Consider the following 72,089-nt stretch of genomic DNA (forward strand, 5'->3'; position numbering starts at 1 on the left):
TAACAAAAAGAGAGTCAATTACAGTTTGATGAGGAGAAAACATGCTGTTTTCCTAGTTCTAATACTAAAAAAAAGCACATGGATCTTTTCTACAGGACTTAAACACAATCCTTACAGTAATTGCCATAATATATCTGGTAAGACTGCTTTTCCTATCACCCCTCAATGAAAACTAAGATCAAAATCTCCCAAATAAAACTCAGTGAAAGTCTTTTTGCGTATGGTCAAAATCGCATGGCTGAAGTACAGAGAGGTTTTGATGGTCAAGCTTGGCCAAAAGAAAAGACTGTAATATATGTATAGGTGATAGAAGAGACAGTGAGCACTTCTGCTATAGAAGTAACATGAAATTCTTCCACATAGTGAGATCCTGGGTGGAGGGGCTCTGTGTGCCTAGGCAGAGAAATGGCAGGTAGCTGCAGTGTGGATGGGCGTGTCATAGGTGCTCCAGTCACATCTGTAAATACGAACTCTGAGCCACTGGAACAACTCAGGAGAAGAACTGGAAACCTTGTCCCGTAGATCAGATTTTCTCAATGTACTTTCCTTAGCATGCTAACATCATGTGACGAGGTCTGAAAACGGTTCCAGTGTCAAATAAGTTTGGAAAATACTGCATACTAGTTCCATCTCTTGGAAAAATAGGACACACAGTGACGCGTTAGAGACATCTAGTAAAGGGATGCGATTAACTTTTCTTTGCCTAGTGTTTCCCAAACTTACTTGATCATTAAATCCACATGTTATCATTTGGTGTGACTAATATTCTATAAAACAGGCACTGAAAAACATCTTGTAGTTTTGAAGACATTGACTCAATGTGCTGTTAAGGTTAAAATCACTTTAAAAATGTCATTGTGAAGAATGTTCTGGGAAACAAAACATTAGACATTAACTCAAAGTTCTTGCACACACATAGCCAGACTAGGATTTTGGTCAATCTACTTCAAACAGGTATAAAAAAGTGTGGCTTCCTCAAAACCCCCAGAGGCTAATGAAAATTTATATATTGGATGTAGAACATAGAAGATAATCACAAGTCCAGATTTTTTTCTGTACTATAAAATCTGGCAACTTGATTTTTAAATGAATTTTCAAATGCTGTAGTTTGTGACTTTGAGGAAAACATAGGAGTTTATTATCTCAGTGTTCTCATATTTTGTTTTAAACTGAGGTATTCTCATATCTTGTTTTTAAAAGTCCACTGTGCAATTTAGGACTTTTCTTCGGTTTGTACACAAATGTAAGAATAAATTTTGTAAATGGGCTTTGTGCAGAGCATACATTAATTTTCCAGGAAAGGTGAAGTTCTGTCAAGAGCAAAGAACTGTCCTGAATATCCAAGCTGATACGAATGTTCAGTGGGAGCCATTTGATTCATGTCTCACTTGAATCAGGGAGAGAAACCTGAAAGATTGGTCAGTCAAATGGCCAAATTATTCTTAACTCTGGTTATATTAATTTACTAGACAAATGAGGGGCACTTTAGGTAGAACAAGCATGAGTTATCTCTGGTCTAGCCTCAATTTCCTTAACTGTAGAAATTCCTTATTAGTCATTCCTCAACAGATTCCACACTGATATTCCTGCCTTGCTGTCTGAAGATAAAACCAGTTTAGCACCTGAACTTCAAGGGGCTTTTTAACTGCTTGATGCATGTAGATAAATCAGTGGTTCAACTCCTACTGTATCCTATTGAAGACCAACCGGAAATATGTTTTAAAAAGTTTGAACTTGGGAAGTCTGATGACTTGAGCACAGTTCTTGATTATACTGGTTACCTGGCTGTGTGGTGTTAAATAATCTTCTTGAATGCTTCCTTTTCATAAAAAACCCCTTATTGTGTAGTAGTTGGAATCAGTTCTGATAATGGATGTGAAATTGCTGTACAGATAAAGCACTGAACAGATACATGCTGCACTGGGCTCAGGAAAAAAAGCAGCTTTCTGACAGTTCTGGGTCACTTACTCTTTGAGTCATCTTTCCTTAGACCTTGCTGTGTGATAACATCATAGTATAGGTGAAAACATGCTTTTTTCCCCCATGTACAAGCACCTAAGATGCCTAGTTGTAAATAGCATCCTCAAAATGGCTTTATTAATTTTAAGTTGTACACTTAAAGATGTACAACTGACACCGCTTGTGTCATGTCTGACTGACTACAGTAGAGCTATTTTTCTTCTAGGAACCAGGCCGTCAACTTTTTGGGTTATTTGCAAAAACCAGACACATTTGTCAGGACCCTTCTCCAGAAACACATGTGGGGCTGTAAGCAATGTGTTTCCTGGCTTCTGACATGCGCTAAACATCTGGAAAAGGCAGAACTGTAATAAACTCCGCCTTGGCTAGGTTCTTCTGCATTTCTTCGCAAAACCAAGGCAAGGCTGGAGCCCATCAGGCACCACGATCATCAAGTGGAGGTTCTTTTGGGAGCCCAGATGTCTCTGAAGGTGGAAAGGAGGGATGGGGAATGCTGCCAGACCTTCCTGGTCCTCTCCTGCACAGCGGCCAGGGAGAGTGACCGAGAATAACCCTTCACTTCTCTGGATATGATTATAATGGAGAAGTAAATGTTTTCTTCCAGATGCCTCCCTTGCCATCTTAAAATAGATAACCGCTGTACTAGTTTCTTATTGATGCTGTTGCAAATTACCACAAATGTAGTGGCTGAAATCGGTATAAATTAACAGAGATCAGAGCCCTAAAATCAACGTGTCGGCAGGGCTGCCTTCCTTCTGAAGGCACTAGGAGAGAATTGGGTTCCTGTCCCTTTCCAGCTTCTAGAGTCTGCCTGCATTCCTTGGCCTGTGGCCCTCCATTTTCAAGGCCAACAGAAAATATCTTCAAATCTCCCCTCTTTTTCTTTTTTTCTCTCTCTCTCCTTCTGTCATCATATCTCCTCTGACTCTGACCCTCCTGCCTTCTTCTTATAGGGATTCTTGTGGTTCTTTGGGTCCACCACGGTAATAGAGGTAGCCTTCCCATCTCGAGGTTCTTAACCATAGTAACATCTATGAAGACCCTCTTGCTATCCAGTCTGCGTATTAGAATATGCACATCTTTGCAGGAAGGGCGTTATTTTATCTACCACAACCATCTTGTTTTGATTACTTTTTTTTCCTTCTTTCTTTTTTAAATTGAAATACAGACAGTTTACAATGTTGTGTCAATTTCTGGTATACAGCATAATATTTTAGTCACACATATACAGACATGTATTTGTTTTCATGTTATTTTTCACCATAAGTTACTACAAGATATTGAATAGAGTTCCCTGTGCTATACAGTATAAACTTGTTGTTTATCTATTTTATATATAGTAGTTAGTATCTGCAAGTCTTGAACTCCCAATTTATCTTTTCCTACCTCTTTCCCCTCTGGTAACCATAAGTTTGTTTTCTATGTCTGTGAGTCTATTTCTGTTTTGTAAATAAGTTCATTGCTGTCTTTTGTTGGGGGGTGGGGAGTTCCACATATGAGTGATATCATATGGTATTTTTCTTTCTCTTTCTGGCTTACTTCACTTAGAATGACATTCTCCAGGAACATCCATGTTGCTACAGATGGCATTATTTTATTCCTTTTTTATGGCTGAGCGGTATTCCATTGTATAAATATACCACAGCTTCTTTATCCAGTCCTCTGTCGATGGACATTTAGGTTGTTTCCATGTCTTGCCTATTATAAATAGTGCTGCTATGAACATTGGGGTGCATGTATCTTTTTGAACTAAGGTTCCCTCTGGATATATGCCCATGAATGGGATTGCTGAATCATATGGTAAGTCTGTTTTTAGTCTTTTGAGGAATCTCCATGCTGTTTCCCATAATGGCTACACCAAACTACATTCATACCAACAGTGTGGGAGGGTTGCCTTTTCTCCACACCCTCTCTGGCATTTATTGTTTGTGGACTTTGAATGATGGCCATTCTGACTGGTGTGAGCTGATACCTCATTGTAGTTTTGATTTGCCTTTCTCTGATAATTAGTGATATTGAGCATTCTTTTCATTTGCCTGTTAGCCATTTGTATGTCTTCGCTGGAGAATTTGTTTAGATCTTCTGTCCATTTTTGGATTGGGTTATTTGTTTTCGTTCTTACTAAGTTGTATGAGCGGTTTACTTATTCTGGAAATTAAGCCCTTGTCAGTCATATCATTTGCAAATATTTTCTCCCATTACATAGGTTGTCTTTTGGTTTTGCTTATGGTTTCCTTTGCCATGCAAAAACTTATAAGTTTAATGAGGTTCCGTTTGTTTACTTGTGCTTTTATTTCTATTGCCTGAGTAGACTGCCTTGGGAGACCATTGCTAAGATTCATGTCAGAAAATGTTTTACCTATGTTTTCTTCTAGGAGATTTATAGAGTTGTCTTATGTTTAATTCTTTAAGCCATTTTGAGTTTATTTTTGTGTATGGGGTGAGGGAGTGTTCTAAGCTTGATTTACATGCTGCTGTCCAGTTTTCCCAACACCACTTGCTGAAGAGACTGTCTTTTCTCCATTGTATATTCTTGCCTCCTTTGTCAAAGATTAATTGTAAGTCTGTGGGTTTATTTCTGGGCTCTATTCTGTTCCATTGATCCATGTCTGTTTTTGTGCTAATACCATGCTGTCTTGATTACTGTAGCTCTGCAGTATTGTCTGAAGTCTGAGAGGATTAGTCCTCCAGCTTCATTCTTTTTCTTTACTACTGTTTTGGCAATTTGGTGTCTTTTGTGGTTCCATATAAATTTTAGAATTATTCTAGTTCTGTGAAAAATGTCCTGGGTAATTTGATAGGGATTGCATTAAATCTGTAAATTGCTTTGGGTAGTATGGCCATTTTAACAATATTGATTATTCCAATCCAAGAGCGTGGGATATCAAAGAGTTAGTTACAAGGGAAATTTCATAAGGCTTTCAGCTGATTTCTCTACACAAACTCTACTGGCCAGAAAAGAGTAGCAAAATATATTCAAAGTAGCAAGACTATCCATTAGAATTGAAGGAGAGAGAAAGAATTTCACAGACAAGCAAAAACTAAAAGAATTCAGCACTACTAAACTTAACCTAAAAGAAATATTGATTGCTTTTTAAAATAGTTTCATCCTGTGTAAAATTGGGACAATGACATTCACCTCATGGGGATATAGAGTCAATGAGATGGCCTGGCCTAAGCATCCAGCAAAGCACATGCTTGGTGGCTGTTAGAAGATGTTCTTTTTAAAGTTCTCTTAATTCAGAGATGCCAAGTCTAGATTCTGTACCCACTAATGCCTGTGTGACCCAAACAGGCGCCTTTGCCTCTTTGACCTCACTTTTCTCATCTTTAAGTGTGTAACTTGAGTTTTCTCATCAGCCTGTGAGTAATGACTCAAGTTGTGATATGACCTCACCTATAAAAGAACGCACTTATAACCTGCCCACAGTCTCATCTACTTATTTATAGGGGTTTTAAGGCTGTGTTTTGCATGTAAGCACACATCAACTCTCCCAAGTCTTTCTACTCTGGGCCCTTTTGGTTTACTCAGGTCCAGAAAGGAAAGCAGGTAATCTGTAGGATAGGAAATAGAAGATATAAGACACTATGATTGGGACTATTAGAGGGGCCAAAGAGAAAAGAATTTAATTAATAGCACAAATAATTTTAAGTTAGCAGTGTCACAAGAGAATGATCATGAAAAAAATGTCCCAGCCTCTGGAAAGGCAGATTGAAACCATTATTCATAGTCGTCATCCCTTCATCTTAAGGCTACTTCTCTGCTGAGCCAATCTCTCTCCTGTAAATGCTGCCAAGTTTAATTGGCCAACATTTCATCTAAAAGCACTTATGGATAGCATATTTCTCTTCAACATTTTTTCCTACATCACTGCGTTTACTGACTGCATCTTTATAAGGATAATTTATATCCTGCCTTAAAACAATTTGAGACAGCTTACATGAAAACTGGAAAAAAAAAAGTGATGATACCAAGAGGGAAATGACAGACGAAGCGGGGAGAGAAGTAAAGCAGAAGCACAAACAACTTTGCCTGAAATAAAGGCGGAGGGAAGCTATCACACTGAGTACAAAACTGAATTCTGTGCTTCCTGGCAGCACAAAGAGGTAAATGAAATAGTTTATTCAGCAGTTGGCCTGAAGAGACAAATCTTTGTTTCTGAGTCTAAACTCTGACTTAGTTCTGCATCGCATGGGCATTGAACAAAGTAATTGACAATGGAAAAGGCCCTTAACAGACGTTTTGACCAATGAGGTTACCTTATAATAGTAATGATGGTGATGGTAGTCATGTTTTGGACAGAAAAATCTTTCTCCTGTTGCTCAGGTTTCCATGAAAACAGATGAGGGCTTCTAACCTCTTGCCTTACTCCTTATTGTCCTCATAGTAGAAAGGCTGGGTTGGTGACAGCCTCTACACACACTCACACATTCTCAGTAGCTTCAAAATTCAAATGGATAAAAAGGTGCTCTTTATTTTTCCTTGGGTCCTTTAAGTTGTCCGCCAGAATCTGTTTCTTCTTTTTTCCATAGAAACAGAATTGTTGCTGGGCAGATGGTTGCAGCCAGCTGTGAGCATGTGACTAAATTCAAGGGTAGAGAAGGTGGACAGAAGTGGTATGTACAACTTCTGACTTAGGCTCTAAAAGACCCTTGGCCTGGACAAGTCCCTTCCTTCCCTTTCTCCTGGTTGGCAAAGGCATTGGCTGGAGCATATTGAGGATGGAAGAGTTGTCCCACCAGCCTGGGTGGCGCTGTGGAGCAGAGTCCACTTATATGAGACAGAAGTCTATTTTTGAAACAATGCATTGATTGGTCTCTATTACACCGGGTTGGCCTTTACCCTAACTAATACAGACCCCAGAACAATCAGCGCTAAGAGTTCTTTAACACTTTCCAGCACATGTCAGTGACTACTGAGTGCTTTGCGTGTATTATCTCACTTGGTTCTCATAAAGAGCCTATGAGGTAGGGTCATCTTTACAGAGGAGAGAACAAGGGCACAGAAAGGTTAAGCCCTTCATCTCACGCACCTGGCAAAGGAGCAGAGACAGCGTTCAATCCATGTACCTGCCCTGAATCTTAAACATCGTGGTGTATCGCCTTTTACAAGGTAGACTTGACTTGGAGCAGAGACATAAAGTCAGGGTTTCAGAGCTATTTCCATGGAGAGTCAGGATCCTGTAACTTGAGGCCGGAAAAGGTTTGTCCTGTTCCCCCTGGTCAAATAACAGTTGTTTCTGGTCAGAGCAGGGAGGCTGTCAAAAGAGGAAGGATGAAAATTTTACTTAAAAGGGCAAGCAGAACACATCAGGGTAAGTGCTGGAGACTATTCTCCGAGGGTCACTTGTGTCTCTACATGTGTTGCAGGCAGAGGCAGCAACTGCCTCTTTTGTTTTGGACAGTCTTTTCAAGGATGTTTGTACAGTGAACAGCCCAGCCTTAGAAGGTAGTGAGAGTGCCTCCCTTCAGAGCAAAGGGTCAGGAGTGGGTACCGCCATCATGAAAGATTTGCGTTCCCTAAGTTCAGGGTTCCTTTCCTATAACTGCATGTGAAGATGTTGCCTTGCCTTGTGGGGAACCAACACAGTGCTGATGCTCTGGCTGCTGTTACTGTAATAAACTGCCCTTTGCCTCTGAGCCAAGAGTTGTATGTCTCTGCCAGTATCCACGGAACTGCGCCTGGCTAACCTGGTAGCTTGAATGTAGGGTAGAATCTCAGACCATTCAGTTGTTGACAATAAGGAAAAATTTTCTAAAAGTGCAATGAATCGCTCAATATTCAAAGAAAACTGGTCTGGATTTTCTACATGTCAGTTGATTCAATGAGGAGGAAAGGAAGTGTCTTTAAAAACAATGGAAATGGACACTCTTGAAAATAGACATTCATTTCATCAGAATTCACGTTACCCTAGTTCAGATTTCAGTCTTGGTTCTAAATCTCTATGCCAAATTAGATTTTAGTATCCTAAAATGTCAACAGGTAGGTCGTTTAAAAATTTTTGAAGATACAGCATGATGGGGAAATTGAGGATAAATTTATAAATACTACACATGCATTAGGATGTCCAGCTTTATCTGAATGGAGTGTATTACACGGGTAAAACTAGGAAGCCACATTGTACAATACTATTAACGAAACTTTATACAGACCACTGCAGTACACAAGGCCCCTTTTCTACTGCAGAGCGCAATCGGAGACAGAGTATCGTATTTTGCATTTGGTTGTCATGCCTCTTTTGTCTTCCTTGATCTGTGACAGTGTCTCAGTCTGTTTCTCTTGATGTTAACATTTTAAAGAATACTCCCAGGAGTCTTGTGGAATCTCTCTCAATTTGCATTTCTTGGTCATTTTCTCACAACTTGACTGGGGTTCTGTGTTTCTGAGAATCCCACAGAGCAGAAGGGTGCTCAGCATAGCACCCCAGCAGGGGGAACACCGTGACTTAGCCCTGATGTCAAGCTGGATCACCTGGTTAGAGCAGTGCTTGCCAGATTTCTATGATGTAGTTTCTTCTCTTTCTGTACTCTTTGCTTTGGAAGCAAGTGGCTGAGTTTAACCCACACTCAAGGGGAGGAGTATTAAGTTCCATATACATAGGGACTCTTCTGTAAGAAAGACTTACCCCTTCTTTCCCATTTATTTATTTATTTATTCAATCACTTAGGTGTACCAGGATGGACTCATGGATGTATTTTTCTTTGGGTTGTCATCTGATGCTATTATTTTGTTGTTCAGTTATTCCAGTTTGGCCACTGGGAGCTGCTTTTACGTAAACTATTGACTCCTCCAACACTTCAGTGAGGCAGGTATGACTATTACTCTGATTTTGTAGAAACAGAAACTCAAGCTCAGAGAAAGTAGGAAACCTCCCCAACGATCCCCATCGTGTGTGTGTTGAAGCCAGCAGCCTGACTCCAGGGTCTGTGCACGTAGCTTTGCTGTGCTGCTCTTACAGGGAAAGGAGGCTCCACAAATGTCAGTCAGAGAAGGTGTCGTTCTGTCACCCCTTTGCCGAGGTGAGACAGCAGATTTCGAGGGGATTCACCGTAAGAGGAACAGCTGCAGAATGAAGAAGCTTCCAAAGGGACAGCATGTAGAGAAAGAACCACACATGGTGCTCAGAAGTAAGCCTGCTGCCAGGTGGGAGGCGGGGAGAGTAGCTCACAAAGGAAAGAGAAGGGATCCTAGGATGCGGGACAGCTCGAATCATGGAAGCTAACAGAAGGAAGAAGTTCGCTGAGGGTGCAGTCGGTTCGGGTGCAGGGTCACGGAGAATCAGCTAGAAAGGATGTTAAGTGAACTTCAACAAAGCAGTGTAATAGAAGGGAGGAAAACAAAAGGTTTCAGGAGGTGAAAAATATTTCGGAGAAGGGAGGCAAGTAAATAATTCAGTGAGAAAAGTAATTTTTTTCCAGGATAGAGGACGACCTGTACACAGGGACGCCTACAGGAGAGAAGAGACTCTGGAAAAGGGAAGCAGAAGCTGAGTGTGTGAGGACTGGAAAGGAAGGGTGTTAATCTCGGAGGCAGGGGGACTTCCCTTCCTCACACAGGAGGCTGGCCTGAGAGACAGGATAGTGGTGTGTGGAGGTAAAGGTACAGACACTTAGGACACACTATGGGGTTTCGATGGCCTGACTGTATTAGAACTAGAAGCCTGGTCATCTGTGGACACTGGGGAAAACAGAGACTCCCCAGTCTTATGAGTAGCTAACATCCCTGGGTCAGTGTTTGACAGGCTTGGTGACAAGGTGGCAAGTTGACGTCATTTATGCTGATAGAAGTCATTTGACTGACTGAAAGCAGAGATCAGAAATAATGATTATCTGGATTTTTACTTGACTCTTTCAGATCAAATAATTAAAGACTAAGTATGATGCTGACTTGCTATGTTTCTATTGAGTTGTTGAGAAAGCTATCTAGTGATTATTAAGAATAAATGTAAAATTAATGTAAAACATCACCACCAGAATGAGAACTTTCTCAGGAGTTTTTCTTCAAATAATTCTAACTGCACAATTCCTGGTGAGTGTTTGATACTTATGAATTGAACACCAACGGCTTCATATGTCATTTATATTTGTTAGAGACGTAAGTCAGGGCAATAACTTTTCTAGTCTAAACATGAAATACAACATTGGTTATTTTAAAATTTTTTCATAAATATTCTTAAAATGTTATCTGTTAAAATGGATTTTGGATTTTAACCACGCCACTACATCTATAACACTGATAATACAAGGTTTAAAACAACAGTCCACTTCAGAAGCACTTTAATCTAGGAAGTTACGTGGAGTCTATTTTTTATATTCAGGTAAAGGCCAAAATATCCAGGGGCAGAACACTGTAAGAAGTTTATGAATTACTGGCTTAACCTGCCCTTAAATTTTGTGACTGCCTTCATTTAACATAATTATAATACTATGCCATAAATATCTATTTGGACCAGAGAGAAGAATTTGCATTAAAACATATTATTCATACTTGGTGATCATTTTATTACCACATATATTATTGTATACAATTTTGTTTGATAAGTAAGGATATTATAAATCATATTTTAAACAAAAATGTATGTGTGGCGTATGTAAGCAGTAACATCTTGAAGGACAGAACACCCATGAGAACATTTACCTAAAATGTAGTAATACTGAAAAACACCAGTCTGTGCATGGTAATGATTGAAAGCCACATAATACATTGGAACACTGTTAAGTCTTCAGGTAAGAACAACAACCTGGCACAGGGAAACATCCACGTCCTTAAAAGTGCACATCATCTAAAAATAAATCCCTCAATATAGCAGTACACAAAGCATTCTTTTTTTGTTTGGCACTTAGCAATACAAACAAAGGTGTATTTGGTTTAATGTGATTTTATTCTTAGATAAATTTTAGTTACTTTATATAGATAAAAATATACAATATTGCTTTAAAATTTTTAAATTTTGTAAGTGTATAATTGTCACCATATTCACAATTCAAAACGACTATTTTTCCACTAAACAAGTCATCCAATAACATGTGGAAGAAACTAACAAAACTGGTTTATAGGAAGACTTTTTAATGGTTTAAATGTAAAAATGGACTATTAATCTAGACCACTGATCTAAATTTTTAGTGATACTGCATGCTGGAAACAAATCATGAAATGTTTTAGACAAATTTGTTTTTTCAACACTTAAACTGCATTTTCAGTCAAAATTTTGAACCTATGGAAGCATAGAGCTGACATATTTTGTCTGAAGCCACTTTTTTTTTTTTTAGTAAGTTAATGTATATAAAAGAAAATGGTATATTTTAATAATACATTGCAGTTTGGAATTCCATGTTTTTATACAATACATGCAAAATGTCTCTGTGCCCTTCAGATATCATATTTAAGTAAAAGAAAGGCAGATGGTGGCACTTATAAGTCAACCTGAAGATGGTAAAGTTAGTAGGGTGATTAATTTGCCTCACTGATAATAAAGGTCATTATATCATACAGACAACCTAATATTTGAAGTTAAGAGAAACTCATGGTTGTCTTTTTCTTAATACCAACTTTTAAACGCAGTTGGATTCATTATTTGCTTTCTTAAAAGGACACACTGATTATGTTATGACCCAATTATTCGTGTGTGTATATAAGGTATGCACTAGTTTTAAAGGAAAGATTGAAAATATTTTACAGATTGTTTTGTTCATTATAAAGTACATGTATTCTTCCACTCATACCAATACTTTGCACCAAACATTGCTATATTCAATCTTAACACTCCTCAAATATGAGAAAAAGAGTTTCCACTGTACTAAGAAGTGAAATTTATAAAGTCAACGTACTACATCTTAAAGGATTATAGATCTAAAACAGGTTTTAAAGAATTTATACACATTGAAATGGGTACTTTATTTAAAGAGCTAAAAATAAAGCTGCTTCTCTTCATTTTAAGTTAATAACAAGGTTGCATTTAACAGCAGATTTTCTACACTGCAACATTCAACTATCATGGTGGAGATTTTAGTAAAGATAAATGGTGGTCTATCTCTTCTGAAAACTGTTGAAATTTTAGTTCTGCTGTCTTAACATTTATATAATAATTAAAAAATAATTTGGAAAGATAGTTTACTTTTGAAATATTTCAACGTAAGGCACATGGCAACAGTAAAGTCTAGAAGCAACTAGATTATGTAATAAAGAATCTTTTCAATCATTATTTGCCCTTAACCTGAAGAAAGTGGGTGAGCAGTGCAGTTAAAACATGCCTAGATTAATTTAAAACATGACTGAATTTAAGAAATACCAATAATATTTGTGTGCAGAATGTTATTAATTTTTAAAAGAAAGAATGTTTTATATAAAATATACTCCTACAGTGTTATAGGTAGAAAAAACTGTGAGGCACTTGCATTAACAAGGAAGGAGGGGAGCACTGAAATTAGCTTTTTATAAAAGCACCAAACCACTCATTTTAACATCTGAGGTAAAAGCAGAAGCTAAAAATAAAAGGAAATAGTTCATATTTGGTATACTACTAAGAATCTAGAAGTTCAAAACTCAAAAGCATTTCATTTTTATTCAACAGAAATAATCCCAACAGAGAGAATTTTCTTATTTAAAAGTGTCCTGTGTTCTATGGTTTTACTTCAGAATAATGTACAATACAGACGGTATTTCACTCCTTCGTGGCAGCATCCTTTCTGTTTTAATGACGGTAGTATACATAATTTTGATATTTAAGTCCTTTTATAAAAACATTAAAATTTGGTTTGGCATAACAGGGAGAACATACTTCAGGGCCTCCTGTGAACTCGCTGATGTCCAAAGCTGGCCGTTTCATCACTCTGATGTTTGACATGCTAATTGAATCAAAAACCAAGGTGAAGTTACAGGAATCCACTGGACGTCCAATCAGGGAAAGGCCTGGCCTCTGACGGGTGAAGGTGGGTGGCCGTCTGAGTGTTATTTATGCTAGGTAATTGAGCTGGAGAGGTTTCATTTAAAACTCCTCCATTCTGAAACTGAAAACAAACACAGCAATGCAACTTATTAGAACATACCCTTTCAAGTATCTTAAGCCATTAACTATATTAAAAATGTATTTTAAAAATCTTCATCAGGCATTTTGTTAACTTCAAATTCCTTTACTGATGCTACATTTTAAATCATTTGAGGAAGACATAGTGAACACTATGTATTAGTTGCATTTATGACCTTTCAGTTTCTCCATTAGATGGTAGAGGTGAGTAATATCAATGAATTGCCTTTGGTTGGGATAAGTATGGATGGATCAGAGAGTGCCAGTCATGAATCACGGTTATTAATGATATTCTCTGTCATAAGCGGGTTTGCACTGACCAGATTTTACCTCAGTAAGTTCTAATTAATTATGTTCAAGACTACTATACTGGACTACAGATAACCTAAGACTTTCCCAAAAGAGGTAAGTTCTGTTGTACAAGAGGTTTCTTAATATTCCTAAAATATTATACCATGGGTATGATTTCTAGAACCAATTTTTTATTGGTAATATGCTTTTAATTAGTAAGTACTAAAATTACTGTCCTAATCACCAAATTAAAAATAAGAACAAGCATTTTATTTTGCTAATAATCTTCTTACAATGAAATTAGTCTGATTCCCGTAACTGCTTCTCAAAGGGGAGAAAGACACAGGGACACAGGTGGTGCTGTGGGGTTTGTGCAGAGTTTATAGTGCCTCTTATATTTTAATACTTGTTAGTGAAGGTAATGAATTATAATCATACCCTTAATTGCTCTAAATAAAATCTGCCTTCCCAAAGCCTATGTAATAACATTAGGCTTCAGGAATCAGAAGATTACTTCCAAACTTCCTTGACTTTTCAAAGGGAAGGTACTATTTGCCCAGAGAATGATAGGTTTTGAATAAATTACTCTCATCAGTGGTAATACAATGCATGTGTTGCAGCAATTCACTTTAAATATATTGTCAAAAGCAGTGCTGTCCAACAGAAATAGAATGTGAGCCACAGATTTTAATTCTTTTAATTTTAACAATTCGCTGGGGGAATATATTAACAACTAGAATTCGTATTATTCATAAAGAAGTAATACGAAGCAGTGGGGATGACAGCACTGGAAAGAATTAGTGCTAATGCAGGCCCTGCTCAAAATGTAATTTTACGTAATGAACTTTCCTGCAGTTGACTGTCCCCATGCTTATTCTACAGCCATGCTGGGAGACAGACAGTGGCTGGATATTAAATTTTAATGTAACTGAAGACTATCAGGAATGAGGGTAAGAAAAACTTTCACAGCCAGTTTCTATTAAAGAGCTCATATATAGTTAGACAAACTGAATGTCTGGAAAAGGCCAGAAGGAACAGTTTACAAAATATTAACTTGAATCTTTTCACTATTATACACAGTCAACAATAGACCTGAACTTTCAATCAGAATTTGCTTCAAAACTAAACTGACATATACTTTAAAACGAACCAAGTATTTTCTAATGGAAAAGTGTAGATGCAAAAATGATATATACTGTTAGATGGCCACAGAGAGCCAGCTCTCATCAGCAAGCACTTTTAAGTTGACTTGATGCTAGACGAGTCTGGATGATAGATTCAAATATTAGGAAAGATATAACCTCAAGGTTGAGTCCCATGATGGAAACCCAGCTGAAGAATGTCAGGAAAAAAACCCCATTTTACCTTAAAGGCTAAAACAAGGATCTGGCAGATCACAAGGAGGGGTTGCCAGAGGAGGAGCCAGGACTGAATTCCAGAGATGAGCTAGGACGAAAGTACATCTATACTGATTTTAACTCGATTTCAACAGAAATATAAAAATATTGAATTTCTTTGTTGTATACCTGAAACTAATTGTAAATCAATTAAATGTCAAAAATGGAGGCTTGAAGAAGTTACTTTTAAAACTTCAAATCTTTTGAATTCTGAATTTTTAAGAATCAAGAAAATATTATTCTAGATTTTTAACTAAATTTCACCTGGTAACTTAAAGACAAAGACATATTCATGTTGCTTTAGTCCTTGATTTCTCCCTCCTTTGTGTTTCAGGTAGGTATGATACTTGTATTAGTAATATGCTGGAAAAGTCCTGGCCAATAAAAAACAAAACACACACAAAAGTAGGCACAGATATAATTAAAAACGCTCTCATATGAATGCTACCGATAATAGATTAAAATCAGTCACTGGCATAAAAAAAATTTGTAACATATTTATAATGTACAGAGACTCAATGAAAGGGTTTATGTGATTTGCTAAAACCCTTACCTTGTTTAAAAATGCCTCTGGGCCTGGCAGCGAGGGGTCGTACTGCATGGGGGCCACGTGGCTGTGCTGAGGCTCTGGCTGGCACTGGTACATGGACACAGCCCCGGCGTAACATGTCTGAGGAGTCACTACGGCTGACTGGGGATTTAGTCCATGCTTTTGGTTTTCTGGAACTTGTAAACATGTGAGAAAATCTTCTAAATTAGAAGTAGCAGTAGGGTACGGGGTTGGTTCAAAATTCCCCATGGGAAAGTCTAACTGTGTGCCTTTGGAATGTGGTGGCAATACAGACTGGTTACAGGGAATGAAGTTCTGTGTATAAGGCATAGTATCCATCTCAGATTTATAGGGAAAGTCTTGACTGGTCCCAGGTAAGTCTGAAAAGATATCATACTGCTGCAGGTCCTGTTGAGGACAAGTAAAAGGCACAGACTGGTCAGAGTTCCAATTTGCAAACATGCCGTTAACTTGCATGTGCTTCATTTTCTGGCACAGCTGCTGCGGCTCCACTGCTGTGAGCTTCTGCTGGTGCTGGAGCTGCTGTTCCAGCTGCAGCTGCTCCTGTACCATGCAGCTTGCGTTCAGAGCCACGGGTTGGGGCTGATGGAAACTTGAGCATCCCGAAGGTAGGCTTATTTAAAGAATCTTCTACGTAGGTCAGAATTTCATCTGTTAAGTCAATATCATCTCCGAAGTCATTTTCCTCCGAAAAGTCAGTTTGGAAAAACTCATTCTCTTGCATGTGTTTGATATCTTCAAAATCAATGCCTAGGCGTTGCATAATGCTGTATAAGTCACTATTTCTGTTATCTGGAAAGAGCCCTGCATGATCTCCAGAGAGGCTCAGGTTCATTTCCTGAGACTGACCAACTGGCTCATGTTTCAGATTATCACTCCCTACTGGTGCAACACTGTTTTGCCAGTTACTGCATTCATTCACAGATTGATTGAAAAAATTTCTTTTGAAAGATGTACTACTTGAAGCAGGACAGAGATAAATAGACTCGTCTTGTTGCATCATGGCACTCAGCAGGGAGCTGGGATTGAGGGAATCCTTACTTAGAGTTGACTGGGTAGCAGATTCTTTTCCACTAGCACCATGTTTAGTCCTTATTGGTAGTGGATCCATCATGGGAGGAAAAGGGTTACTTATCTCATATAAAACGGCTTCTCCAGTGGTAAACAAAAAAGGCAACTGCATATTTCGTTTTTGTAAATGCTCTGTTCCTTCTTCATCTCTAAAATTGTGTGTAAGAAGTTTTGCATATATATTAGGAAGAGCCATATCATAAACATTTCAAGTAAAATATTAAAAAAAAACAGCAAGCAAAGTACATCATAATTCAGTCTGATAGCAGGAACATGACGTTTGAGAGAAACTTTTCTGATGACAAGTACTTAATCATGTAAATTTGTCTAATTTGAATTTCACACTCAGGTTCCATCCCTACCTAAAATCCTGCAGAAAAAAATTCTAATGGGGATAAAGATCCAAATATAAAAACAAGGCATGTCAACACAAAACCCAGAAGCTCTAAAGGAAGACTGCCATACGAAAATAAAGAATTCGTAAATCAAGGTAAGGCATGGAGAAATTGTCAAATTAGTTTCACATATACTACATATAGTGTGTGTGTGTATATAATTAACATTCATATCAGGTAGAGCTTCCGTGGATCTAAGAGGCAAACAACTCAACAGAAAAATAGGCCAAGCAGTATGAACTTGCAATTCACAAAAGAAAAATGTCCTATAAAGATATAAAAAGATGTCCTGCCTCAGTAGTAATAAGAAAGTGAAACAAATACCCTCTTAATAACAGAACAAGCGGGAAAAAAAAATCAAATGTATAAAAACACCACAAACCAGACCACTGATACTATACACACTACAGAACACATTCCTGACAAGAGCACATGGGCTGTTTTACCAACACTGGCCATTAGATCATAAAATAAGCCACCACAAATTTCAAAGGACTGAAATCCTTCAGAGACTGTTCTCTAACTTCAGTGGAATCAAGCTAAAAATCAGTTAACAAACAACTAGAAACTCCCCTAATATCAGAAAATGCGTAACACTGTATTTCTAAATAATTCATAAGTCAAAATAACTATTAGCAAATATTTTCAATTGATAAAAGAGCATTGTAAAGTCATATTTAAAGGGAAATTGATAGCTTAACCATATACATTAAAAAATAAAAAGTTAGGAAAAAACCCTAATTATACCTTCAGAGTAGAAGGAAATAATCATGAGTAGACACACAAGGGATAACAAATGTACAAATAAAATTAATGACCTTCTAGTAATAGTGATTAAAAGAGGGCACAGATTTCTAATGGAAATGAAATCTTTTTTAAAAGAACATCAGTATAGAACTTAGAGTAAAAAGAAAATAAGAGCATCAAGGAGAGAAATCACATCATGTTAACGATGGCAGAGGAAGTATTTGATAAAATTCAACACCCACTCATGATAAGAGAAGGGAAGCTTTATATCTAAAAGAAAAAAAACCAATATTTACAAAAATAACAGAACACTACTACAAACATCATACTCAGTGGTCAAATATTAAAGGCTTTTTCCATTCTTAAGATTGGGAATAAGACAGAAATGAGTTATTATTTACATTATATTTTACTGAGGGCCTAGCTAGTGCAATAAAAGAATAAAAAAAACTGTCTAAAGGTTAAAAAGAAAAAAATTATTTGCAAAGATGGTATACAGTAGAAAATCTTAAAATCTACAGACACCAAGGGGGAAGGGTATAGCTCAGTGGTAGAGTGCATGCCTAGCATGCAAGCATGCATGAGGTCCTGGGTTCAATCCCCAGTACCTCCATTAAATAAATTAAATAAATAAACAAACCAACCTGATTACCCACCCCCCAAATCGACAGACACCTTATTAGAATTAATAAGTGAATTTTAGTAAGGTCACTGAGTGCAAACCAGTATTAAAAAATCACCTAGTTCTATATATGAAAAATTACAATGAATATATATATTATATATGTATTTCAAATATATTTCAAACATCACAGAACATCAAATATCTAGAAATAAAATGAATAAAAGATGTATAAGACTCAAATAAGACAAATATAATCCATTGCATGCATGTGCCCATGTCTTTATCTCAGTAGTGTACCCACAAACACATATTCACCGTGTTCACGGGTTGGGGGATTTAATATTACAAAGAAACCACAGTTTCAATGCAGTGGCAATTCCCAATAGATTTTTCTGGTGGGAATTGACAATTGATTTCTAAAATATAAGGAAAAGGTAAAGAAGAACCTAAAGAAGTTTTTCTTCAAGGAGATCAAGAACAAAAATCCTAAACAAACAAGATGGAGGGCATACACTCAGACATCAAGACATATCAAGATACAGAATAATTAAGACAATGTACTGCTGGCATAAAACAGACAACGGGGCCATCAGAACCCAGAAATCTACCACACACAGAATCCTCTGAAATGCAGTGCAGTGGGGAAAAGATGACCTTTTCAAAAAATCATCTTTTTTCAGTAAATGTTACTAGTCAATTGGGTGTCCATAAAAGGGGGGAAAAATTAATCCTGATCCTTACCTTCCAAGCTGCATACAAAAAAATAATTCTCTAGAGTGGAGAAAACATTGGCAATACAAATACTTAACAAAATACGGATTTCCAGATACATAAAAAACGTATAAATTCACTGTTTGCTTAGCAAACGTATGCTAAACAAAGCACTGTTCTATTTTTATTTTACAGATGGCACTAGCATTTCATCTTCCCTTCATTTACCCAGGATCAATCCTCGGCATTTGCTCTGCTTGCCTGCTACTTACTCAGTTTTTTCAATAAGGTTTGTCAATTCTGTTGTCTCAGTGTTGTTTACCTATACCTTCTTCTTTCTATATTACCTTTTCCATTTTTATTTCCAGAGTAAATTCTCCTGGAATTTATTTTTACGTTTTCATGTAAGAGGACTTATAACCCAAGGGGTTCCTAACAAAAACAGGAAACATTCTAGGTCTTTGTACTTACGTTAGCGGTCTCTGGGTTGCAATGATATAATCTGGCCTTCCATTTTTATAAACTAAGCGTGCGTTTGACTGTACCCAAGCCCATCGATTGTCTTTCGTAAGAAGCCTGAACACTACCATTCCACTCTCTCCAGTCTTAATCACTGAAATAAAATTTAAAAATTAAATTATTAAGCCCAAGATCATCACAATAAAGAAAATCTCTGAAACAAAGCCCTACTGAAATATTTCTGGATGTAATTCACGTATCACCAAAGAAGATAAATATATTGACAACTTTTAAACACAGCATTACAATGCATCAAAACAGTTCTTCAGCATTGTTATTTCTTCCCATTTCAAACTAAATTGTTTATGTAAATTGCTAAAAGAAAGATTAAGTCAGACAACTCTAGTAACATGTGAAACTAGAGAGAGAGAGTATAGAGGTTGAGGGGAAAATTATTTTCTGTGTAAAAAGGGAACATTTCCTACAGCTTAACATTTTACTATACAATTTTAAAGTATAAACTGTAATAACAGATATATGAATTGAAACTGCCATAAAAAAATTGGGGAAAATGGTCACGTTCATACTAAGTAAAATACTATAATCGCATGTGGCAGCTGTGGAGCAGTTAAGTAATAAACTGAGACGTATACTAGAGCATATGCCGTTTTTTCAGACACGTTCAGAAGGAACAACTCACTGCGGATATGGTACTCAGCGCAGTACAGCATGTCCGCAGCGTGAATAAACTGATACCCTGATCCTCTCATGCGCAGCTCTGCTTCCGTGTAGCCTAAAACGATTTTTCCTCTATTTAAAAGGCAAAACAAGAATGAAATTAAAATTGAACGTAATTGGAAGTACCCAACATATATTCACTGGTTATATGCTATTTTCTGCACTTTGTTGACATTCAAAATTTCACACTAGCAGGTAGAAGCATTTCTGTTACTGTTTTCTTTTGCTGGTAGCTGCAAATGTCAGTTTTAGACTATTTCCTCCTCCCAAATAAAGACTGAAAATTATAAATCAATCTAACTGGGCAGATTATACAGATGAAACACAAAATCTTTAATTAAATTCTAGAATCGATTTTGAGCCACAGTTTCTCAAACCTGTTTGCATTCCCGTATAGGAAGGAGAAAAACAGTAATATGCTTTGGTCACTAAGCTTCCAGGGCTTAAAGCCAGTTTGTACACTTAAAAAATGTAAAACAAGCCAACAATCAGTGTCATCAGGATACTGAATCTTAATCATCAGCTCTATGATACAGACACTGGCAAGTACTGTAAAAAATTATAAAGTCCTAAGATATTTGTGAACGTGTTGACATTTTAAAATGCTATGCTAAAAAGTATGAAATAACAATAGCTACTATAATAATAAACTATTATAATCTACACTCTGGTTTACATGCTAAGACAGACCTGCTGCAACAAAATATACATTTGGTGAAATAAAACTCAGAAAGTTTCACTTACTTGGCATCACAACCAGTGGGCGTAAAGTCTAGTTTGTGTTTGGTTCTAAAGATGAAATTTTTGTTGCGGATTTCGAGTATGGATGGTGGCTGAAGCGGAGTAGCTATTGCAAACAAAGCCAACTGAGGCGGAAGTACTGATCCGTCTTTCCCCTTCTTGTTCTGTCCATGAAGATACTTTAACCTCCCTTGGAAATTCATGGCCTTAAAAAACCATAAACAGTTCATTAAAATTAATGCTTTAAAATGGTTCCTTCTAAATTGTGGCCATTTCCAGTGTTGCTGATAATTCCATAAAAGTTCCTGAGGCTGACAAATGCTACTTTAATTCCTTTCTCCACAGGAAGCCCATTAAAACTGTCCTGGAAGGTAGTATGAGGACTGTCCTCAAGGGACTGGTAAGTGACCCACTCCTTGCTTTTCAGCAGTCACAACAGGAAGACCTACGGAGTCTTCTGAGCCTGCAGCTGCCCTGCTATCCATGCCTAGCCCTGCTTCGTGCACACCAGACACTCAAAATGTGTTTCCTGAATGAACTAACAGTGATAAAGTCCTCAAATACAGATTAATTTTCAAACAAACATGAGCTATATTCCATAGCTCAGAGTATATTTCATAACTCATGGTAATAGAGCTAAAACACAATTTTTAAAGAAAACACTAAAATGAATCATAAAATCATACAAAGAACGTAGAACTCTATTAAAGAATATTCTTAGAAGACAGAGGAAACGAAGACAATTTAAACGTGACCATGATCAACTTAAATTGCTTAAAACATTATTAACCAGGCCAAGGGATAATTCTGGCATCAATATGATAGCAGCACAAGGAAGAAAAGGCCCAATGACACAAAGAAGTTCTACCTCAAATACACACTGACTGATCATCAGTACTAGGAAAACGATCTTAAAGCACAGTATTAACTCAGCAAAATTATCTTCAGATATAAATGTAACAACTAAAATCATTGTTTACTGATGCTTAAGATTTGATCATGTTTCAAATCCCTGATAATTCACAAAAGTAATACGCAAAATGCTTTGTATTTTCTTCTGTGCCTGTGGAGCGCACTACCTTATGGATAGACAACTGAGAGGCCGGAACACCTGCACTCTTCACGTCCTGCTTAAATTACTCCCTGGTTATCCTAACTCAGGAGTTCACACTATACAACAGTGTCTCATACCACACAAGGATTCCGCAATCATGAATATACAACCATTTTCTATATGGCAGTTATTCTAGCCACGTGAAAAAGGCCATGATAATTTTTCTGCCTAGCAGGCATCACATCCAAAAGTAATAAGCATTCTCCTGTTAAAAGAGGGCTACGTAATTCTCTATCTTATACCTAAAAAGTCCTAAAAAGGGCAGTATACAGGGTTTCATTTCATTTCACTCAGTCTTCGTTACTGCATCCTAAAAGAGAGATTTTGAGTTATAAAAGATATTTTAAAAAATCTAAAAAGATTTTTGAAGTTACTTTCCTTTATTAAATTATTTAATAAAGTAGATTTTTATAAACCAAACTCTAATATAATCAAATTAAACTGATTTCACTTTTCTTTTTTAGTTTCTAAAACTTTGGCACCTTACCAGAAAACCAGATGAATTATCCAGGAGACACCTTAGTCGGCAAATGAAGCACCTCTCCATTAAAGAGTTTTCTGGAGGAAGCTGGTCGGGGTCATAATAGCCACCTGGCTGTGGGAGGCCATTAGCTTCTATAGAAATAACAGCAACACAAATTGACTTTCCATTTTGCTATAAAATTAAGTATTTGAGAATAGCTAAAATTTGTTAATTTCTAAACAAGTCTGAATACAAAAAAAAATCACTTAAGTTAATGAAGAGAAATTAAAACTTACTATTTTACTACATAGAACTTTACCTATTCAGTTGGTTTTTGTTTCTACTGACTATCACTGTCAACAATTTGTTATTTCCTAATGCCTTTTTTCTTTTTAACACTTTCACAGACATGGGAAAACACTGCTAGCATGGAAAATATTTTTTATCCTTGCACATGCTAGTCTGCTTTTATATTTGGTGCATTTAAACACAGAACAATTTATACACAATTATTAACCTTGTACATTCCTTTCCTTCTTTCACAACAGATTCAGAGTTATTTTATAAAATATATTACTGAGTCTATGATAAAGGCCGTCATTTGTTAAGATATTCCATAGGTCACCAGGCTCTGTGTGATGTGGCTCAGGTCTACGGCTACAGATTTCTGTCTTTTCCCTTCTTCCCAACCTTTACTATGGAGTTCTGTGCCCCTAAAGGTTCTCTGCCTCCTTTGACAGAATTCCCAATGCTAAACATTCTTACCATCGATTCTTTGCCCAGAGTCCGGACACTGTGAAGGATTTAATGCCCAGTGCAGCTGGCGCTGAAATTCAGCTCGGTCTTCAGTATGGATAAGTTCATACACACTCTGATGGATGACATCAGACTAAAGAAAAAAGATACAAGGAAATTAATAAGAAGTACTGATTTTAGGGAAATGTGGCTTACTAATTTTAAAACCTAGCTAGGTTAGTGGATGCTTGTTAGTGATGATGGATGCATGCCATATGATTGCAAAGCTCTCCAGGCATCCAAGATAGAAGCAACTAGAAAGAGACTAGCACAGTAACTGACAAGCTGAAAGTTATCTGCCATCACTTCCCTATGTGAACACTTTTCAGTCAAATAAGTCACCTCCCCGTTCCTTAACTGCAATCCATTAAGTTCTGCTGATTTTTACCCATTTATTGATCTTTCAATATCATCCAGTTACACTTAACTTCTCTAAGCTTCACAGTAATACACGTTTCCCTAACCACTCTCTAATGATTTTCTTTATATGAAATTTTTACTTCTAGTAGATTCCATAGGGTAAGGGATGATGCTTTTACCAGGTCAGAATTGTTCCTCCACCTCCGGCCTCTCAGCATTTACTAAAGTGCTGAGCCCATAGCCCTTAAACCAGAATTGTTCTTTTTTATTGTAACTCATGGCAAGAAATACATCTTCCATCAATTATCTGTGTTTGTGTGTGTATACATACACACATGGGAAAAAGCTTCACCGAACCCCTCTTTTATGTGTGACAATACTGTGTATTCTGTTTCATTTTAAGCAACTATAAAGAATGATTGATGGTGATCCATTGTGTCAATTTCACCACCAATGAGTCACAACCTGTAGTTTTAAAAATGGTGCCATAAACCACCACCGATGTCAGATATGAATGTTTTCTTAATGAATATCCATGTTATGTGTACACATGAAGAAAAACAGCTTGGGAAACACCTAATCTTTCTGACTTCTTAACTGTTATGAATCATATCAAACAATGATTAAGCTAGTTATATAATTAAGTTTCAAAAAAGCTTTTCCATGGACATTAGTATATTTTATTTAAGTTTCAAGAAGACTGAAAAAGGCTTTGTAGCACAGCCAGATTCTACCATTTAGCTGTCTAGACTTAAATCTCTCTATGAACTTAATCTTCTAGTATTAAGACATCTCTACACCACCCAGTAAACAACTTCCAGAATTATCATCTGAAATACAGGCAGAAGCGTATACACTCCTTTAAAAAAAAACACGCAGTGGCTTCCACTGTGTTTATAACATAACTTCAGCTTAAGTCTGTGTGACAGTGTAGACGGTGCTAGTCAAACCAGCAGTCTTGGCGTTACCTGTGAGCTTGTCAGAAATGCAAATATGGACCCACTCTGACCTACTGAACCAGATCATCTGGGAACAAGGCCCATCAATTTTATGAAGTTTGATCCGTTTCTTCAGGTGCTTCTTATGCACATCAGAATATAAGACTTACCGACACATAAGAGTAGCTAGCCTACAAGTGTACTTACAAACTATTCTCAAGTCATATTGGATGCTCCTGTCCAATATGCTAATGCCTTCCTACCCCATTTATTCACCATACACTCAGTAGCATTAAACCAGATACACTCACCTCTTTAAAGGCCTTCAAGCCTACTGCCTACAGTACTTCTTGCTTTTCTTCTCTGTTCCCTCCACAACTGTCCACCCATCTAATCCTACACTTTCTTTAGATTAGCTTAAATACCAATTCCTTTAGGAAAGCTTCCATAACCCATACAAATCAGAATTAAAAGGATAAGCCATAGTATTTCACTTGTGCTTCTACAAACCACCTCATTCATTTCATAGTTGTCAGATGCCCTCCAATATCCATAACTAATTTGACAGCAAATATTCCCTTGTCTGCCAATCCAAACCCTATCTGCCCCATGCCTGAAAGTTTCCTATATGTAAGAGTTACTTGTAACTGAAAAGAGAAACATAATATCCATGAATCACACATACCTTTAAGGAAATTATAATGTGGTAAATTATAAAGAGCATAAAAATATATTAGCTGCAAATATATGTATTTTTTATTCTATAGCATATATATTTTCATTATATTTTATATATAGAAAGTATCACTTCTGTCCCGGAAGTGTAAAAAATAAAAAGTAGAAAGTTAATTTTCTACAAAAAAATTTTGTAATGACCTAAGAAAAATATACTTACCTGCTGAAACCCCAGGTAATCTTGTATAGTAGAAGAAGCATAAAAGACCAAAGCATCTGTAGTGACAACCAGCACAAAGCCATTCAGAGCCTAAAAGGAAAAAGGTTACAAAATTAATAAGGTGAAAAAAATTAATGTAATTAAATAATACTGTCACCCATAAATACTGACTCTTGTTAAGGCTGTTCCTTTTACTGATGAAAAATCTTCAAAATGGTGACAGTTACTACACCCCACAAATGCAGAAACCCCACATCCCCCAGTAGTGAGAACAATCTATTCACACCGTTTGATCTGGCCAAAGAAGAGCTTGGAGCTTAATTTAATACTAGGTCATAGTAACTTTTATAGAATATTGATTTCTTCTTTGTACTTTAGATTTCCTGTTTTAAATATATTGTACGTGTTTTTTAAACATAAATTGTATAAACAGCATTTACTGTAATCTGTCACACTGCTTTTTAAAGGATGTAGTGTGTTAAGATGCTGATTAGAACCATAAGAGAAATTTAATAGGAGAAAATCTCTGTGCAAAGACAGTTTAAGCACTGGTGGAGTCTGAAATCTGGATACTCTCAAAGTATAATACATTTAAAAACTTTTTATGATAAAACAAATATACAAATGTACTATACATAAAATACTTAAAATATACATGTAATGCAAATATATACATGTAAGACAAGTATACAGTAAGTGTAGTCCATTTAAATTTAATATAATTACTAATATATTTAGGTTTAAAGCTATCATTTTGTTATTTCTATTTGTTTCACCTGTAGTCTATTGCTGTTTCTTTCCATTTTGCCTGCTTTCCGCCAATTATTTTTTGACTTTTTCTTTCCTTATTTTAGTTTAGAAATTATACTCTCTAATCCTTTTATTCAAGTCTAATGTTAATATCTATGTACTCTAATAAAGGTATTTAGATTACCTCACACATTAGTTGTTACCACATATTTTCATTCTAAAGCACTCAGTATTTCCTGTTTGAGTTCAGTTCAGTGCTTACTCTACTCTTTGCTACGTCGTCTTGGTTAAACCCTTCTGAAACTCTTCTTCGTGTAAAAGGAGATGTGGTGTGGTTTAGAAATAAGAACCCTACAGTTTGGAGTCAGAATTCGGACTGGACTCCTCTTTCTGTTTCTTACTTGTCTGTGTGGCTTTGTTATTTACTCCTTGTAGCTTTAGTGTCGTTTGAAAAATAGGGGCTTTATCAGATGACTACGACGACTATGTCTCACATGTACCTCAGTGCCTGGTACAGAGCCGGCACTCAGTTAATGCAGGGGCCATGCTTTGTGCACTAGAAAGAAGTACATAAATGATAGGAAGTAGCTTATTCAACACTTAATAATTACATACCAAATAGGACACATGCTAAGGACTGTGATTCAGAAATTAACAAGACATTGCCCTGTGCTAATGATGCTCCCAGTCTGGCAGATACCTCATTGTTCGACGAGGTACAGAAATACAGTGGCTGTCTTCTTTTCGCTCTAATTCCTTTCACCTTCAAGATCCTTGGTCTATATTACACTTCTGAGAACTAGATTACAAAGACAACAAACAGCACCTACTATATAAAAGCCACTTTTCTAAAGGATTTTTATGTATTCAAGTAGCAATCCAGTGAGGTCAGTGCCAAACTAAGTTATTCACTCAGTTCACTGGGTAGAACTGAAAACTATTACGTAATAGTAGTAGCACAGATTATAGCACACATCTTCATTCTACCTTTCTTAACAAAATACGTACCTGAGAATCAAGCATCATACATATCCAAGAGAAAGAAATAGAGAAAAAAAAAGATTCAAGGGGGAGGGTACAGCTCAGTGGTAGAGTGCACGCCTACCATGCACAAGGTCCTAGGTTCAATCGCCAGTACCTCCATTAAAATAAATTAATATAAACCTAATTACCTCTTTGAAAACAGATTTCAAATACTTTTACAGACAAATCTTTTACTAGAAACTCTCCAGTATTAAAGCATGACAATAGGGCTTACAGTTACTGAAAAATCTACTGCACGTTAAGTCACACAAGCTGCTAAAAGAAAACAGTTACAAGAAAACAATGAAAAACAAAGTTCAGGTTAAGAACAATTTCAAACTACTAAATAAAACTATTTTAATAGAGATATATTCCTAAAAAGTAAGTAAATCCAATGTCTTAAATGAGAACCTTTAAAATAATCTAGGAGTCCTTACTATTTAAAGAAATGCAACAGGGGAAGTGACAACTAGACCTCTAATAAATCTGCTCCATACAATTCCACTTTTTCATGTACTTGCATTAAACCACCATTGCAGGTCTGATGAAAGTGGCATGAAACACTCAGTGAGCCCTAAATAAACTGGAAATAACTGAAAAGACTGTTAATTTCCCATTTACCATTGTTCCAATGATAAGAAACCATGTTTACTACAACTTACCTGTAGTAAGAATTCTCCTTCCTGCAAGTTCAGGCTGTCTCTGAATTTTGTTCTACAGTTATCCTGGACTCCATTTCTGTCAGCTGGGGAGGACTTCAATGCAACTACGAAAAAAAAAAAAAAGGGAAAAATAATGATACGGTAGTTAGTTTTTAAAATAAGCAATTTCAAATAGCTATAATAAAAAACCTCTATGCACCAAAGAGACAATCTGAAAAATTCGTATCCACTGGTACTACAATGACTAAGTAAAGAATTCTTTGCCAATGGGTGGTTTCCAAAGTCAGCTGACAGATTCTCAAAAACAATTTTTGATGAGTTCATGAAATGATTTTCGGCCTATAACTTAAGGGGTTTCAAAGAATTACACAACACTGCTAAACATTCCCCGGGGTCCTATTTATTTTTGAGAACTAGGTTCCTCAGAACATAACCTACAATATTTTTAATATCTATATACATTCTAAACTAGTGGTGGTGAGGAGAAAGAAGTAACCAAATGCTTTATTAAGAAGTGTATTTCCACTAGATTTAGGATCCTCTTGTCTAGTTCTAGGGTAAAAAAATTGTTAGTATATTATTATCAAGTTCATATTGATAAAACACTTCATGGAGAATTAACATCTTTATGATGTTGAGTCAATCCATCCAAGAACATGTATGTTTTCCCATTTGTTCAAGTCTGTATTTCTTGCCCCACTAGAATGTTTTAAAGTTGTCCATAAAAACATTTTTTCATGTGTATTTTCATGTTTGTTCCTAGGTATTACCTCTGGTAAAGTGGCTTCTCTTCCCTAATGATTTTCTAAATACCTGTGGGCTGTACACAGGAGAGCCTGCGGCATGGCGGGTGGGATGCTTAGTGGCAGGCAGCACGCTGTAGTGCCGTATCTCCCCCTCACTGTGTGCGTGCGTGCGTGCGTGCGTGCGTGCGTGTGTATTCATAATCTGGGAGGCAGCTCAGCTGAACAGAAATAATAATAGCTACCATTTACTTAGCATTTTTCCAAGCACTCTCAAATATTTTCTCAGTTAAAACGTGTGGATATTGGTATCTGATGGAACTGAGTTGAAATCTCAGCTCTGCCATTTACTAAGCGTGTGAGCATTTTGCGCCTGTCTCCTAATACGTGAGGGGATAACTGAAAAAACAAACACCACAAAACCATCCTGCAGGGCTGTTGTGAAAGATAATCAGAATATATGTGATGTTCCTGGCACAGAGCAGCTCAATATCAGTTCAATAAATGGCAGCTCTGATTATGAGCAGTATTTCCCAGAGCTCATGGATTTCCCTTCTTTATCAAGTATACCTTTCAGATACTGTTATAATACCTTTCTATTTTTTTTTATCTTTTTTAAACCTGTGATATTTAAATAAGAGAAGCCATTAATCAAAATCAACTTTGACATTCCTTTTAAGATTTCTTATTTCATTAGATTTTTATGTGCTAAAGATAATCTGGTTTGGTGAAAAACTGGAGATTTATTAATAATCAGATTTTCTCTCAGTTTGAGCAAAGCATCACATACAAAACATTTTCATGTTTGAAGTATATTTTCTGGTAAATCACCAGTGCTTGTGTCACACTGGAATCTTATGCCAAGTTCTTGTCTTTACACAACTTGAAACATTATCTCTTTGAAAGAAGAGGCCAAAAGCCTGGCCTCTGAATATAACAACTCCAAAAGGCCACAAAACAGATTTCCTTAGGCCAAAAAATAGTTTGAGATAAATTAACTGATCTAACAGTTAACCAAGACCAAAGGAAAGGCTTAATCTTTTCTTGCTGAAAGTTAAGGGACAGAGAGGCCTTTCTCCCTTTCTACCCTGTAGGTTTTGTTGTTTGCTTTCCAGGGGCCAGATTTGCTTGAATACATTAAAATCTCAATGCCAGGGTTAACTACACTCTTCTACTTTTCCAGCAGCTCCAGTGTAAGGCACAATTTATGAGTTACAAGAAATATCAGTAAGATTTGCTATTAAAAAGAAAACAACAAAACCTAAACCCTTACATTATGGAAGAAGCAAAGCCATCCTAAAAATGTATATATATTAACAGTGTCAAATTTTAAAAGTCTAAATTTTCTTACTAAGAATCTTTTAAAATTAACTTTTAATCAATGGAATTGATGTCACTTCTCACTAGGGTTATTAGACCACTGAGAAGCTAAATAAGAAATAAAAGCCCACTCATCTCAGAGTAGTTTACAATTTGTTTCTGGCCTTGTACTGGGGATAAATTAGCCAATGCAATTAGACACTAGACAGCATCTGCCTTTAAGTAGGGCATATAAATAAGCTATGAAAATAAAGAATGAGAAAAGAATGTCAAAAATATTCAGGGTGGAATTTAAAGTATTAGAGGAACCCGAAAGAGAGAAAAAGAACAAATTCTTTCTAAACAATAATGCTTACAATTCTAAATGTTGGAGGGACAATACTTAATATGGATAACTATTGCTTACGTTGGAAGAGTGGTAAGTGCATTCTGGGAAGGGATCACTGGAGGGTTCTTCCAAAAATAAATAAGTACTCCTGCTGCTGTCATGTTGAAGGTTAATAATCAGTTCAGGGTTTAAGTAAATACTGCACAAAGGTGAGTCCAAGAAGGGTGTGCTCCCTTCCCGTTCCCATCTAAAAAACACTAGTATGACTTTTTAGAAAACTTCTTCTATGTCCTAGCCACTTGACCCAAACTGTGTAATTTCTGCCCTTCTATGGAGTGTGGCCTCTATTTCTTGATCTCATACCTGCTACCTCGCCCTTCTTAAAATTACTAGAAGATGTATTAATGAGCACTACTCACTTTCGCATACATATTTCTTGCCTCGATTGGAAAGCAACAGAAGAGTAAGAAGATGATGTGGGGAGATGACCCTACCATCTGACTGGCTTTAAATAATTTTCTTAGTAATGATATACGACACTCAGAGGTCACACTGTATGCCAAGCAGTTTCCATGTACTGTAATTTATTTAATCTTCATAATAGCTCTGAGACTGGCATTACTGCCCTTTCACTATATTAGGAAACTGAGACTTAGAGAGGTTAAGAAGCTTTCCCAAGGTTACAGCTTTAAGTGGTAGAGCCTAGACAAAAATCCAGGTAGTGTGATCCTAAGTGTGTGAACTATTATTAACCACCTACTTGACATTTCCCCCATGCTAAGCTGCCTTTGACTTTCAGTTTCCTTATCTTTAGATAAATGATACCTCTGGAGACAAATTCTTATGAGAACTAAAATAACATGTAGAGTACCTAGCAAATGCCTGAATCTGTAACGGACAATCTACAGGCTGAGTTTACACACCCTCAAACCACTGTGGAAAGCTGACATTGAAAGTTGCACACCAGGGATATCTGAGTGTTTTCTCATCTCTAAACAGGGAACATTAATGAGTGTCTAACAGGACTGCTATGATGTCTATACAACAATCTGAAGGTACTTAGAATCTATGAATTGTCGTGAAAATTATATGCACAGTCAAATGCATAAGGCACCAGTGGAATTAAATACACAGCAGTTCACAGAAGCTAAATATAATATCTGAAAATAAGTCACGTGCTGATTCTGCTATTTTGGAAACATTTGCTTTACTGAATAGACATTTGTTAAAATCCCCCCTCCATCTGCAGGAAGAGCACACCTTCCATAGTGTAAGGATCTGACTTTGAGTATTCAGTGGAATTTTAAGATAATAAATCATCAGAGTATTCAACTATTTCCTCATTGAGAGATCAATGAAGCAATTAAACAAGAATTAATGATGAAATTTAGAGTATAAATACGTCACAGTATTATAAGATTGTAATATTGTAATTATTATCAACTGATTCAAGTCTTATTCCCACATGCATTTAACCATATCTATGTTTCCTAAGACTTCACTATCCTTCATTATATATCTAAGCTCAAATTTCCCTTTCTCCCTACAAGCCAAATATTTCCTCTACAAAACACATGCTCTGAATTGTTCAAGAGAGAAACTCATGAGAAACAAATATTGGAATGTGGTAGGCTGTATTTTGTACTTTGCTACTGTAGTTTTGCCTTTAAAAAGAAAGAATGATATGATAAATGTCTTGCCAGGAAAAAGCATAAGCCTTTTAATTGTTGATATAAATTAAATTTATTTTATAATATTTACCATCCCCTTTATTACTTTTGGTAAGAAAAGTTAAATTCCAATCTCACATCAATATTAGCATGAAAGACAGCAAAGCTATCACTCATTATAAATTTCAACTAAATACATAAACTTTTATAAATTAGAAAGGGTTAAGTAATGTAGTATTTCTTGAATATAAGGAAAAACATCCTCAATTAGTATGGGTAAGTATCTATAAATAATTTCCTAATCATATATTAAGTATACCTAAAGAGAGTTTCTCTTCACATCTACATTGTTTGAGATAAAAGATACTTCATTTCAGTAACATGAAGTTTGATTTTTTGGGGGCAAATGAAGCATTTTCCTTTTGAGGGAAAGAAGGAAGAAACTGAAATTTAAAATAACTGTTATGTTCTAAGCTTCTAGGAGAAAAAGATTAGGTCTATGCAGTTCGATGATACTGACGTATTTTTTTCTGCCTAGAAGTTTCTAATCACCAGGGCAGAATAAAACTAAATTCAGTTTTTAAAAATGCAAATTTTAGGTTATAGCTTTATGAATGAATGTAGGTTGCATAACTGATGGTTACTGTCTTTTTAGCAAATCTAGAAAACACTATTCTAAAGCTGAAAAAGTCCTTAAAAGTTAGATCTATTCTTACTCTCAATTAAGTGGAAACTGAGTTCCAAAGATGTTACTCAGCATTTTTCAAACTTCCATGGACATGAAAAGCACCTGGAAGGCTATTAAAATACGTTGCTGGACCTCCCACTCCCAACTCTAGAGTTTCTGATCCAGTAGGTCTAGGATGGGGTGCCACAATCTGCATTACTAACAAGTTCCCAAGGGATGCTGAGGACAAGGTACTACATTTTGAGAACTAGTGACTTAGGAAATAACTTTAAAAATATTCTGGATCTCATTTCCTCATATTTTTAAAAATTATCATTCCTCTGCCTAAAGAGTTCATTACTAACATGAATGTCTTCAGGAAGTAACTCTTCCCAATTTCATAAAGATGAAAATATCAGCACATAATGTAAGACTGAAACACAGGGCAGTAACAAAAAATTCTATATGTACAGTTGATCTGTGAACAACATGGGGATTGAACTGGGCAAGTCCACTTATATTCAGTTTTTTTCCAATAAATACTACAATACTATACGATCTGTGGTTGGCTGAATCCACAGCTGTGGAACCTCAGATGTGGAGGAACCACAGATATGCAGGACTGACTATAAAGTTACATGCTGATTTTCAACCTCATTTTGTTCAAGAGTCCACTGTATACAGTATGGAACAGTGACATGAAAGGTATTATCTGTAACCACAAGGTTAGTTAACTGAACAAGCCTCCATGTCACCTGCAGCTGGTGCTTTCCTTACATAACACAATCTCCCCAACTTGGGCTAGGACAAAGGGAGGGGATGCTGTCTCCATCACATGTAGACTAGTCATCTGAAACTACACACTATCAAGAATTCAGCAAGGTAGCAGGATACAAGATTAACATACAGAAATCAGTGGCATTTCTTTACACTAACAATGAAATATCAGAAAAGGAAAGTAAAGAAACAATCACTTTTAAAATTTCATCCAAGACAATAAAATACTTAGGAATATATCTGACCAAGGAAGTGAAAGACTTACATGCAGACAACTACAAAACACTGATTAAGGAAATTAAAGGTGACTTAACGAAATGGAAAGGTATCCCATGTTCTTGGATTAGAAGAATCAATATTGTTAAAATGGCCAAACTGCCCAAGGCAATCTACAAACTTAATGCAATCCCTATCAAATTACCGAGGACATTTTTCACAGAACTAGAACAAATAATCCTAAAATTTATATGGAATCACAAAAGACCCAGAACTGCCAAAGCATTACTGAAGAAAAAGAATGAAACTGGAGAAATAACCCTCCCAGACTTCAGATAATACTACAGAGCTACAGTCATCAAAACAGCATGGTACTGGTACAAAAATAAACATATGGTTCAATGGAAAAGAACAGAAAGCCGAGAAATAAATCCACAAACTTTTGGTCAGTTAATCTTTGACAAAGGAGGCAAGAACATACAATGGAGCAAAGAGTCTCTTCAGCAAATGATACTGGGAATAACTGGACAGCTGCATGTAAATCAATGAAGTCAGAACACTCCCTCACACTATACACAAAAATAAACTCAAAATAGCTTAAAGACTTAAACATAAGACAAGACACTATAAACCTCTTAGAAGACAACATAGGCAAAACATTACCTGACATGAATCTCAGCAGTGTTCTCCTAGAGCAATCTACCCAAGTGATAGAAATAAAATAAGAAATAAGCAAATGGGACCTAATTAAACTTATAAGCTTTTGTACAGCAAAGGAAATCACAAGCAAAACAAAAAGACAACCTACAGAATGTGAGAAAATACTTGCAAATGATACGACTGACATGCTTAATTTCCAGAATATGTAAACAGCTTACACAACTTAATAAGAAAAAAACAACCCAATCCAAAAATGGGCAGAAGATCTAAACAAATTCTCCAATGAAGACATACAAATGGCCTATAGGCACATGAAAAAATGCTCAATATCACTAATTATCAGAGAAACGCAAATCAAAACTACAATGAGGTATCACCTCACACCAGTCAGAATGGCCATCATTCAAAAGTCCACAAATGACAAATGCTGGAGAGGGTGTGGAGAAAAGGGAACCCTCCTACACTGCTGGTGGGAATGTAGTTTGGTGCAGTCGTTATGGAAAACAGTATGGAGATTCCCCAAAAGACTAAAAATAGACTTACCATATGATCCAGCAATCCCACTCCTGGCTGTATGTCTACAGGGAACCTTAATTCAAAAAGATACAGGCACCCAATGTTCATAGCAGCACTATTTACAATAGCCGAGACATGGAAACAACCTAACTGTCCATCAACAGATGACTGGATAAAGAAGTTGTGGTATACTATACAATGGAATACTACTCAGCCATAAAAAAACAATAAAATAATGCCATTTGCAGTAACATGGATGGACCTGGAGAATGTAACTCTAAGTGAAGTAAGCCAGAAAGAGAAAGAAAAACATCCTATGATATCACTCATATGTGGAATCTAAAAAAAAAAAAAAAAAAAAAAGACAAACAAACTTGTTTACAAAACAGAAACAAACTCACAGACACAAAACAAACTTATGGCTACCAAGAGGGAGAAGAGGGTAGGAAGGGATGAATTGGGAGTTCGAGATTTGCAGATACTAACTACTATATATCAAATAGATAAACAACAAGTTTATACTGTATAGCACAGGGAACTATATTCAATATCTTATAGTAACTTATGGTGAAAAAGAATATGAAAATGAATATATGTATGTTCATATATGACTGAAGCATTATGCTATACACCAGAAATTGATGCAACATTGTAAACTGACTATACTTCAATAAAAATTTTAATAAGAATCCAGTGGACAATAGAATATTCTGTAAAACTGACCATAAAGGCACTCCCACATCGTGTGGGCAAATTTAAGGCTAGAAAACAGAAGAATTCAATACAGACAACTTTAGGTTCATTAAGTTGATCCAACGTGACTGCCTTTCTCACCTTAACCTCCCAGTGCTGACACCTGAATGGCTATATGTCTTCTAAGGACAATCAAGAACCAGAAATTACCTCCTCTAGTAGTATTATTTTTCTGTATGGACTTTTTTTTCATTTTAGCTTACCTTTTCATGTGCAATTTTCTCTTTGACCCTCTCAGAACTTGAAGCACCAAATGAAGTCCTCTTTAAGCAAACTCATTATCACCTAGCTAGGTTTCATATCTCTCTCTCTCTCTCTCTCTCACACACACACACACACACACACACACACACACACACACACACACAGATTTGCTTTCCTCTATCTCTGCTCATCCTTAAAGCATTTCATCTCCAGTATTTTTCCTCTTACTCTATATGCTTTCCCTAGAAATATTTTATTCACTTTTCATTTAAATTTTTTTAAATGAAAAGATTTAAAATACTACCCCAACTACATAATGATGACTCCAAAATCTAAATCTCCAGCTATGAACAAATAAATGAATTTGAGCTACTGATTATAAATGGTTGATCAAAAAGTCAAAAGGCCATAAGAGCAGGATTAAAAAATAAACACATAAGTATGATTACTAAATAAAGATGGTCAGTGGTAATATAACTGTATTTCAATATAGACCTTAAAGTGATTAATTTTATACTGTATGTGAATATGGTTTCTAAAATGCTGTAACACAGATGATGCTGTGTATTTCTACTACCAGCTCAACAAAAGCCTCACAAAAAACTCAAAACAGTTTAACTACAGACATTTAAAATCTGCATCAGGGAAAAGAGAGAAAATTGCTGAAAGTTGGCTGGCTCAATATTCCCCCAGTGGCAATCCTCTGTAAAAAAAGAAAGCTGAAGCCATAAATTTATGACCAACTGGAACTGTTCATGGCCAAGCAATTAAGGATCAAGGATCCTAGAGTCACACAACACTAGGTAATGATCAAAGAGAAAACCCATTAAGGAAGTAAATTTAAAAGACACAGGAAAGAAGCAAAACATAAAACAAAGGGTATAATGAGTTTAGGTTCAGTTTGAATCTCTGATATGTATTCACCACTGTGCTTTTTTAAAACACTTGTCAAAGTACAGAAAAACACTCAAGAGATGAAAGTATAAAATATCATAAAAGTATTTTTTCATTTTATTTATGTATTTATTCATAGAATTTAATGAATCTTATACTGTAAATTAGAACATCTGAGGAAAAGAGAGATTAAATTCTTAATCCAAAGATGTCATATTATTAAATTAAGGGCCAGGGTTTGACTACACTGCAACTTGACTCACCATTCTTTTTATTCATCCATGTTTCAATTTGCATGGATTTGATTATGTTAAATCCATAAAGTAAAATTTAAAAGAATCTTTAAATTTTATAGTTTTAGTTATGGAAGGTATCATGAATGTTAGGGTTTCATGTTTTCAAATGTGAATTCTGGGGAAAAAAAATACAGAGCTAAATTACAGCCTAAAATGGGTAACACCACGGGTTAATGAAACTCAACGCTATCTGATGATTTCAAATGTACTGATCTTTTAGGCAAACTTTAGACATTTCTATAATTAAGAAATCACATTTGCTATGATACTGAAATTTTGTAAATTACTTGGCACGCAATTTTTTTTTAAAGTGGATAAAATTAATACACAAATCCTGTGAATGTAAAAGCACACATATGAATCCATTAAACTTTGTAACATCAACCCTTAAAGAGGCTATTTAATTCATTTTCACTGTTTGTTCAAGTTCATTCTTCGCATATATACATACATACATATTTGTTTTTCAAGATAATGCTCTGGTTACACAGATACCAAAAAAGGATTAAAATCCAGTGAGACACACAAGCTGAAGATGAATAAATATAACAGCTCTCTTATAAAAACCTAATGAACTGGAAATGAACTGTTTAAAGTATCTACCAAATTCTGTTCTTGGAAGACCAAGGAGAGAGCACATATAATTTTAAATTTAAAATAAAGTCACCCAAGATCCAAGTAAACAATGAGACTGAATAAATGTTAGATCATGACATGACTAGTTAACTGCTGTCATTCCCTCCTCTCACAGCATTGTTAAACGTTGTGAATTTAAAATATGACCGTATGTAAAGTATCTATATTTTATAAAATGGTGATCATTTTGAGCATGTATAATGACTCACAACTCATTTTCTCTACATTACCTAGTTTTTAAAATAACCAGAACACTATTCCCTGTGACAGTTGCAAATACAGGACTTTGGAATTAGAAGCTCAGATCCACCACACTCACCTCTACCAGGCTTAATGTAACCTGGACAAAAATCACCTTTCTCTTGTTTCTAAGTTTTCCTTTCCACAAATTAAACTTGTACATTGTAATTACAAAGACGTCATAAAGAATAACTCATGACTCAGATATAAAGATGTAAAAGATGTCACAATTAATGACTATATTTTAATAGTACAGTAAGTACTATGAATATTTTATTGAATTAACAAGTACTATATATGCTTTTGACCTTCACTATTATCTCAAAGAAAGAAAACTTTTCTGCCTTTTTTACCTTATTAGATATTTGTGTCTCAACAGAGAACGTGGATTAGTCATTCTCGTTAATTTTGGGGGTTGCTGTCAAAAAGGAGAGTAATTTAAACAATACTTACATAATGAGGAGTATTTTAAAAAGTGATAATGAAATCTAATTCAATTTTTTTTGTATGCTGAAATTACTCTTACTGAGAATAAAACATTACCATACTGATTCAGATTGGTTAACAAGTCCAGTGTCCACTGTCTGATCCTGGCATTAAGAGACACAATATAGGAGAAACAATCCTTTTCTTTCACATCAACCAATTAAAAAGGTTGTGTTATAAGTATCCGTATCACAGTGTCCCTTAATAAACTAGTATTGATTTCAGCCATTAAGTTACTTAAACTTATTAAATATTTTTCATCACAGAAGTAACATGATATTTGAGTTTAATACTCATTTTGTGACTTGGGTCTTCCTTTTATTTTCCACATTTGTCTTTAATTACAAATGGAGAGTTTAACTTTAACATGCTGGAATTTGGTGGAAAAGTGTGAACATGATGTTACAGATTTCAGCATTCAGTCTGTATTTCTAAGATGTAAGCCCACACTGACTTGCCAAGTCAGAGCTCCACCTGGTCATTTTACTGTCTCAGGCTCCCCCTACTTGGATTTAACCTATCAACAGGCAAAAACTGCACTTCCTTTGTTTATTTTACCAGCATCAGAAAATAGCGGTTCTGAATTTTTAAAACGTGTTTCCTAAAAATAGAAAAGGCTCTTGATAAACATAAATTTTAAAAAATCCTTAAAGAGCTATAAGGAGGGAAGCATAGAAGGTAACACAGAAGAGCAATGTTACTAAGGTAACTGAACAGAACTTAAAAACAGCTTCTACAATTTCAACTGATCTATTATGAATACTTCCTTATTAATCCTTCAACATGTCTAAATTTGTCCATTGTGCAGAAATTAAAAATAAAGTATCACCTTATTCTGGAACTTTTAACCTGTCAAATTTACAAAGGGAGTGATTTTTTTTTCCTTTAAATCCAAAATTCTATTTGTACATCCCATTTACACTGACAAAAATTAAAAATACGCCAAGGTTGCCAGACTGCTGCGAAGTACAACAGGAACATCCAGCCAAGGAGAAAACGACCAGTGGCCCAGGAACAAGGTAATAAACGTAAAGGGAAGACCAGGAGCGAAGAGCATGGCAACGGAACACAAGGTGCAGTCCTGCAAGTGCCGAGAAAGGGGGCGGTGATACCAATTGGAGCAAAACAGATGTACACAGCGTGACGTCTGAATCCTTCAATACTTCATGTTTCACTGTACGAACAAGCCAATCAATTAAAAACCATGTAAAAACTTTCCTACTGCTAAAATTCCTTAAAACAAACATTCCCTGCATCTGTATATTTAGAAATAGAGACTAAAATAACTGATAAAACCAATCATTTTAATTGATTAAAAGAAAAGAGATTATCGGAAGTAGTAAAATAGTAACACCATAAACCAAGCCCTAGAAACATAATTCTAAACATATCTAGAATTTCAACATGAAGTTTACATTATTTCTCAGATATGTTAGTAAAATCGAGTTAATATACATTTACTGAAGGCCCACTGTGGGGCAGGCATTGTTATAAGTCCTTAAGGTGTAGCAATAAAGACAATATTCTCAAGGAGCTTCTACTCTAGTGACAGAAATAGGCAAATAAAGAACATGTTTAAGTGCACCCAAAAGAAAAGGGCATTGTATCACGAAAATGAAAATTTTTATAATTGATTACTTCACCATCTGTAAAATAAGTAGAGAATACAAATGAAAAACAATTTGTCTAGAATACATACAGAATTAAACATTCAAAGATTCCCTCAATCATTTCTTCAGGTGACACCCACCTCCTAGTTCTTTTACCTCCATTGAAAACACTCCCTAAATGTTGCATTTTAAATATTTAACGTGCACATTTTTAAAGGACTTCACATACTGTATTTGTCACAGTTTCTGAGACACCTGACCTTGAGCTATTAAAGGGCAGAAGCCTTTTCCCCCTCTTTTTCTTCATAAATTCAGCACAGGGCACAGTATTTAGAATAAAGCACAATCCTGAATTACAAAACTTATAAAAAAATTTTCAATTGAATAGTATCAAAGAAATGGCTTCTAACTTTACCACAACAACTCTTATTCAGGTGCTTCAAAGTTATATCCTAGAATGTTCTGATTAATTAGAAATGAATAAAGATTAATGCTGTACTTGAAACTTAAGTGTTGCTTTTCAGACAGTCATAGAGGTATAGTCATGGCTCCAAAGTTTAAGAAGATCTCATCCAAGTTGGATTATTTAAACTTGCAATAAATAGATGTATTTTCTTGGAAAAATATCTATTGTTACAGTAAAACTTGAGTTTCCTTTCTAACAAGATTGTATGATTACTCGTTTATATTGTTCTTTCCGCAGGAATTCACACACCCCCTGTTTGCATCCTGTTATTCACTTAGCGCTTCCCTTAGCTTCGCTATACTCTTTCCCTAATACAGTGGGAGAGTGGTTTTAACTGCACACAGAAATCCTAATCGCTGTCTGCACGCTCCAAGTCTCCTCGTTTGCATTCAGTATTTGTTCAGTCATAAGGATTACTTGAAAATTTTCTTCTGTGCTCTCAGAATATTGCACCGCCTTCCTAGACCACTGGTGGTCTGGAGAAGACTTTGGGATCCTTTTCACTGATTATTTCCCTCACCTTTCACCTAACTGTGTTCCTGTAGTGAACAAGTCTAAGAAACTGCTTAGAGTACACACACCACTGAATCCCAAGCAAACACACTGATAGTCTTTCTAAAATTCTGTGTATTTGGGTTTGTCTTTCTAAAGTCATAGGGGAAAAATGTTTAAGTAATGCAGCACATAATCAAAACCAGGTTAAATCACTGCCTCAGTCTCATCTAGGATGCTTATAAATATACAGATTCCTGGGTCCAACATTATACAGAATCTTCATAAAAAGGGCATGCCCTAGAATGTGCATTTTAGCCACCTTTCCAGGTTATTCTGATGCACACTGATGTACAAAAACCAATAATTCAAAGCACCTGAAATTAAAAATAATGTAACTGATGAAGGAATGACACAAGTAGAGTAGTAAGATCCTACTGTCATATACACTGAACCAGAATAAAAAATAAATTCATTAATGAAGAGCCAAGAAAACACTTAACAAGTAAGAACTGCACAATGAGTCCTGCTAAACTATGACAATCTTTATAAGGGAGACTTTGGAATCATTTTTACTTGAGGTATTGAGCAGGATACACATCTAGTCATGAATATATATATGCATACTTAGAGATTTTTACATTAAATATACATACATTAATGTGTGTATGCACATACACACACATAGAGAGCCTAGAAAGCAGTAAGTGTGTTAGTACTCAAAGGGCATACTGCCTGTTCTCTAAGAAGTTCAGTTTTTCTCCACTTCTTCTAAACAGGGAACAACCTCTACATTTTTTTCTCTTTTTAACATATTTGATTTCCTTTTATAAAAGAGCAGGAATGAAAAAGCAAAATGATTCACATCAATATACCTTTATAAGAGTTAAGGAATGCCTCCCTGGTTTCTAGACCATAAACCCTCTAAGGGCAGAGACCACATCATACATGTCATGGATCCCACCCTCCCCAATCACAAGGTCAAACAGTAAGCACAGCATGTGAATAAATGCTGAAGATCTGGACTGCACCCCAAGAAGCTGGCAGTGACCCTGAGGTTAAAATCTACGATAGGGGCTCCCAAATCTGCCACACCCTCAGAACTTATGATTCTGTTGTTCTAGGATAGGGCCCAGGATCCAGTAACAATTTCCAGGTTACACTAACGCTGCTTGTCTGGGGACTGCACTTTGAAAATCACAGATCAGGAAAAAGTCCTCAAGATTTTGCTATATAAATGGTTCCTAGAAAAGTAATTGAGATATAGTCAGCAAAAACAATATAGGGAATACAGAAACCTGGGTTCTGGTTCCAGCTCTACTCACAAAATAACTGTAACACACAACACACACACACACACACACACACACACACACACTGAATATCATATAACTCATCTCAAAGATGGCAGGTCTGGTATACGTGAAGGTTGAAAATTCAGACTTTTTATATAGATCAAAGAAAATTTAAGTGTCTACTATCAACCTTTAAATATACAATCTTCCCTGAAATTATCCTCAAATCAATGTATATTGCCCAGATCACAATACTTAAACTATATAGCTTTTATCCAAAATAAAAAACATACAGTAAGCAAACAAACAAATAAGTAAAAAGATGCTCAGACTAAACACAGCAAACTAGCTAAACATGAACCTAAAGGGAAATTACTGTCTTGCAATATTCTCACACAAACTGCAAATTCAAGAAGCTGTCAAGGTGTCACGGGCAACGATACCCACATCATCTGACAGCTTGAGAGAAGGGCACAATCTCTGGCTACCTTGAAACCCAGTAAGACCCTTCATCTTATCAGGATCCCTATGTGATTTGTGAGCATGCTGAAGTTTGAGAAGTACTAATATAAGCCATTGAGCTTTTATCATTAATTCTTCACTACTGTTCATAAAATAACATGAAATATTTAAAAGACTGAACATTCCCTGAAAAATCCTATTTCTGACATAACAGACAAAAAGAGAAATCAAGAAATTACTTTACATCAGAAGACACAATGAAACATTACTTTCAAACAAAAACTTCCACTTAAAATACTTTCTGACTATGAAATATTGTGTGATTAAAAGGTAACAAATATCAACTGGTTCAACTCCCAAGCTTTATAGCTGTGTAAACTGAGGTACAGGGATGCAACGGGTTTAGTTAAAGTCAGTTTGTCAGTGGCACAATGGAGAATGACTCCAATAGTGCAGTGCTCTTTCTAGTGGGGGGAAATTTTTTTTAAACTACGTTTTCCTGGAGGAAACATATAGTTAATTCAAAGCACTAGAAGTATACATAATTTTGAAAGGGTAAGTGAAATGATATATCTATGAAACATATTGAAAGAAATCCAGCAAAAATCTATCATCATAGTTAATATGTATTTTATTCTTTCCACTGAAAAAAAGACTTTGAAAAACTGAGTTGGAAGGAGAACCGGAAAGTGACAAATTAATATGAGCATTATGATTTTTAATGAATAACACCATGTATCATTTAAGAGGCAGCATCTGTTTGATGAATGAATCTGGAAAACTGATTTTTGGAAATATTAAAATTTTGGCTTTGCTACTTAAGTTTTACTATACAGCAATAAACAAAACTTTTTCACATATGGCTCATTTCTGCAGCTTTCAACACAGAAGCAGAAAGAGCCATATTCAACATAAGTATTTTGTAAGCAATTCTAGAAAAATTAAACCCTTCTGTCTTACCATCAAAGAAGCTCTTGGCTCTTAGATAACTGACACTGAGCCTAAGCACTGAAAGTTTGTCCAGCTTATTAATAACATCTTGTGGAAAAGGCAGCAGGCTAGCCAAACGGTCCAATTCTGTATTAAGTCGGTCTCTATGCCGCTTTGAAGGATTCGACTTGATTCCTTCAGCTGGGATTGGCTTGACACTGAAAAACAAACAAAATACCATAAAATACATATAAAGCAAAAATTTCTATTGCATTATAATATCGCCTCAAATATTTTTCTAACAAAGCAAACATCTAAAATCTACTTCAAGTTCACATAAATCCTTTCAAAATTCTCCTTTCATATCTTAATTAAGAAAAATAAGGGAATGGGTAAACTCCTTCATAATGTTTTATTAGAAACTTATGAACCCATCACAGTAAAATGCTGAGTACATCTTATATATCCTTACACATTTGTGGTACCTGATTCCCAGTTAACAAACCTACTAGGATTTTTCCCCCTCAAACAAAGCCATTGTTGGGGGGAAAAAAGAATTCTGCACTAAATGATGTGACAATTATGCTTCTTTTGCCATCTTCTACAGAAGTCATCTTGGCATCATTTATGTTGTATATAAATAAGAGAGCCTTAAATAAAAAGCTGATCTTCCTCATCCTCAGCTTCCTACATTTAACACTTTCATCCTGTCAGAGGCAACTTCTCAAAGCTGCTTCAGCACTTCCATAGGGTCCTCCAAACATCTAATGGGGTCCTCCAATATGGAGGCAAGAAAAAATTTGACTTTATTTATATTTCTTGATTGATACATATCAGAGGTTAACTATGATTCCTGGCAATTTTGCTTTTATGACTGGTCAGTAATTCAATTTCATTATTAGCTTTCCGAGTTTGTGTCTCAACTAGAAAATTCAATGAAACCCCAACATTTAGCATGATTTTCATCTGAGAGAAAAGATACTAATGGTGAGGAGTAAAACTTGAGTTCAGCAATGAGAAACTGGAGTTCACACAAAGTCCTTAGCTGGGATTTCCTAAAAGAAATTCATCATTTAAAGTGAACTGACAGATCATCAGACACCTAATGTAGAAATATAAACTAAGGACATTGAAAAACCAAAGCAATTTTTAGATCCTGTCTCTGCACCTTTTCTTTTGCCAGAAAAATAAATAATTATCTGGAGTATTCTTACAATGAAGGCATTTTTTTCTCCAGTTTTACTGAGAAAAGGCTTTTTTGACAATTCAAATTATAGTATCTTAAAAAGTAGAAACTGGCTTGAGTATAATACTATTAATTTGACTTGATCAAAACATTTCTAGATAACTTATGTTTTCAATGTTATATGAATATGAAGAAGTAATACTTTATGCAAAAAGATAATAAAAAGTAATATGAAACTTTAACATGTTTTTCACATTGTCCCTGACCAGTAATTTCTTCAGAACTCATCTATTTCTATTATAGGTCATGTTATTTCTATAAAAAATAGGAGTAATAAATTGGAAAAGTAGCATATACAAAATAAGTCAGTAGATACTTTCTCCAGACTATTTATATAATTGCATACTTAATAGAAATTGGTGACAATTTCTCTAGCTACTTCCTCTAATCATATGACATTTATAATCAAAGTCAAGTCACAACTAATTACTGCATTTTTCCAATTAATCAACTGAATTTCAACTTTTACCTATAATGCATTTCTGCCTCATTGAATAATTCTCTACTGACGAATCACCTGTTAAAACAAATATTTATTTGCACCCATCATGTCCTGGGCAGTCCAGGAAGAGTCTTCTCCTACATAGTCAGAAGTGCTCTAGCAGCTAAGTACAGCAAGCAACTGCTTGAGAAAAAGATTCTGATAGAAAAGGTGGTATCTGAGTTGGATCCTGAAAGATGAACAGAATTTGAGGAGGCAGCAGGACAGAGGGATGGTGAGGAACGGTGAGGGCGGCCCACCTGGGGTGTGCAGCACAGGGTGTGACAGAGAGAAGGGGAAGCCGGTTAGGTCCACGTTCTTCCAACAAATACTGACCACCCACCATGTGCCAAGCACAGAACACCGAGCAGTGAACAGAACATATTAAAGCTCTGATCTCCTGAAGCTTACAGTCCAATGGCAGGATACTTGAATGAATGAATGAATGAATGAGCATATAACTTTCTGGGCTGGTAAGAGGTAAGAAGAAAATTAAAGCAAGATAAGGAAGTAAGGAGTGACAGGGTGCTGGTTTTGACAGCCAGGGCAGGTCTCGAATGTTACGTTTCAGTACAGGCGTGAATACAGTACAAAAGTAAGCCATGTGCGTGTCTGACGAAAAAAAAGTTCAAGAGAGAGGAAACAGCAAGCTTTCTCACAGAAATGGTATAAAATCGGCCGTGGTATCTGGGAGTCATCTGAAGCTGTCGGCTAGGAGTTACATGACCAGTCTTGTGTTTCACTAAGCTGACTGGGGATGGAGAGCACGGAATGCAGGGCAGATCACACTGAAGCCAGTACTTCTTTCTAAACTATGAATCTGTCACTCCCCTGATTCAAACCTTTCAGTAGCTCTCTGCATAGCCCACGTTCCTTAGCCTTGCAAACAAAACCCCTCCTGATCTTTCTATGGCCCCTAACCATTCCTCTGGCCTCCTTTCCTTCAGGCAAAGCCCTCCTTGTCTGTTATGCTCCAGAGTAAAGAGCTGACTTAGCTACAATATGTACTTTGGTGCTAGCATACACGTTACTTCCCAGAATCCCCTTGTTCTCTCTTATCAGCTTCAAAGCACTGCTCAACTGTATCACTTCTGCAGAGTCTTACCTGACCTGCTCCCGATGGATTCCTCTCATGCTACTACTGCACTCTGTGCATCTCATGTAAATGTCTTACACAACCATTCCATTAAAGAATATTCTGTGCAGATAACATTTCCTATAATTAAAAATGCAATCCAGTCTGGCCCTCTTGGTAGTTGTCCAGTTAAGATTATAAAACACTGGGGAGAAGACAGTGACACTAACATGGAAGCAAGACAAGCTGCTATGACACAGAAAGAGAACAATACCAGTAGAAGAAAGGTTGAGAGGTACGTGATGGTGCTCCCTATGTTGTCCTGGCCCTTTGCAGTATTCAACCCTGCACTAGATGAGACTATTTCTTTACACAATGCAAAAGTACCCACAGTTCTAATGCATTATTATGACATTATGGAATATTTAGCATGAGATAAAATCTCCTAAGTCAAGTGTTATGTAACCTATATGGCATATACTTGTTTGTTGATTTTATCACTATGTAATCTTAACCACTTTTGCATCCCCAGTGCCCAGTATAATACTCGGCACAGAGTGGACTCTCAATTAAGATTTGCTGATCAGAAGTATCCACAAAAGAAATGATCAGAGGCTGATCAAATGGAGTGATAATAGAGATAGTAAATAAGGCCTGGCTTGAGATTTTTAAACACAGCACTTTGTGCCTACCACAAACTCGGTACACGGCCAAAATCAAATGTTCACCTAACTCAACTGACTTGCTGACTCCCTAGGTATAAGGAAGGGAGAGGAAAAGACTGAGTGAGGAGAGGCTGCAAATGACTTGGATTTGTGGCTTAGGATAACAACTATATTTCCTAATGGAAGGTATGCCAAACAAAGAGAAAAGAGAGACTTGAGGATAGACCTCAATGATGCCAACGTTTAGTGTAAGGTTGAGGAAAGGGTGCGAGCAAAGAGGATGGAGGAAGAATGATAAGGCAGACAGGAAAAGAACCAGAGTAGAATACTCTGGAGGTCACAGAACAAAATCATATGCACAAAGGAATTAATAAGGTCATGGCTGGGAAGTACCCACTGGACTTGGCATTTCAAATCCACTGCTGTTAAAGCTGAAGTAACAGATCTGACACACTGTTTCATTGATTTTTGTGAGAAATATTCAGAACTATTTTGTGAAAATAATTTGTATTTACCTACACATATTAAAGATGCATTGAATAATTAAAAATAAGAGAGTAATTCTATGTCAATTACACTTGCCTTGGGTTATATTAGTACTTTTACTTTTATATTGTCTTTAAACCTATGTCAAAACATACTGCCAATCACCTATTTAAATAAAAAGCTTCATTTGCAATATAAATAAATGTCGCCAAAATATTGGATTTGAGATATCGGGAGCTCAGACATCTCCTGAAAGAGAGACAATGTGGCTGTTGATCAGGCAAAGGAGCACTTGATTAATTTTTAAAACTTGACCTCAAAAATCTTGTCTCAACCCGTAAATCAAAGCTGTTGTGAAATCAAGACTTTAGCTGACTGCATGCCACGCTTCTGTTCAGGAGCCCTGCATGCCGTAAGTACTGGTGGTAACAGGCCCAAAGGCATGTCCAATGCCAGTCTGCATGCTGTCTTTAAAGCCTTTTTAACATCCCAGGCCAAAATGTCTGTTAGGCTCATCACTTGCGCCCAGTGTTTGAAAGGAAGTTGAAAAATGTTAACAAACCAATTTTATCATAAATTACTGTAATTATAAATGTTTGTATTTCTATATGACATTTACCATAAAACCTCAGAACAACATGCAAAGACATAGTTTCAGTGATCCTGTGAGCTTAGGCTGACATTTTCTAACAGAGATTACCTATCACAGTACTGAGTTTGTTCTATCAGCTTTTCCCCTGGGTGATTTAATCTACTCTCATTGCTTCAGTCTACTTACCAAAGACTTGTTTACTTCCAGCCCCTGTACCGAGATGTCCTCACATTCATTATTTTTCAGAACTTGGGCACCCATTCTCTGCATCTACAATGGTACAACTCTCATTCCAACACCTAGGAAACTGAAGGCTCATTCCTCTTTAGTAAATCTCCCTACCATACCAACTACACCCAATAAACCGAACTCTTAAACCCATTCATTTTTCATTTCCTCTCCATGGCTTCGGTCCATACTTATTTATCTCTGAATATAAATGTTGAATGTTTACAGTCATAAATTACATGCTTAATGGGATACTGGAGAGTGATCTGTGACACAAAGTCAAATTTCATTGTTTGGCTGAATACAGCTAGAAAATTTTACTTCCCTATATGAGGCAAAAAATATCTACAAAAACTTCTGAGAATTCTAGCTGGCAGTCACTTGTAATGAGTCAGAATTCTTCGGTCACTCTCCTGCTGCCACTCTGCAATTGCGATGAGGCCATCCCTTTCCCTCTTTTGCTATGCTTAAGGAGCACTGATGAGGTATAAACTGCGTATCATCTTTAGCACAAGACTTTAACAGTGAAAGCCTGGAACATGAAATGTACCCTAGAAATCACTGTTACTTTCAAAATCCTAAAAAAAATTATTAAGAATATTCCTTTTTCTCTTTTTTGATTATACATTTTTAGGGGCATTTCCCTTGGAACCCACATAAAATACATCTACCACACCAAGATCACTAAAACATTAGAAATTTTAAGTGGGGTCAATTGTTAAATTAGTAAATACTCTCATATACCTACTATGTGCCTGGTGCTAGGAAGCTCTGGTTGTTACAAACACAAATAAAAGATAGACCCATCTTTAAAGAGCTTATTTTTCTTACTAGAAGGTGATACATTCTATAACAAGGCAAAAATCAAACATAGTGTACGGCTCAACAATATAGGTGCCATAATAGTGATGCTGGAGAGTTCAGGAAAGTAAGAGCTCAGATACAGGCAGTGTAATGGGGGAAGATTTCACTGAGATGTGGCAGTCAGGTCCTAAAGACAGGTGAATAAATCGGTTCCAGTTTCACAATAGCAGAGTAGATCGCTTTCTACAACTACCCCTCTCTTCCAGAAAATGATGCCAAACAAGGAAAGCAGGGACAGAAACACAAAATCTGTCTCGTATAAACCGAAGAGATAGCTAAACCCAGACAAAAATAATATGAAGATTAAAAAATAGGTAAAAAAACAAAATCAGTGATAAGAGAACAGGAAGGAAAATGTAATCATGGTGTACTACTTAACTCAACAGTTAACAATACTTACAGTTAAAAAATAATGGACTACTGCAAGTGAATTTAATCCAAAACTGTGATTAAAACTACACTGAGAGGACGAAGGAGAGATGAAATAAACTAAGAACCGTAACTATCATTAACAAAGCATCAACAGATAATGCCAAGTAGGCTAAACTTAAGATAACATTATAAACATTTTATTCACTTCTTAACATGCATGTGTTATTTAATCTGAATGCTTTTCAAAATAATATTTCAAAGAAAATAAGGTAAAAGAGGAAACTGAAAAACATAAGACAAAAAAAATCAAAATGTAAAGGACATCTCAAGCAGAAAAACCTGCAAACCTACACACTAGTACTCCGCACACACAATCCCAACACAGAAGTTCAATTACCTACCGCACTTTTTTGCCTAGGAAACTGACAATATTTTTAAAGCAAAAGCACAGGGACACAGGCATTCCCACAGACTGCCAATAGGAATGTAAATTTTTGCAACGTAGTCTGACCGTATGTTTCAGAGCATAGTATTTGGCTTATTCTTGAAAGTATACATAACTTTGTACCCCAAATTTCCACTTACAGGAATTTTTCCTAAGGATGAACTAAGAATCTGCACAGAAATTCACATATCTTAAAGGTATTCTCTAAAGTACTAGTTGAAATATTTGAAGGTTGGAAATAACAGAATTTCCACCTCAAAATAAATTATATAACATTGACAGAAGGGAGTACTATGCGGCCGTTGAAAACAATGTTCCAAAGGAGGCGAGGTAGGTAGCAAATCAATAAAAATAGGAGGAAAAGACTAAGAAGAAATAGCATGAATGCAGGTATGGAGATAAGCACAAATCACATATGGGAAATGGTAAATAATTTATTTCAGAACACTATTTGAGGAGAAACAGTGAGCCTGAAGGAAATCCCTAGTATATGGATGTACTGTACGCATCACTGAACCTATTCACCTGGGCAGTATTGTGAAGTTGGTAAGAACATAAGCTTTGGAGCCAAAAGACCTGGAATCAGATATTCAAACTCAGCCTTTTCATTTACCACCTAACAATTCTGAATATGAACTTCAGGTCCCTATCTATACAACTGAAATAAAAATACTTTTTCATACTACTATCATAAAAATGAAATAAAGTGATGTGTATAAAGCACTGTGGACACCTGTGTCACAGTAAGTACTAACAAATAGCTTTTTGTTATATTAAACCACTATGCAAAAAAGTCAATTTTAAAAGAAGTACAGAAGTAGAAAAGTATTGTTGTTAAAGATTTGCATGGTACTAACTTCTAAGTAATTGTCTCAATTACATGCACCGATGGATGAGCACGTACCATGTAAGTGTACTCACGAGTGGAGCAGCACATTTCATTATACACAAAGGAGAACATAATCATATACTGCCTCTTACTGTTTCACAAGAGAATTGATTGTTCCATGATAATGTAAGCTAAAATTATTTAAAGAATAGAATTTATGTTTCTGTTTCATCTATATCATTAGCAGTCTTTATAGCTTACAAAACACTTTTATTCTGCTAATTTTAGTTGTGGGAGTAGCAGTGTAGGTGTTGACTGTCCTGCCTCTTCGGTCAATCATTTGCCCAGATCTACAGAAGCAAGGAAACTAGACCTCATCTTTTAGTTTAGATGTAGTGCTTTTTCAATTTATATCTCATTGTTTCCTCTTTTCACCATTTATTTTTTATAAATGTTACCAATAAATAAACATTTTGACTTATTCATTTCATAGTTCTAATATGTAAGAACTTCTATAGTCATTATGTATAAACTATCCGAACAAAGCTATTTGGAAGAAAAAAACGGTGGAGAAATAATTACGTAACCGAAAAGACCTACCCTTTTATTTTAGAAGCTATTTAATAAATGGTATCATAGTATATTTATATCAAATATTTTCAGGAAAACATTATATAATTTTATACAACTAAGTAGGTATTATATAAGTCAGGCTCACTAGAATGAACAGCAATTTAGCAAACAAAGCAAGGAAGACAATGCTTTTATATAAATGTTATCAGTGTGTTAACAAAGTGAAAAGGATCAACTAAGGCTAAAAGTTACTTCTAACTCTGACACTTCATAATGACTGGCCTGATCACCACTACTGCTGATAACATTTTAAAACATATATTTCATTTACTCTACACCTATTATTTGCCCACATAAAGCACTAATTTTCTAGAAATACAGTAAACTGAAGCAACACTAAAACTTTTTATGTATTAATAAAACTGAAAAAGTACAAAAATACATCCGAAGTTATTATTATTAGGAAGAAGAAAAACCGATTCTATTTAATTTGATAGTGTGCTTCTACCTATCTTCATGAGACAAAGTAATCAAAAGAAATGAACAAAAAGATTTTAATCTCCAAAGAAAATAAAATAATAGGATTTAAGTTTAAAATGTGTTCTTTTAATTAAATTAAATTAAATTTTTTGAGCAGGGTTATTTTCAGGAACATTTTAAGGAAAGTTAGAGTAGAACCTATTACTAAAAGTATCTTTGAAAGTTTCTTTAGGAGCATGGATCGGATGTAAGATTGCTTCAGATCCTTCAATTTTCCAACTTTCATTACCCCAAAAAGAAAGAAAACATTTACTGAGAGTCTACGATGTACAAGATACTTTAGTGGGATTAAATTTAACATATTTAAGATGTATCTCCTACTAGTAAGATAACGTTCAATGTTCGACTTGCCACTAGGGGGAGTTTATCTTGTTTAACAAATTCAGTCGAAGACTGCAAGAGTTTCAGGTTAAAATTTTGTCACCTACTTGATTCCAAAATCTCTTGGAATTGTATACGTAAATAGCCACCTTATTGATACTCTAATAATTATGCTACAACACATTTTCTCTTCGAGTAAAATAAAATGGCTCACTTAAGGGGTCAAAGTTAAATATACCTCAATAACATTTTCAAACAAGATGAATTCTTCTGACGGTGTGCCAACATATCATAGAGCCCATTAGCTACAAACCAGTAATTTAACAACAACAACAACAACAAAAAACCACATTAAACTTAATACTGGGTTTATGGCCCCATTCTTAAAAAGATTTCTGATTAACAGCACTTTTAAGTTAACCATTTTTCATTCAGGTAAAAACAATTTCAAGTGACTGTATGAATGCCAGGCTTTTCTTATTGAGCAACGTAGTAAAACTTCAAGGCATTCATATGATTAGAAGCAATGCTGATGCTCAATGAAGATCTGATAAACATCTAAATTAACTAAAATAAAATGAGGGTGAGTGTGGAAACACTTTATTTGTATCACAGGAGATTATTAAACAGAATATATTAAAGTCTTAGAAAGTAAACTAAAATGTGAAGATAAAATAATTAAAGATACATCTTACACACATTTTTTAAAAGTACAGTAATGTGTTTAAAGGGAAAATCTTTAATAAAATTTAATGAGAAGCTAAAAATGCTAAACTTTATAATGAATACAAAATTAAAGCATCTGATTTAAAAAAAAAAAAAAAGGTCGTCTATGTCCTTTTGTAACACACTGACTGAAATGCAATTATTTAAAAATCCATCAGGGAGATCTTCAGTTTTTTTTTTGTTTTTTTTTTTTTACCATATACGTAAAACCCAAGATATCTCTATTATATATTATGCTAAGTGTACTGTTGTATTAATAAATACATAGGACAGGTGTTTGGGATGCCTCTCAATTTTAAATAGCCATCAAACACAAAGTCAAATCAGACAAATACATTATATATAAGAAACCACTCTATAAAATATCAAGTATTGTAAACCAATGTCACAGAACTACCAAAACACAAAACTGCTGACTCGGCAGTATTCCTAATGTCAGCCACACTGCAGGATAAGACTTCCAAATTTTAATCAGTTTATTTATAGATGAATATCCTCTGTTAATGCCAAATCTAGATCTGAAGGACTATAATCATTGAAATTCTAAAAGGATATTAAAACTCCAGAATAATGAAACTTTTAAATTGGTTTTAAATATTAATGTTAAACTGTTATTTTTCTGGTTTGGATTAATGACCTAAATTAAGCTTTAAGCCAAATGCACACTTCTGGTTTGTTCTGAGTAAAAGTTTAATGTGTCTTAAATTTGTTTATGAAAATCTGAAAGATGTGAAGCAAAATAACTCAGGAATAATAATTAGGAATAAACACACGAATACTGCCAACTCACAGAAATAAATGTCTCAAGCATGAATTTTTTTTCTTTTCTGAAAAAAAAAAAAGAAAAAAGTACTTGCCATCTCATACAAATACCTTACCAAAACAAACAAACCTGTTTGTAATCTATCAGAATTGACAGAACTTGGAGGTAGAAGGAAAAGGGACTTAGAGAACGATGCTAAAAATGAAAACATCTGTCTCAATAATTCCAGAGCCGTATCTTTTACTTTACAGACCCTAAAATCACCCCAAAGTGATAAGAAATCTCCCCCAAAAGGTGGCTGAAAAATACAAATCCGCTACTGTATCCTGTCTACTGCTCTTACTCAAACCTGCTACCATCTCTACACATTTTACAGATATATTTATGCTGAGCGCTATAAAACTACTGCCAAATAAGTAAATATAAGTGCAACAGAAAGCCAGCTGCACCGGACAAAAAAAGTACCTTCAGAAGCACTCAGCCCCTTTCTTGCCGACAGCACGTGTTTAGCTCATTAAAACATCTCATCCTACCAGAAGTGAGAATTGTGACCGTCCTCTAACCTAACCGAGGAGGATATTAAACGTAAAAGGGGATTTCAAGACGGGCTTAGGGTAACTAATCCACCAGACCCACAGGGCAGACCAGAACTGTCAACATATTACGACCACAGCACAGTGAACAGTGCTGCAAATGGGTGGGGGGTGCACTGAAGACCTCGGCGGGGGAGGGGCACAATTTTTAAACTGCAATAATTTAAACGTGGAAAAATTCAAGGCCGGGGTCTCTTGACCCGCCTCCAAATCTCGATTTCACGGACTGCGTCTGGAAGGGACCTAATCCCCGCACCACGGGGATTTGGGGGCGGGGGGCGGCCGCCTCCCGTACGCGCGCGCCCACCCCCTCACCGAGGACGCACTCTGGACACTCACGTTTTCTGCACGGGCTTCCGCCGCTTGCGACTGGCGTAGGTGATGTTGGCGCTGCTGCTGTTCATGGTGCCCGGCTGGCGGCGGCTCCTCCCCGGGCGCGGACCGCCCGGTCCCAGAGACCCGGCGGCGGCAGGCGCCGGGCTCCACACAGCCGCACCCGCTCCACCTGCGCCCTTCCCGGGCGGTGGCGAAGACGCCGCACCCTCTCCGAAGCCTCAGCTCCCGCAGCCGCGCGCGTCCAGGTGCGCCGCCCGGGCCTGGCGCCGGTGGGCGAGGGGCGGAGACCCGTGAGAGAGGCGGCGCAGGTGCCTTCTACTCCAGCGGAGGCGGCGGGGCGCTGCCCGCAGGTGAGGCGGACCGAATGGAGGAGGAGGAGCCTGGGCCGCCTCTTTGGAATCTCGGCCTGGGTCGCGCGCTGTGGCGCCGCGCCCCGTGACCGTCGCCGCGGCCCCTTGGGTGAGGGAGGCGACGCCGCACTGCTCCCGGGGCTTCCCCGATCCCGGGTGCTTCCCGCCTACGAAGCTCGGGCTCTGGCCGCCGCTCCCGGTGCCACCAGCTTCCGCTCGGCTACGCGGTTGCCTCTGGTCCGAGTCGGTGCTCTCGGTCACACGCTCGGAACCTTGCGTCGAGTGGACTCGCCCGGCGCTGCCTCCCGCCGCCGCTCGCACCGGCTGAACAGCAAAAGCGCCCCAGACCTCTCTCCGGCCCCGCCCAGCCCCTCGTAGCCCCGCCCCATCCCACTTGGCCCCGCCCTTCAGTATATTTTCTCTTGAGGGCCCCACCCTCCCTGAACGTGATGACGTAAGGCGTAATGACGCCCCCTCCCCCGTAGCCATCTTCTTGAGGTCAAGGGGAGGAGGAATCTGTGGACACATTTCCAGCCCTGGGAGACGTGTGACAACAAGTTACGTGTAGCCAAACTCTTTGTAATTAGACAATCCCAAGGACCGACATGCCTAATAGTGAGCTTTACTTCACCTGTATAAGAGATAGTGACTCAGCTAACTTTTGGTGGAGAATTACACTGAGCTGGCAGATAAGCATTGGAACTCTAAATTTTCCTAGAGGCTTCAGGGGACCACATCTGAGTTAACTTGAAGGCTAAGCGTTTACTGGTCTTTTTGTTTTAGTTTGTTTTTTATCTCCATACGAGACAGTATAGTATCTATTCCCCAGCCAGAAAAACTCATACTACAGTCAGATTTCAGTAAGGTGGAAAGAAAGAAGCAAGGAAGAAAAACAGCAGAAGACTTTGAGGATAAGTAGTCTAGCATGGCTGGAGAGAGGAGCTGGAAGTGAGAATCAGGGATTCTACGATAAAATCATAAAGCCTTAATGAAGAATCCAGATTTTATTCTGTAGTCAGTGGACGCCTTTTAAAGATGCATAGCAGGAAAGTGACATTCTAGTATCTTGGAAAAGTCACTCTGGAAGGAAAGTGCAAACTGAATTATAGGAGAGCAAGACTGAATGCAGGGAGAGTAGTTAGGGAGGTGTTGAAATAGTCCGGTAAAAGTCTAGGGAAGTGACAGTGGGATGGAGAAAAGAAAGAAAAAATAGATAATAAGGAAATAGATGAAGAGAGAGCACAGATGGCTCCCAGATTTCTGACCCTTTCTGTGCTGTTAACCAGGACTGTGAACACAACCAGAGGAGTATGTTTGCTTGTCAGGAGCAAAGAGCATCCAGACTGAGCTGTCTAGACATCTCACACCATAGCCATTCCTACATTTGAAAATGTTGTTAAGCCATTTCCACCTGGTGGTTGTTACCTCAAATTCAGAACATCAATAAATTGAACTCATCATTTTCTTTAGCTGAAACTTTGCTCTGTCATTGGCTCAACCATTCTCCAATCAACCTATGAAACACCCTCAACTCCCCTACCACTTATATATAAATACTCCAGCAAATACTATTAAATTTTGTGCTTTGAAATCTCCCTATTCATCTCCCTCCACCTGCCCAGCCCAAATGTCATACCATTTGGGGTTCCTACCTGAATATTGTGGATGATATCCACTCCACACATTAATTCCATCAAGAGATATTTTGAGGGTAATGCCTATGTGCCAGCAATTCTGCTACTACTGAGGAGACAATAGTGAACAAAAACAGGAAAGTACCATACTCTCAGGGAATATTGCAATGGAGAAGTACATGATTCAGCATGGTCTTCTGGCAGATAAATTTGACTTAGTTATTAAGACAAAGATTGGCTTTCCCAAACTCATAACAACTGAGTTGAGGACTGAAGAATAAAGTAAGATCACTTAGGAGCAAAGAGGGAAAGAACATTCCAAGCCAATGAAACAGTACAAGCAATGTCCCTTTAGTGGAAAGGAGCCTGGCAAATATGAGAAACTAAAACAAGTTCAGTATGAGTAGGGGAGAAGGGCACAAACGATCAAGGTTGTGTTTGAAAATATCACCATATCTGCAGGGTATCAAACAGATAACAGAAGGAAGAGCAGAGTGGAGTGGAAGTAATACTCCTTTGGAAACCAGCCAAGAGGTGACAATCATTGATTACCAGGGTGGAGGTGATGGTGTAGATGGGAAAAAAAAATCAAACAGGTCCCATAGAATTTTGGGAGATCCTGAAAGATGGAATGGATATATGACAGGGAGGGAAGATGATGTGTCAAAACATAGTAATAGTTTTTTGGACTATGTATCTGGTTGTGTGGTAATGGCATATACTGGTGGGAAATTATTAATTGAGCTCTGGATCTCTTATGTTTGAGGTACTCTTGAGACATCTAAGATGTCAAGTAGGTAATAGAATATAGAGGTTTATAACTCAAAGATATATAACCTGGAAATATCAATCCAGAAATCATTTGCATTGAAGTGACAAAAGAAGAGAGCATGAAGGCAGTAGGGTGCAAATATATGCTAGAAAAGGAGAACTGGGCCCCAAAGAACTTCAATAAGTAATATTTAGTAACTGGATAGAAGATGATTAACCTGTAAAACTGACTTAAAAAAAGTTGCTAAAATGGTATCAGGAAGATAAGATTATCTTGTCTGGGAGGACAAAGGGGAAAAATGTCAGTGGTTCACAGTATTGAATGCTGTTGAGAGGCTCAAATTTAAGATGAGAACTGAAAGTGTTTTTTCTGCCTTCTCAACTTGGGGTCCTTCGTGACTTTAGTGAACACTATGTTGGTGGGCTAATGGACCTGCAAGTCAAATGAAAGAGGGAACAGAACTGAAGTGATGAAGAAATGACATTGGGAGGAGGGAAATAGTTCAGTGGTAGAGTGCATGCTTAGCATGCACAAGGTCCTGGGTTCAATGCTGGGTACCTCCACTTAAAAAAAAAATTTTTTAAAAATTGAATTGACCATATGAAAAAGAAAAAGAAATGATATTGGCAAACAGACAATTCTTTTTTTAAAAGTTTGGCTATGAAAGTGAGAGACCTAGGATGGTAGCCAGGGGGAGTAAAGGGTTAAATTAGAATTTTTTTTTTTTTAAATAGATGATACTTAAGCAGTTGAGAGAGAGATTGAGTTTGACTATGTAAGACAGACAAAAAACAGGAAAAAAAAAAGAATAGCTATCAAAAACAGTAAAGGCAGGAGGGAAAGAGTGATAAAGCAGAAAGGCAGAGCTAGGATTACTATAGTTTAGATAATAGAAATAGTAGGAATAACTATTTCTTTCCTTTATTCTTCAAAGTGGTCCACAGCTTCTCATGAAAATTATGAGAAATATAGTCTGTGGGTATCCTTACTGAGTCAGAATCTAAATTTAACAAGATCTCCCAGGTGATTCAAAAGTACATAAAGTTTGAGGAGCACTACTCTACAGAAGCTGGGGGATAGGGGGAAGGCAGGTGAGATATAGTAGACTGGTAACTGGGAATCAGAAAGATGAAGAAGATGTGATGAGGGGGGTAGCCTAGCATGACCTGCAAAGGTACAGATGTGTTTTGTGGTTGATGGGTTTTGTTTTAATTTTACAAGAGTATAAAGTATAAGTGATCCAGGAAAAGGCAAAGGGAACTTGGTGGACATCAACTTTATCCTGGGCATGTGATGACAGAAAATAATTAGGCACCATTTGGGACATGACAACCTCAGAGAGAGCCAGCTTTTAGTTTAAGGCAAAAGATAGGGTAAGCTCCCAAAGAAGACAATGCATATAAGGGAGTTGGCTGTTTATGGATTAGCAATTCTGGGGGCACTGAATCAACCATCTTTATCTTACCTTCTTTTATCTCATCTCTGTATTTTAACCATAGCCATTCCATCTAAAATGTATAAAGTATAAAACAAATAATTTTCTCCTAGGATAGGAACTTTAAGGGTGAAATATTTAGGATTTACATAACAATTCATATTTTATGCATTTCAAATCACGATATAGAAGAAACTGAAGTGAAGGTCAAATACATTTATATTAAAGAAATACTTAAAAAGAAAATTATACTAACATAAGAAAAACTTTAGAAAATGTAAACTATTATGATGATCTCTCCTGAAATCTATAATTTAGTTCTGCTAAACTTTAAAAGACTAGCATGTTCTTATGCATATTAAAAAACACAAATGATGTATTCTTTTTTGAAAATGTTTAACTTGAATTTAGTCATTCTGTAAACAGTGGTTCTTAACTTTTATAGTATGTTGTAATCAACAGTGAGCTTTAAAAATGCACTGATGCCTAGGGTCCCTTTCAGCAATTTTGATTTATTTTGATTTAGGTTCCGTCCTGGACATCAGGATTTTGAGAGGTAATGGGTATGTTGTGATTACATAGAAGACCTGTATTCTCAGGAAATGCATGCTGCAGCATTTAAATATGAAATACCCTGATGCCTGCAACTTATTGAGGAAAAAAATATATATACACATATAGATGTTTGTTTATACCTACACATACCACTGTGAAGGGTATACAGGTATTTGCTGTATTATTCTTTCAACTTTTCTGTATGTTAAAAATTTTCACAATAAAAAGAGAAAAAACAAGAACAAAACAAATAACCATTTACCCTCAAGTTTAGAATTCAGAGACCAAATAATTGTTTGAAGCCTGATAACGGTTTCGGTGAGATCAGGGCTGAAGTGTTAATCATCCAGGTCTTACATGAAATAAAGCGTTAGTACTTACTCTAACCCTTGAAAATCCAGGAAGCAGATGGAAGATAAGTGCAAGAAGGCTCAAATGAAGCTTCTGCACTTCTCCAGTTTGAGAACAAACTCAGAAGCCCAAATCCCATTTTGCAGCATCTGTGGGCTGAGGAATGTACATGTAGTTAGTCGTGCATTTCAAGAATTTAGCTGGTGTAAGCTAACCACAAATAATTCGTTTTGCTGTATCCACTAATTATATATACTAAAATGCTAATAGTTTCTAATACCTTACAAATATTTTTCACTTGTTCTTGTACTATACATTTGCAATTTCTTCCTTATCCACTTTCTGGCATATCCTCCCTGACTTGTGTAAGACTTTATAATGCATCAGTAGTCAGGATTTGTATCTGTAAGGCTTACATGCCAAACTAGTAGCATTTGAAAAATCTGTTAGGAAAGACGTTAACTTGCACCCCAAGTTAAATCTTTTCACATTAATGCTATGCCAAACAAGTCAGTAAGTAAAGGTTCTTAGAATCCTCCTAAATCAAACTCTCTACCAAGCATCAGAAAAATCTGCCATTACCTGATTGGTAGGTCTGAAATGATAAAGGAGATCTGGTTACATAATTAATCAAGGGGATGTAGCTGAGGGTGGAGTGTCCTGTATAACAGCGGGTTCTCCACCCTTCCCTCCTAAGGCAGGGTGGGAGAATTTCCCTTGTAAAACTTTACACTTTAGCTGACTTGTTTTCCTGGCTGAGCATAGACTGACTTCCCATCTGCCTTCATAGGGGCAAGGAGTCCTGATGAGAATGGATTAGCAAAATTCAATTTATTTCCAGCTTTTGGGCAAATCTTTTACATTCTTTTAGTCCCTGCTTTGGGTTGAGTCCATGCTGGTTATCTGAGTCTATAAATAAAGAATAGTGAAGAGCAATTGTGTTTCTGAAAAAAAGCATGGACATCAATAATTATTGTGGAGTACATTGGTATTTAATGGAATACCAAATGGATTATTCTACAATGTAAACAATCCTTATCTAAACTTTTCAGAAAAGGTAGTTTTAAATATTTAACTTATTAAATATTTTATTTTTCCAAATTTACTTATTTAAACTAAGATTTTGTGATGCTGATTTATACCAACTTTTTGCTTGATTCTTTGAAGCAAATCACCATCACCAAAATACACATCTGTATTAATAAAAATACTAATCTGACTCCCTCCTAGTGTTTTGACAGTAAATGGAAAGCACATGAAAAATGGAAAATGCAAACTTTGACTCTTTTTATTCTTGAACAGCTCAGAATTAAATATTAACTTTGTCAAGAACTGAATTTTTATGTAGTAACATGAATTTAACCCCTTCTTTTAATTTTTACATAGTAAAGTCTAAATAGACATGTATCTAGTAATTTATATTTTTCTTTTAATGTATAGATAAGAAATTTATATACTTAGACCATTAAATAAGCATATAAAAATATACTCCCAAAATTGCTTTAAAAAGCATTTGGAATGAAAGTTGTGGTTTAATTTATTAATAAGATATAGATGCATTAAAAATTTTTCATTTACTCAAATAGCTTATTTGCATATTCCATATTTTTAATTTTAATACTGAAGTACAAACTTAGATTTCTCAAAGAAGAGTTTCATTCTATTTTTTAATGTATGCTTAAAATTTGAGAGGATTTAGCATCACAAATCTTTCCTTTTTAAATATTTTTCTTGCAGAAAATACAAATTAAAATAAAGATAACATACAAATATGGCCATATTGGCTGTCTTACCCAGCAGAAAGCAAGCCACTAATGTACTCTAATATGATGTCCTTTCCCCCATTTTAATAAGAAGGTTTGTGTTGTTCTGACATTAAATGGATTAAGCAGCAAGCCTGCTGAGAAAAATACTCAAAGGTATTAAACCCTTGCAGTGTTGGTTTAACTGTAAGTACTGTAAAATAAGATTAAGTCTGAGTTTGGAAGAAGAACTAGATTTGACATAAGACTAAAAGGTAGCAATATTCACAGATGCCTGAATTAATGCTTCATTGAAAAATATAATTAGCACAAGATTTGAAAATATGTCTCCTTTGGCAAATGTCTTCAGAGAGTAATCAGTGCCGTAGACTGATGTAGTGGAAAGAGCACTGGGCAAGTGGCCAAAAATCTTTGAATTCACATTTGTTGCTCTAGCACTCGCTAGCTCTGTGACCTTGGATAAGAAATTTCTGAAGTCTTTGAATTGCAGTAAGGTGGATGTGGCCAGTTGGCAATCTGCCTCTACTATATAGTGTAGCTTCTGTACTGCAGAAGCTAGAAGGCTAAAAACTGCATTTCCCAGATTCCTATGCAATTACAGCTGCAGATGCAAATTAGGTTCAGCCAATTAGATGCACTTGTTGAGATTGAGATGGCAGAAGTCAAGTGGAGGTCATCTTCCTGCTGCTTGCATTGTTTTCTGCTAATAAGTGAGGCTGCTGAAGACATGATTTTTGTGTGGTAGGTTCCAGCATTCAAGTTCTACACTTCATGGGATTTGAGAAGCTGTTAGCGGCAGCCGCAGTGGTGCTTTCCTGTTCCTTACTTGTAGCTACAGTAGTGTGCTTCTGAACTCAAATTCTGCAGTAACTTCTGGATTCCTCACCTTTCTGACTGAAGCAGAAGTAGTAGTTCCCCTAAATAGGTCAGTTTTGCAGTGTTCTGGAAACATTCCTGGATGCCCAGCCTAGAGCCTCCATATTTACCCTTTTTAATTATTTTGTAAGCTTTTAATTCCCTGTATTTAATTTTTGTCTGCTTAAAAGTACCTGGAGCTTATTCTGTTTCCTGTCCTGAACCTTAGTTGATACACACATTTGCAAATTTCATTCATACCTCCTATGGTCATTGAGAAAACCAAACTGTACTAAGTTATTTAATATCATTTCCTCTTTTTTTGAAAAATGGATATTCATGATATTTCAAGCCGCTGTTAAAAATGCCTCATGGTATTTTCCTGTCATTAATTTTGCTCAGATAATATTGATCTAAATACATTTTGTGAAATACTGGTTCTCTTGGGCAAATAACACAGAAGTGACAATTGCATATTCTCTAGGTATCTAGATATTATGAATCTCTAGTCCTCAGAATGCCCATGGGTTTGAATTATATCTTTCTTATCAGTGAAATGAATAGTCCTTACTCCAATTTAAAATTTTCCTCATTTCAACTTTATATTTTGCTGTATTATTGTTTCATTTTTTATGATGGTAATAATTAGAAGCACTGTGGATGATTCTATAAGTAGAAATGGACTGATAGACATAATTCCATATCTGAAAAGATTCTGAGCAGATTTGGAAAAACTTTGCTCCGTATTTTCTGACCACATACTTTCTAAAGTAATAAAATAATCCTTTTCATCATCTTCCCCCCCACCCCCAAAACAGTTTTTATTGCATCTGTGGCACCAAAAGACTTTTTAATCTTTAATCCAGCCCATGTGCCAAACCAGCATCAAGGTATCAATGTTCTTCAGATCGGTTGTGTATTTCCTGACTGTTCTTCATTGTTCTCTGGTTTTAGCCTTGCTCCTGACTCTCGTCTCCTTTTCTGTTTGTGTTTCTTCTGTGCCCTTGACACACACACACACACACACACACACACACCTATACATCTAGATAAAACTAGGAATGGTTTTGGTCCCTTAGGACCTAAATTCATTCACTTAGACATCAATTATGATAAACACTCTCCAGTTCTCCCCAATAGGAGAATTCAGAAAACAAGACAATTACACTGAGTATTCATGACTTTCTTATATAATTTTAAATATTGGACAGAATAAATTACATCAAATATTCTAGTGCTCTGTGGATAAAAGCTTATTTATTTATACCCACATATATAAAGTTCTGTCATAGAACTCTATTTTCATTATTTCATGTAAAATTTTGTTATCAACCAATTCTAATCTTAATAAAATATTTCCTAATTTTCAGATTTTTACCTTGAATTTCCCTACCCCCTATTGAATACTACCAAAAACTTTTTTCTAAATAAACATGCCACTTCTCTTCTCAGAAGCCTGTAATTTCTTCTTGTCTATTAATCAGATTTGAATAGCCATCTTAAGATACCCTATAAACTAATCTAGCTTTAATTCTTAACTAATTTTATCTTCCCCATTCCCTAACATATGCCCTCTACTTTAGACAAATTTTTTTTTATCATTTCCTGAATGTATTCAATTCATACTTCTTTCTTCATCATGTTTAGTTGGAAAATCTACTCTCCACTTACTCAAACTGAACCCATCAATCTCTTAAAGTACTTGGTTGTACTAAGTGTTTGTTCTTCACATTAACTTATATTTTATCATATTACTTATGATTTTTTCCATTAATAAGCCATAATTGTCATGTAATTGAAAAACATGCTGGTGAAATGTTACATGCTTAATCAGTATGTGTTTAATTGAGTTGAATGTATATACTTAACACAACATAGCCCTGAACATTTTTTTGTTGTTGAAGTTAAACATCCTAAAAAAGACATTCATGTTACATATTATTGTTGGGTTGGTAACTGGCAAGGTTTCTCAGCTACAATGTCTCTTCTTTTCAGATGTCAATAACAAGTCATATATTACTTGTAATTCAAGATGATCTAGCTAATTTGGTTTATATGCTGAAGCCAGATCACTTCATTAATTGTACAGTCTAATATTTACCTGTTAGGGATAAAGGATGCATTCGTTCAACAAATATTTAAGTATCTGCAGTGCACTGAGTGATGAGGATAGCATCAAAAATAGGACATGGTTTTTGCATTGTTTTTAGAAAATGCACTGAGCATTCGAGGTGAGGGGAGTGAACAGGGAATCACTGTGGAATGTGATGAGTTTCAGGATTATGGTAAATACAAGGTATTCTGAAAGCACATAAGAGGGATGCCTAATCTAACCTCGGGGGTTCTGAAGTGATAGGCTAATCGCTGAAGACCAAGCATTACCCAGCAAGCAAGGCTTGAGAAATTCAGAAGAAACCTGGGGCAAGGTCTGAAGGCATAGATGGGAAAGTCTTGCTTGGCATATGAAAAGTTTAAGGATATAGGAAAAGTTATTTAATTACTTAAATTTTTCTGCTGGCATATTCAGTTCTGATTCAGACTTAATATGATCCTAGTTCATATCTTAAAATCTAACAAAGCACCTCAAAACAAAAGAACACACTCGGAATAATATATTTTAAAATAATATTTCAGTAGCAATTACTATCCCTAAAATGTTTGCAAGGGAAAAATTCTTTTCCTTCTGTCTTATGGTACGCTCCTAAGAGCTTTCAAAGAGGGAGTGCTCTCAAGAGAAGGGGATGTGAAAAGTAAGACAGAGGGGAAGGACTGAAGCAGGAGAGTGGTCACAGCTGGAGCCTGGCGCCAGCCGGGTCCTGTGGGAAACTCTAGAGCATGAACTGTATCACAGAGTTGGTCCCATCTTGAGGCAAGAAGACTTGCTCGCATCATGAGGAGGGAAGGGTGGATAACCTGGATGTTGGACATGGAGGCTTCCATAAAGCAGAGGGAAATGTTAAGAAGGGGAAGCAGTGAGCCTGGCCAGCCAACACTCAGAGCATCTGGGGGATGGATACAGCTGGTAAAGCAGATCTCGGTGGGGAACTAACAGGACCTTCGAAACAGTATTTCTTACATTTCAGGAATTTTGAGTTCCAACAACAACAAAAATACTCATTCAAATGTCTTAATATACTTCCATGTATCATAGAACTTAATTGGTTTTGTTGATTTTTAGAAAAGTAATTTAAGCATTAAAGAAGTTACATACTCTCTCTCTCTATATATATATATAGCCCAAGACACATCTATATGACGTAATGAATACAGTCTCTTTTGAAATTAATCATTTCTTCTGTTTTATTATATACTAGAAACCTGCCAAAACAGACATTAGCCACTAGATTGGAAAAGAATAGTCACACTGTGATGAGCTATTGTATAGTTGCTTTTTTAGAAAAAGCCTTAGTTTATTTTCCTTTGTTTTTCTTCCTACGATTTTTCTTTTTTCTTTTCTTATTATCTCTTTTTCCTTTGAAATTTTTCTTTAGCTTTTCTCTCTTTCTCTCTCTACTTTTCCTCTCTCCCTTCCTTTCCTTCCTTTTTCCTTCTTTCTTTACCACTGTTGTGAAAGAATAGAAGCCTATCACAGAATAACCAAAGCTAAACCTGGGACTGGAAAAATCAAATTGTTTCAGGAAATTGAACATGCTTTTATATTTTTCATTTTCATTCACCTAAACTTTTATGAACTATTTCATGACTGTGTTCTTCTCTGAATTTTAATCTTTTACTTCCAAAATACCTCCCCAATAAATTGAATAAAATGTATTGTGTTCCATCATCATTCAACTTTGATGAATTTATAGTGTGTTCTTTGAAATGACATTTTTGAAAAAGATAAGTTCCTTAGAGATCCCACAATCCAGGGAGCAGGATTTCCTAAAACCGTTGTACTGAGCTAAGTTACTTACCTATTTTTGTATGGAGTCAACTTGTCATCAAAACAGAATTAACATTGCATTCCCCTTTGGTCAAGGACACATTACACATTTAGTGCAGCATTCACATCTCTCAGGAATCCAGAACCATAAACAATTAGTTGCATACACTTCTTATAACATAAGGTGACTTACAATGTGCTCTGCTACTGTTTAAAATTAAGTGCTTACCACTACATATTGCACCCATGAAAACATTACAGGATGGCATAATTTAGCTCTAATAATTATGAACTTTTTTTTTTGTTATAGGTAGTGGCTCCACTGATGATGATATAAAACTCTGACATGATTGTTGTGATTGCATTCTATTTTTAAATATCTGTTGTGTGAGTATGGCAACCAAAATATTAGTCATAATGGTAATTCAGTAATTGGTTTACTCAATTGTTGAATGGGGCACTGTGTCTATCCCTATGCCAATGACCTGTCTTTGTTACTGTGGTGATACAAGGAGCACAAATTGCTTGGTGCATTCATGTCAGTACAAATTGTACTAGTCAGGAAAAAATGAGGATGAAGGGGTCCACTTGTCCTCTTTTGAATTTATTAGCTCTGTAAGGAGTATTTTGATTTAAAAAAAAGTTTTAACACATATGTATTCAGTTTCCATATACCTTATATAAACTACAATTATCTTTAGTTTTCAAAAATGAATAAAATTTATCTTTTCCATTCAATTCTTTTTTTTTTTAATGAAAATTAGTGTTTATCAGATACAGGTCCTGTGCATTTTACATATTTCCTTTCAACAACCCTTTGAAACAGGTGCTTCTTAAAAAAATTAGAATAAAGTTTACATACTATAAAATTCACCATTTTAAAGTTTTACAGTTGAGTGGGTTTTGCTGTATTCACAAGGTTATGAATCTATCATAATTCCAGAACATTTCATCACCCTCCTCCCCAAAAAACCCCATACTCATCAGCAGTCACTCTCCATTCCCTTCCTGCCAGCTTTTAGAAAACCACTAATCCACTTTCTGCCTTTAGGGATTTGTCTATTGTGGACTTTTCACATAAATGCAATTATACAATATATGGATGGCCTTTTGGATTAGCTTCTTTCATTTAGCATAACATCCTTAGGGTTCATCCAAGTGCTAGCACCTATCAATATTTCCTTCATTTTAATGGCTGAATAACTTTCTGTTGATATATCACAGTTTTGTCTATCCATTCATTAGTTGATGGACAATTGAGTTGATTCTATTTTTTTATCCATTTTGCGTAATGCCACTACAAACATTCATATACAATTTTTGTGTAGATATATGTTTTTATTTCTCTTAGGTATATATCTAGAAATAAAAATGCTGGGTAATTGGGTAACTCTTTAACTTTCTTAGGAAACTGCCCAATTGTTTTCCAAGTGGCTGAGCCATTTTACATTTCCACTAGCAATGCATGAGGGTTCCAATTTCTCCACATCCTTGCCAACATTTGTTACTGTTGTTCTTTTTCACGATAACCATTTTAGTCAGTATGAAGTGATATTTCATTGAGGTTTTGATTTTTATTTTCCTAATGACTGTCATTGGGCATCTTTCTCTGTGTTTATTGGCCATTTGTATATCTTCTATGGAGAAATGTCTATTAAGATTCTTTTTGTATCCTAAATTAGGTGACTTCGTTGTTATGTTGTAGGAGTTCTTCATATATTCTGACGACTACACTCATCAGATGCATGATTTGCAAATATTCTGTCAGTTTTCACTTTCTTAATAGTGCTCTTTGATACACAAAAGCTTTAAATTTTCATGAAGTCCAATTAGTCTGTTTTTTCTTTTGCTGCTTATGCTTTTGGTGTCATATCTAAGAAGCCATGCCAAATCCAAAGTCATGAAGGTTTACCCCTATTTTTTCTAAGAGTTTCATAGTTTTTGTTATTCCTTTTAGGTATTTGTGAGATCCACTTTGAGTTACTTTTTGTGCATGATGTGAGGGAGGAGTCGAGCTTCATTCTTTTGCACCTGGATATCCACCTTTGTTGAAAAGACTATTTTTCCCCCATTGAATTGTGTTGGCATCCTCTCTCTAAAATTAATCATTGTCATCCTCTTTTTCTTTTTTTTTGAAAAGACTGAAGAATTTTAGGTTTATTTTTTTTAATGCATAACTACTTTGTGTTCCCAAGCATAGACTTGTTTATAAGGAAAGAGTATACAGCCTCCTGTTACACACATCATTTAACACTTTGAGGATTCTGAGATCAAGTTTAAGAATTATACATCAAATACTGTCAATTAAATTTTAACATACAAAACCTTCACAAACCCCCAAATTTTCCAAGCTTAGAAGGGAGATTCTAGGACTCTATTACACATTTCCTAATTGGAATTCTAAAAAATTTTCTGTTAAAAAGAAATTAATCTTAGTGGATTACAGTTCCTAAATGCTTGAAAACAAATAATAGGTAGATGAACTCCTCACAGCCTCAAACAAATTGAATCCTACGTGGGAGGTCATGGCGGGAGTAGGTGGAAAGCACAAAATAAAGCTGCTAAAATGATCAATTAATGCACAGATGTTGGTGAGCAAAGACCAAAAGGTAAATTCTTCTAGCAGTTAACTGACAGACCCTTCATTCTCTCTCTGTTCACCAAGGGGGGTTTATTTGCCTATGAAGATGGCTTAGTCAAATACGAGTCTAAATCCTACTCCCTTTACTCTTTTTAATTGAAGTAGTTACATTGTATCAATTTCTGGTATACAGCATAATATTCCAGTCATGCATATACAAATATATATTCATTTTCATTAAAGATTATTATAAGATATTGAATATAGTTCCCTGTACTATACATAAGAAACATTTTTTAAAATCTTTTTATATATATATAGAGGCTAACATTTGCAGATCTCAGACTTCCAAATTTATCCCTTCCCATCCCTTTCCCCAGTAACCAAAAAATGTAAGACAAGACATGATAAAACTCCTAGAAGAAAACATAGGCAAAACAGTAATTGACATAAATCTTAGCAATGTTCTCCTAGGGCAGTCTACCCAGGCAATAGAAATAAAAGCAAAAATAAACAAATGGGACCTAATTAAACTTATAAGCTTTTGCACAGCAAAGGAAGCCATAAGCAAAACAAAATGACAATCTACAGAGAGGGAGAAAATATTTGCAAATGATGTAACTGAGAAAGGCTAATTTCCAGAATATATAAACAGCTCATATAACTTATTAAGAAAAAAACAACCCAATCCAAAAAAAGGCAGAAGACCTAAGCAAACAATTCTCTAATGAAGACATACAAATGGCCAATAGGCACATGAAAAAATGCTCAGTATCACTAATTATCAGAGAAATGCAAATCAAAACTACAATGAAGTATCACCTCACGCCAGTCAGAATGGTCATCATTCAAAAGTCCACAAACGATAAATGCTGGAGAGGCTGTGGAGAAAAGTGACCCTTCCTAAAATGTTGGTAGAAATGTATTTTGGTGCAGCCATTATGAAAAACAGTATGGAGATTCCTCAAAAAACTAAAAATAGACTTACCATATGACCCAGCAATCCCACTTCTGGGTATATATCCAGAGGGAACTCTAATTCAAAAAGATACATGCATCCCAATGTTCATAACAACACTATATACAATAGCCAAGACATGGAAGCAACCAAAATGTCCATCGACAGAGGATGGGATAAAGAAGTTGTGGTATATTTCTACAATGGAATACTACTCACCCATAAAAAAGAATAAAATAAAGCCTTTTGCAGCAACATAAATGGACCTAGAGACCATCATTCTAAGTGAAGTAAGCCAGAAAGAGAAAGAAAAATACCATATGATACCACTCATTTGTGGAATCTAAGAAAAAAAAAAAGGACACTATGAACTCATCTACAAAACAGAAACAGACTTGTAGACATTGTCATCCTCTTTCTAAACAGACTTCCATGGACTCTCTCATATCACTTCCAAGTCATCTCATTTTTTTATTTTGACATTTCTGAAATCTCATTTCTTGCATAAAACAATGATTAAACCAAGTAAACAATAAGTACCAGCTTATTCATATGCCTTATTAACACTTTTCCCTTCAGATTTCCCTTTGCTTGTCAAAGAAAGGCAAACGTCAAGAAAATAATGTAGTAAGTGTAAATTTTAAAGTTTTAGAAGAGCTATATTTTGTGGAGCATTTACATGATATTATTTAAATGTATATATCTATAAGGAAAATGGCCATATTAAAGACATGTTTTGTTGTGGTTTTTCTCCATATAAAGATGCTCAACCTCAGAGGCAGATCAAGATGAATACCATTCCCTGTACAAACATGTATTGAATACCTGCCATTGTGCTAGCATCACTGATGCTCGAAAAACTAACATAGTTTCTATCCTCAAGGGACTTATCTAGGAATGCAGGAGGACCAGCAAACATAAGATTACATTCCAGCCTCATGGTATGGGCGTAAGTGTTGTAGAAGAACGAGGAACAACTAATTTCATCTCAGAGCGTTAGATCTAGAAAATAAAATAAACCTCTTCTAAAAAGACAAGAGGGAAGGCAAATGATTTCCAGCTAACTGGATGACATCCAAGGCAGAGAAGTATGAGGGGAAAGCATGATGTACTGAGAAAAGGATCAGTAGTTTGGTGTGACTAGATGCTGGAATAAGTGGGGAATACGGTGGCAACTGAAGACTGAGAGTACATTACAAACTAGGCTAAAGATTATGGATTTGATCCTCTGGCCACTGGAAGTCACAGAGTGTTTTTTTTTAAGTAGGAAATGATCTAGTGCTTATCATAGTTTATATATTATTGCAGTGGTCTACTTCGTCTGCAGTGCCTCCACTCAAAACTGGTATTATAATGTAAGAGAGACTGTGTAACACTGTAGTCAAAAACTTGCACCCTAGAGATACAAATGCCAGTTCAAACTGACTCCTTCCAACTATATGGTTATGTAATTTTATGTCAGTCATATAACCTCTCTGTGGCTCTGTTTCCTCATCTAAAAACCTCACAGATTTGTTGTGAGAATTAAACAAAATAATACAGGTGAGACCTGGAATGTATTACATGCTCAGGAAATGATAGTTATACAAAAACGTCTTTGAAGGCTGTCTCATCTTTCCAGTGCCAAATGCAGGAAGACTTCAATCAATACTTTAGAATGACATGATGAGTTTAAGGGGTCAGGCCAGTAGCATTTGGAAATACAGGTCCAAAGCTTAAGAATGAGTTTGGGCATGGTAGTGAATTGCTATGAATCAGGATGTCATACAAATAGAAATATGAAATGAAGCTCTGATAGTTGTTAAGCTTCAACAGAGAGAGCAGAAAATAAGAGAATACTGTTCAGGAGGGAATGTTGAGAGGAAAGTAACTTTTAGGGGAGCAGTTTTTCATGATTTAGGAGTACACAATCTTTGTAAAAATGTTGGAAACTCTACACCCTCTTCCAAGGAGAATATGAGCAGATGTGGAGTGTTTTGTATGCAGTTTTAGGGGTTCATGGGCACCATAAACTCATCCGAAGGACCCCTGATTTAAGAAGTGAAGAAATAACAAAGAACAAAAATATGAGACTTGGAAGGAGAAGATAAGGAAGAAAATCCATTCTGGAATATATATTAACTAAGATTGTATCAAGAACCTAGGATCTTTGCTGGTGACTTGGAATACGAAATCATAAATAATTGTTTAGCATTTGGATAAAGATCCTTATTTATCCATATAGTCAAGTTCAAACCAAGTATCTGGCAACCTTAAATAGGGCAAGGAAAAGCCTCTTGCAGTGCTGACAACTTTATGGTCGAACATTTCACTGATTTCCTCCAACTACACTACTAGTCAAATACTGAGAGTATACATTGGGTAACATACATTGTATCTACACTGTTTTTCAAATGCACGTATCTC

The 72,089-nt window shown here is 36.1% G+C and overlaps 1 protein-coding gene and 1 long non-coding RNA gene across 2 annotated transcripts; one reads left to right on the forward strand and one right to left on the reverse strand.

The window, feature by feature from the left end:
* Nucleotides 1-10,461: 10,461 nt before the first annotated feature.
* Nucleotides 10,462-55,254, reverse strand: AHR (aryl hydrocarbon receptor). Its single transcript, XM_032483893.1, is given in 12 exon segments — nt 10,462-12,987; nt 15,246-15,860; nt 15,862-16,483; nt 19,284-19,425; nt 19,972-20,081; nt 20,754-20,956; nt 22,352-22,479; nt 23,093-23,216; nt 25,316-25,405; nt 27,751-27,854; nt 43,442-43,629; nt 54,550-55,254. Coding segments are annotated over 12 exon segments (2,526 nt in total). The 5' UTR covers nt 54,615-55,254; the 3' UTR covers nt 10,462-12,852.
* Nucleotides 16,490-22,466, forward strand: LOC116664944. The gene is made up of 4 exons (XR_004321499.1): nt 16,490-16,824; nt 19,008-19,101; nt 21,096-21,150; nt 22,329-22,466. It is a non-coding gene; the product is annotated as an uncharacterized LOC116664944 (long non-coding RNA).
* Nucleotides 55,255-72,089: the final 16,835 nt, after the last annotated feature.

The sequence above is a fragment of the Camelus ferus genome, chromosome 7 (genome assembly GCF_009834535.1).
Source record: "Camelus ferus isolate YT-003-E chromosome 7, BCGSAC_Cfer_1.0, whole genome shotgun sequence".
In the NCBI taxonomy this organism is placed as follows: domain Eukaryota; kingdom Metazoa; phylum Chordata; class Mammalia; order Artiodactyla; family Camelidae; genus Camelus; species Camelus ferus.